General features: G+C 45.6%; 2 protein-coding genes across 5 annotated transcripts; one reads left to right on the top strand and one right to left on the bottom strand.

Moving 5' to 3' along the window:
• Positions 1-33,622: 33,622 nt before the first annotated feature.
• On the top strand, positions 33,623-38,502 carry FICD (FIC domain protein adenylyltransferase). 3 transcript variants are annotated; one of them, XM_045534636.1, is made up of 3 exons: positions 33,623-33,712; positions 35,277-35,625; positions 35,714-38,502. In XM_045534636.1, the coding sequence occupies exons 2-3, from the start codon at positions 35,331-35,333 to the stop codon at positions 36,787-36,789; spliced, it is 1,371 nt and encodes a 456-aa protein (XP_045390592.1). In that variant the 5' UTR covers positions 33,623-33,712; positions 35,277-35,330; the 3' UTR covers positions 36,790-38,502. The 3 variants fall into 3 exon arrangements, with proteins under 3 accessions (XP_045390592.1, XP_045390590.1, XP_045390589.1); XM_045534634.1 differs by having other exon boundaries at positions 33,641-34,031; XM_045534633.1 differs by having other exon boundaries at positions 33,642-33,712; positions 33,865-35,625.
• A 1,123-nt stretch (positions 38,503-39,625) lies between these two features.
• On the bottom strand, positions 39,626-70,788 carry SART3 (spliceosome associated factor 3, U4/U6 recycling protein). 2 transcript variants are annotated; one of them, XM_045534631.1, is made up of 19 exons: positions 70,226-70,788; positions 63,507-63,633; positions 62,194-62,298; positions 59,771-59,955; positions 58,532-58,637; positions 57,196-57,320; positions 53,255-53,410; positions 52,381-52,519; positions 51,794-51,901; positions 50,979-51,056; positions 50,794-50,852; positions 50,525-50,634; positions 47,483-47,595; positions 46,423-46,499; positions 45,691-45,859; positions 42,965-43,419; positions 42,309-42,461; positions 41,245-41,435; positions 39,626-40,672 (listed from the first exon to the last, which is right to left on the bottom strand). In XM_045534631.1, the coding sequence occupies exons 1-19, from the start codon at positions 70,541-70,543 to the stop codon at positions 40,501-40,503; spliced, it is 2,946 nt and encodes a 981-aa protein (XP_045390587.1). In that variant the 5' UTR covers positions 70,544-70,788; the 3' UTR covers positions 39,626-40,500. The 2 variants fall into 2 exon arrangements, with proteins under 2 accessions (XP_045390587.1, XP_045390588.1); XM_045534632.1 differs by having other exon boundaries at positions 58,532-58,583.
• Positions 70,789-71,513: the final 725 nt, after the last annotated feature.

The following is a 71,513-nucleotide window of genomic DNA, read 5'->3' as shown; positions in this document are numbered from 1 at the left end:
AGTATGAAATGTCTGATTTCCTTAAGTACTAAGTTTGACAGTTGATATCTCTGACATTTCACTTTGACACTTCTTGTTTTATTTTTATTGTGACGGTACATCCTGAGTCTTTCAAATGCCTGTTTTGGCTTGTGATTATCTTTTAATTTTTTTGGAGCAATTTTTGTGAAACCATGCATAAATCAAAAATTCATGTTATTTTTGAATATGAGTTCCATCATGGAACCAATGCAGCACAGACAGCTCAAAATATCAACAAAGTGTTTGGGAAGGATGTGGCTAATGAACACACAGTACGTTAATGGTTTGAGAAGTTCTGGTGATTTTAATCTTGAAAATGAGCCACGTGGGTGACCTGGGACCAAGGTGGATAATGGTGAGCTGAAAGCTGTCATAGAAGTGAATCCATCTCAACCTATGTGTGAATTACCAGCAAGGTTTGATATTATTTTCCAATACTGGACCATTTGAAACAAATCAGCAAGGTAAAGAATCTGGATAAATAGGTTCTGCATGAATTAAACGAGCATCAGAAGAGAAATCATCTCGAAGCTTGCCTTTCTTTGCTGTCATTGATATAACGGTGAACCATTTCTACACCATATTGTTACACGGGATGAAAAATGGATTATTTTTGACAATTGCAAGTGTTCAGCACAATGGTTGGATAAAGCTAATGGTGTCTGTTTGTTGGTCCAGCGCTGGGGTTATCCACTGCAGCTTCATGAAACCTGGTCAATCCATTACAGCGGATGTCTACTGCAACCAACTGGACAAAATGATGAGGATGGTTGCAATTAAGCGGCCAAGACTGGTCAATAGAGATAGGCCAATCCTCTTGCAAGACAATGCTTGACCACATGTCACACAAACAACGCTGCTGAAACTACAGAGGATGGACTTGGAAACTCTGTCATCCACCGTATTCACCAGACCTTGCACCGGCTGACTACCCCTTCTTCCAGGCTTTGGACCACTTCTTGCAAGAAAAAATATTCAATTCTCAACAAGCTGTGGAAAACGCCTTTCACACTGCTGGCATAAATGAGCTACTGCTAAGATGGCAAAACTGTGTTGATAGTTTAGGCGCATACCCTGATTAATTGTACTGCTTCTTGTTTGAGATATAATAAACTACACTTTCGATTCAAAATCGGACATTTCATATTTAATGACCTAATGTTTCCCTGGGAGTGGACAGATGTCTGGTTTTGTTGGGTTTTTGTTTGTTTGTTTTTTGTTTTTTTTTTTTTTTTTTTTGCAGAGAGCTATTATTTGTGTGGAAAGATGCGTCTTGCTTCTTAACACAAACAAAATAATTCCTTTTCCCAAGGGGACAGGAGAGTAATCTAGGAATATATAACCTTGCCTCGTCCCCATCAAAGGTATCAAATGCATAAAAATTTGGCACAGATCATTTGCAGCTATTTGAGGCTTTTGCATTTCAAAGTGATTTTACCCCAGTTGTGATATGTTATGCAGGATTTTGCCAGTGCCAGAAGCCCAACTCAAACTGACTTCAGTGCCTACAAGGGAATTTACTGGCTGGTATAACTTGAAAGTTCAGGTGTGGCTTGATCCAGGTGCTCAAAAGACAGAACGTCACCATTCAAAGATTTTTCTGTGATGGATAATGGAGTCAGAGCCTGTGCATCAAGATGAGTCCTGCCTCCCACTGTATCCCCAATATCCACACCCACCTGGTAGAGTCCCCTCTCACCTTGACCAGGCTGACCTGTGTAACCAATGCAATGGATATTGTGCAAGTGACAGTGACTTCTGAGGCTGGGTCATAAAAGATATTGCAGCTTCCATCTCACTCTCTCTCTGATCACTCATTCTGGGGGAGGTTGGCCTCCATGTTCTAAGGACACACTTGAGCAACCTCATGGAGCACTCCTCATGCCCAGGAACTGACTTCTGCCCCAACCAGCACAGACCTGTCGGGCGTGTGAGAAAGTCCCCCTGGAAAGGGATCCACCAGCCCCAGTCATGTCTGACCCCACATCTTGACTACAGCCTGGTAAGAGACCCCAAGCCAAAACCAACCAGCTTAGGACACTCCCTAATTCCTGGCTCTCAAAAGCTATGTGAGGCAGTGGACAAGCTTTGCTATTTTAAGCCGCTAGGTTTGGGGGTCATTTGTTCTCGGGCAGTAAGTTATTCCACAGGGTGAGCCCAGGGTCTACATATGTGCAAGCTCCCTGGGAAAGTTAGACACACACTGGAGTCTGAAAACCACTCCAGCCAAGGCTGTGCCTGCAGCTTCACTTTAGACAGTGACATTGATGCCCCCTAGGGGATTAGAGTTGCAAATTGTAGTCCACGCACAGGGTGGCCCACAATGCAGAGAGCAGACAGCTAGGAGCCGCCTTATCTTTTCCCAAAGACAGCCAAGCATTTCCTGACATATTGAATGAAATATTGGTTAGCAGATGCAATGCATAGTACAATCCTATTTTTGTTTTATATATAGCATTATTATATAATGTAATCTCCTATGCTCCAGGCCTTAGCCTAGGCTATGTGGGAATATATTCTTTACTCTTTTTTTTGAGACAGAGTCTCACTCTGTTGCCTGGGCTAGAGTGCTGTGGCATCAGCCTAGCTCACAGCAACCTCAAACTCCTGGGCTCAAGCAATCCTCCTGCCTCAGCCTCCCGAGTAGCTGGGACTACAGGCATGTGCCACCACGCCTGGCTAATTTTTTTTCTATATATTTTTAGCTGTCCAGATCATTTCTTTCTATGTTTTAGTAGAGATGGGGGGGGGGTCTCGCTCTTGCTCAGGGTGGTCTTGAACTCCTGACCTCAAGCGAGCCACCCGCCTCGGCCTCCCAGAGTGCTAGGATTACAGGCGTGAGCCACCGCGCCCGGCCTATTCTTTACTCTTTAAATAAGTTCTTTTTACTCCCAAACTGTTAAGGTACAATTGCTTGGAATTAGCCTCAGCTGCTTCTTAGGGTGCCCCAGGAATCCATCTACCTGAGCTCAGGAACGAGCCCACAGGCCCTTTTTGGCCACAGCACCTGCCATCCCATCACTGCAGTCTGCCACGATGGCTCCCAAACGCTGCCCAAATCCACCCCACACAGGGACACCGGCCCTTGCAAACAATGCCAGGGCCACCATGCCTATTGCATTCCTTGGATATAGCACCCCCTGGAGTTGTGCCTGTTTCTTTTTTCATCTGTAAAATGCGGGTTATAATCATAACTCACAGGGTGATTGTTAGGATTGAGCAAGCGAATTCAAGTACAGCCCTTCCACAGTGCCCGGCCCAGAATGAGGACTCAACAAATGTCACCTATTATTTTAATTACTATCATAATTCGTCCCATAAACTCCACACACATAATCCCACTCACGGCCTTCTTTAGAAGTGGGCACAATTACAGAGGTTTTCAGTGCATTTGCATACAGATAGAAACATGTTTTTGCACTGACTTTTTTTCTTGCATGAATAAGATCATTCTCTATGCATTGCTGCGTCAGAGAAGCTTCCACGTCAGTATGGATAGCTCTGCCTCACACTAGCACAGATGTGCCAAGGTTTCTCTAACAGTCCCCACTTGTTGGACACTTAGCTTATTTTCAGTTTTACACTGTTACAAACAATGCTGCAGAGGACATCGCTACATCCCTCTTTGTTCATCACACTGGTGTTTCTTTAGACGAAATACCTAGAAGTGGTATTTCTGAGCCTAAGGGTACTTGCATTTTTTTTTTTTTAATTTGGAAAGCAGAGCTTTGTTTCTCATAAAGGTTTGCAGCCTGTAGCTGGCTATTCTGACAAGCTGGGAAGCAGAGCCTCCAGCCAGAAGCTGAAAACACACACTTACTGCATTTGCATTTAAAATGTTGACAGGTGCTAAGCCCATGAGGTGCTACTACAGATAATGGGATAAGATGAGAGATATTTAATACCATGGAGATTAATGTATTAATAAAATAGTTGCTAAGACCCAACCTCCAAGCTCTTTACTCAGAACCTTCTGTCTAAGTACCCCTGTTATGACACTGTTTCCTGAGTAAAGACTCACCCTGCACTGAGGATGCTCTGGGGGGAGTCTCCACTCCTCCAAGACCCCCCCCCCCCCGTGGCCCCTCTGGACCAAGAGAGACAGGGAGTAAGACCTCCTGGAGAACCCTGGAAACACCCACCCTCCAGGGGACATCTCATCACCACCCACAACGAGCCCCGTGGCCCAAACAAGACCTTTCCGAGCTGGCCGATTGGGTCTAGCCCACAGGGAGGGAGGCAGTGCTGGAGACCAGGGTACTCCCTGCCGAACGTGCCACTCCTCCTCCAGCCTCAGGTCAAGGTCGAGCCTGCGTATCCCTCCTCCACCAGCTGGTCCTCAGTCCGCAACAGGTGAGCAAACGCGAGGATGAGAACACACACCCCATCTCCAAGAGCAAACAGGCACGGTTAGGCCTGTGGCAGCCTAACTGCAAGTCTGGAAACAGATTTTTCTCCAACCCTGCAGGGGCACGTTCTGCTAACACACACGGGTTTGCTTTAGGTTCTCTTGAAAATACTCAACAGCTCCATCTGTAGCTTCAGTATTTGAGCGTTCAGGGCCACCCCAAGAACCGTGGGGAGATACCCTGCTTATTTCCGGCTCGCCAAGTGCTCACACCCAGAGGCGAGGCATGGTCCTGCTCAAAGGGAAAGCCCTGTCTCCTGGAAAGCAGCAAACACATGTAATGTATTAAATGAGTTTTCCAAAGCTGTGGGGGAAAAAACTGGAAAGTGGACTCTACTCTAAGAATCCTATTAAATATGCATTTATATTTTTTCATTCATTGAGCAATATTTACTGAGCACCTGCTAGATGCCAGATATCCTAGGTGCGGAGGTCACAGGGGTGGAAGAGCAAGCCGGGATGCTACAGACGGTCCCGACTCATGATGGCTCGACTCACTATTGTTCGACTTCACAGTGGTGAGAAAGCCATAGGCATTCGCTATGCTCCTCGACATACGATGGGGTCACATCCAGATGGGCCCATCACCCTACAATACTTTCAACTTACAACGGATTTGTCGTGACCTTCTCGTAAATCAAGGAGCATCTGCATAGAGAGTACATTCTACAATGCATACGCTTAGAATAAAAGCCTAGAAAATATTTTTTAAAGTGATACTGGTTACCCCTGAGGATTGGGATAATAGAGACCTTTATTGTTTTTTATGTTTTGCGTTGTTTGAAATTTTTCCACTTGGAAAAAGATCATTGCATACATGAATCCTTACAGTTATGGGAGTACATTTACAATGTATTTGTACATGAAAAGAATGGGCTACAGAAGAATATGCAAAGTATACTATTTTTTGTAAGTATATATTTACACTGTGTGTGTGTTGCTAGCGGTAATTTTGACCAGAGGAGTGATAGCAGAATCTGTTATTCAATTTTCTTTGTGCCCTTCTGTGTTTTCCAAGTGTCAGCACATGCCGCTTTTATAAAAAGAGGAAAAAACTGTTTTAACAACAGGAACTGCTACTAGCTCTAAATTACTGCATCCTTTGGTCTATCGGAAGACCTGAAAATTCTCCATTAGAGTCACTCGTTTGGTTAAACGTTGCGTTCACAGAGGCTCCTGCTATAATATGGAAGAGGAATAACTCGCTGGTCTCTTGTCACCTGTGAAATAGAAATGCAAACAAGGGAGTCTGAAAATGAACTGTCACTGGGAGAGCGGGGAGTCTGCCTGGCTCAGCAAGACACAGACAAGGAAGAGGACTGGGGAAGTCGAGAGCAACGTGGAGTCCAGGGAGGACTCTCCGCTCTGCAAGTGGGAAGGAGGAATCGAGAGAGAGTCGGCAAGAGGAGGGAGGAGGGAAGACCCTATCCAGGCCTGCCCCCATGTACCCCCATCTTCCCAACACCCAGCACCCACTCTGGAGGTGAGGGCAGAGCTGCCGAAGACTAAGGAACAACCTGTTTACTAACAAGAGAGGGAAAGCTATGGCCAAGAGGTTTTATCGGTAGTGAACTGCTCTGCCCAAGTCCTCAGAAGCTCCATCAAGGGTGACATCACTCTCCCCTGTCACAGCCGTCAAGACAGAACATCATGGCAGCACCCAAAGGACTAGCACTCCAACCCCTCCCTCGTTGCTGCTGTGGAACTGTCGGCCAAGCGCACAGAGGACGGCCACATGAGGAAATGCGACAATCACTCATCTCCAAGCTGTCGGCGAGGACACGAGCCTCACCTAGACCGGCTGGGACAGGGGCCGAGTTTAGTGAGGGGCATGGCTGGATGGTGGGAGTGTTTTGTCTTCAATCCAGACCTCTGATGATGAGCTATTCATTAATGACCAGCTGCCTCAAGGCTCCTGCTTTATTAAGGTTTTACAAACCATCCAAGAAACGAGACATTGAGCTAAACATTTCACTCTTCCTCTTTTAATCGTTCATCCAACATTTTTAAAAATATTAACCAGGGGCCAGGGACTGGGGTTAGACACAAGATTCTTTTGGGCTTGAACATATCTGAGGCATTGGATTTTCTTAATTACCAGAGTAACACATGCATTATAATATGCCAAACAAAAAATTATAAAGAAAAAGTCAATAATCTCCCCACTCCATTCTTTAATTCCACCCCCCTGAATTTACTAGTGTTAGCAGATTATCGTAGAATTCCCTTCTCTATGTCTTTTTGTCCTTAAAAAGCCAGGGATGGGGGGATTGTCCTATACATATAATTCTACAGCTCATCTTTTTCACTCCATTATATATTAAGGATCTCTCATCAGGGTGACATGGAGATTGAGTTTGTTTTTCTTCGCAGCTGCACGATATCCCATGGTGTGGATGGGCTATAATTTAGCCAACAGGCCCCAGACTGATGGGCAGTTAGGATGTCTCCAAATGTAAGACAGACTCGTTAAACATCCTTGGACATAGTTGTACTTTCATGGATTATCTAAAGAAAAGATTCCCCAGGTGGGACCACTGGGTCCCAAGCTGTAGACATCTAACAGTGACAGAGGGTCCAAGCCCCCTGCCCTCTCTTCATGGAGACAGAGAGTTGCGGGGTGGTTGGGTGGTGGGTTATTCACAAACGACAGGTCAGCAGGTAAGTGCCCTCCGGGGCAGCTCTACTCAGAATGCACCTGCGTGTGTTCAGCCACGGCTCTGATTTGGTACCACGGGATGGAGGAGAAAGGATGCTGAAAACCACAATGAGGGAACCAAGGGGAGGGGAGGGGAGGGAAATGCCTCCAGAGAGGTGCACACTTCCTGATACAACCTGGCACGCGCAACCTCTGTTCCTACTTCCCACACTCTGAACGTTTATGATGCCTTAACTCCAGCAACACTCAGAGCCTCCCTCTGCCACGACGCTATGATCATGTACATTTCACAGTAAAGATGCTGGGGCCCGGGTGGGGGGATGTGACTTAGCTGACATCACCTAATAAGTGGGTAGCAGGGAAAGGGCCCAGGTCTCCGACATCGCTTCGTCGCGGTCAGGGAAGGCGTGAGTCTCCGTTGCAGTTCATTCCACCTGCCCTCCCAGGAACCTGAGGAACAATCACATTAATTATCACAGGAAGGTTAATATTAAAATAGACCTGGACCTAAATTGAGACAGACAAGTTCAAATCTGTCACCCTTACCCGAATCCAATCCAATCTGTCAGCTAGTCCTGTTGGCTCTTCCTGCAGGATACACCGGGAATCTGGCTCTCCTTGTCACGTTGGCCACCCCCCCTGCCAAGGTGCCAGGACTTGTGCAGCCACCTCCTCCCTGCTTTCCCAGCTCCTAACTCTGCTCCCCTCCACGGGCCTTTGCACGTAGCAGCTGGAGTCCTCTTCGTAAAATGTAAAATGCACCGTGTGTCTCGCCCCAGCGTAGACCCTGCAGCGAATGACTTTTGACCACACCTGACATAAAACCTCCCTTTCTTACCCTGTCCCTGTAAAACTTAAAACTCCCAGTCCCGCCTGCCTTCCTCCCTGCCCTGAGGCCTTCGCACTTGCTGTCCCCTCTCCCTGGAATTCTTAGCCTCCAGTCTCAACTCAGATGTCACCTTCTTGGAGGGGCCTTCCCTGAACTCAGCTAAAATACAACCCACCACACCCTGTCACTCCCATCTCATCAGCCTGCATTACTCTGAGAGAACTGAACATCATCGGAAATTACCTTGTTCACCTGTTTGTTGATTGACTGTCTTCCTAGACCGTGCCCCTAGAAGTAAACTTGACCTGAGCAAACGGCCCTTTAATTCACTGTTGCTCTCTAGCGAAGACTGGCTTCTCAGGGGTGCCATTGTTACTAGGGGTGAGAGGTAAGGGGACAGAGGACCAGTTAGTTTTGATGAGGAGGTAGGAACCATTGCTTAGCACTGCTGGAGAAGTCCCAGTCAGGCAATGAGAAGCCCCAGGCACTCTGGGATGAAAGTAAGGGATGAATCACTTCTCCACTTAAGGGCTCAGTTTCTTCCTGTGCAAAATTCACAGGTTATAGCGAGGGTCTAACACAGCTGCCTCAAATTTTAAAGTGTGGCAGCCCTGTGAGGTGCTGTCGTTATTATTTCCATCATCATTATTATGTGCCCTTCTCCCCCGTGAAAAGCCTTTATAGAACCTCCCCCATCACCCCCACACTTTCCCTTCCTGGAGCCTCATGCTACGTGGATGGATAAATCAAAACCCAATGCTCTCCAACTTCCAGAACCCTCCTGAAATCATTATTTGTTCTCCAAGAGGGTGGCTTTTAATTCTGCCGTAGATGAGAGCCTGGCCTTTATTCTCCCTCCGCTGTCATGGAAACCAGCGTGCTGGCAACCTGGCGTGGAAACAAGAACACGGTTTTCTTATTCCACCAAGCAGAGGAAAGGCTGGAAGAACTTCAGGGCAGGAGGAGGAGACTTCACAGTCTATTTGATCTCCCTTTGTGAAGGAGTAGCCAACCACCCGGAAGACGCCAGTAAGGAAACTTCTTGCAGAACCCTAGAACTGACTTCAGGACCATGGAAAGCTCCCTTAAAAGTTGAAGGTTGAGCCAAGAAGGGAAGGAAACATCAGTTAATGGCTACACCGTATCCTTGACATTTATAGAAGGCAGAATATAAAAAGTAGAGACTAGGCTGTGTTTAAGAATCCCAGCAGCAAAAAGTGGAAATTTTCATTGTCATTTAGTTTACAGTTCTTCAGAGTATGTTCCAAGGGCCAGCATTAGAATCACCCAGAGACCCATTCCTCCTGACATCTACCAAATCACTCCCTGCAAAGCAGAGAGTCCTGGGCTGTGCATTTTAACACATCCCCCCACATCGTTCTGATGCACGTTAAGGCTTGAGGCCAACTGATCTAGTGCCACACCCACATTTTTCAGGTGGGAAAAGAGGCTAATGGAAGGGAACTATATTCCCCAAGTTCAAACAACACCTCCCAGCTCCAAGATTTCTCTGGGTCCTACCTCAAAACCCTGTCCTGAGGACCCGTACTGGTGGCCATGGAGAGCCCATGAGATCATCTTTCTGAGAGTTGTTTTCTAAAAGCCAAATTCTCCAGGGAACGGAAAATTGTCTTACCACCTAATTCACACACAGTGAACACAAGTTCGCTGGAGAGTCAATCCATTTTGTTGTGTCTGTGAAACCTAAAACACACAAATACTCAATACACATTGGCTGAATTAACAAATCAATTCATGAGCAAATGAATGAATGAACCAGTGCTGCTCAACAACAGAGGTTGATTTCTCTTAATGGGGCCATTAATATAATAAAAACTTACATTCATTGAGCAAGTACCATATGCCTGATTACAGGGCTGAGAAATTGACATTCATTGGCTTATCGAGTTTGCACAACAACCCGAAGTGATACTAATAGAAACTATTATTATCTTCGATGCAAAGAAGAATGAATGCAGTACGGAGAGGTTTAGTAATTTACCTAAAGGGCACACAGCTAGTGTGGCACAGCTGAGATTCAAACTCAGGGGTACTGAATCCAAAACCTGAGTTCTAAGCCACATTCTCCAGACACACCCAGGAAAAGAAAGGCATGTGTCCAGGTGAACGGCCTCTGGGCATCAAGAAGAGAGTTAAGCAAAAGGGCACTCAGGCCCCTGTGAGAGCCCCAGAGCCTCTCCTTGGAGCTTACCGAAGAAAGGTTAAATTCGTTCATTCATTCATTCATTCACACATTCTACAAATTTTCGTTGGCCACCTAGTGTGTGCTTGGCCCTGTTCTAGATACTGGGTACAGTAGTGAACGAGACCGAGGTACTCGCTCTAGTTGAAGGAGGCAATCGATCAGTAAACAATAAACTAATAAAGACATATTATAATATTAGGTAGCAATGAATGCTTTGAAGAAGCTGGAGGCTGGAGGCTGTAATTGATGCTTCATTCCACGGCCCAGTCTGGGCCTTTCTCCTGGGAAGACAGTGCTTCTGCCAACAGAGAGGACAGACAGGAATCCCCCCCTCGGGTCCCAGGAATAAAAACAGAGGCCTGTCCTTGGACAGCTATGCAGCTTGGGACTCTCTGGATGCAGGTAACAGAAACCTTGCAAAATGAACATTAGAAATAAAAGCGGACTTTATTGTAAGGAAAGAGGTGTTTCCAGGAACCCAGGGTGGGCTTCACACCAAGGCTCGGGAGAGACCTGAACAAGCAGACAGAAGGCCCTCAGGACCCTGCTTCCTCTGTACGTCTGGCCCCTCAGCCTGTTTCTCTCTGCACATGGGCTGCCCAGGTGATGTGGCAGAGGATAACGTAACCACCCACGGCTCCTGAGTCTTCTATTTTTGTTTAAAAGCATCCCTCTGGCATTGGTCCTTCTTAGTCCCATTCCCAAATTCCTGGGGAAGAGGCTCGAATTGGGGAGGTGTTTCCTACTTAGCCAATTCGCTGTGGATGGGGAAAGTGGAACTTCACCGAACAAATGTGGCCAGTGGGTCCACACCCCAAGGACCCTGTGGATCAGAGGGCTGGGGGAGCTGTCTTCAGGAAACAGGGGATTGATGTGAGCTACGCAGAATCCCATAAACTTGCCATGACAATGATATAGACTGGGCCCCAAAGATAGAAAGAAAAAGTGCATACTCCAAGAGCTGAGAAATTTGGTCAGGGAAGGACTTGGGGTCCCTCCTCCATGGAAGCCAGTGATGGGAGTGGGAGAGTGAAGCCAAACCCATGAACTTTAAAAGGCGTCCGGTGCCACTCAGGAGTCACTGAAATGGCCTCCATAAAGCTCTGAGGCAAAATTATAGATCATCATTTTAATTGAGTGAAATTGGCTATACATTAATATTCATGATTATTAGAGCAGCTAATTTTCCTCCTTATAGAAAGCGAGTGGGGGATCGTTTCAGCTGCTACTTACTTGTCCTCCCATCAGTTTCTGCAGGGGAGGTGACACAGAATAAAAGACATGGCACTTGGAATCAGCAAGTTCTGAATGCTGGGTAATTATCAAGGATTTTTTAATTGCTTTGACCTCTTAGAGGGTTTGGGGAGAAGCATCCTATGAATGTTAAAAAATACATGCACCCACAAGCCTCTAGGACTGGCCCCTTTGGCGAGATAAGGGCAGGTGATCTAAATGAGAGAAGCCCCCCAACCCACTCCACTGGCCCACCCCCCACCAAGCATGATAATGACAACAACAATAACACAGTGGCCAGCAGAGCCCAGGCTGGAGGAGCAGGGCATTCACGTGAGGGTATAGCCAAGATGGGATTTGAGAGCACACGAGCAGGGTGGCCAGGGCGGGTTTGCAAGGCAGGGGTGGCAGCTGGAGCAGGAGAATTGTTACATTGACAAAACAATTAAATGTATTGAGTATAAATGGATTTCTCACCATCAGAGAAAGGAATCACAAGTACTGAAATGGAAAAACCAGAATGAACTCTACGGTGACAAACTGGAATCAGAGCTGTAAATGTGACTTCATAGTTTTCAATACAGATTAAAACTCTAGACATAAATATAGACATAAACATGTATATGAGTACACACACATACACACACACACACACACACACACACACACACACACCTTCCCTAGATGTGTCCCCGGAGGGAGCCTAAAAGCAGTAATATCCCAATAGCAATAAACATACCTAACACCAAGATCTTAGTTTCTAGATATTCTCCACTAAATTAAGTCAGGGCACTGTTGAGAAATGGTAGGTTCCAGGGCTGACATGGGTAAAGTACAAGATGAGCCTGGAATATCTTGTGCCAGAAAGCAAGGAAATGCTCAAAGTTAGGTTTATATCAAGGGGCACAGAAGCCAGCTTGAAGGGAATCTCACTGGCCAAAAATGAGGCAATTTGAGCATTCAAACAAATGACAATAGTAGTAGATTATTACCCACTCAATAAATAGCACAGCATAAATTCCTACTGATATAAATAAATGAATGAATAAAGTGAATGTTTGATGATGAATGGGATATTTTCATAGTTTCAAAGAAACTGCCCACAAAAATACTAACTACAAAGATGAAAAGAATAACTTCACAGTGGAGAGAAGCCCCCTCTGGGCAAGTTCCCCCCAAAATCAAGTGACCCAAGTGAGCATTTCCAGTAAGGGGACAAACCAAAATCACATGCCACCTGCCAGGATTCAACGAGAAGGACACAGCATCACTCGTGTGCTATTCCTGCCAAGGATACGTGACCCAAATCTAGCCACGGGGAGACATCAGACATATCCACACTGAGGGACATTCTACAAAATGATGGCCTGTCCGCTTCAAAAGTGTCCAGGTCATGAGAGTCAAAGAAAGACTGAGGAATATTCAGACTCAAGGAGATTCAAGAAACAGGACAAATGAACACAACAGTAGATCCTGAACTGAATCCTTTTACCACAAAGGACACTATTGGAACAAATGGTGAACCTTGAATGGGGCATGATGACTAGACTGGAGTGATGTTTCAGGGTTAATGTTCTGACCCCAGTAGTTTTATTGTGATTGCCAAGAGTATGTCCTTGTTTTAAAGAAATAGACTCTGCTCTACTCCGGGGTGAGGGGGCATCAGTTTGGCAACTTACTTTGAAAAAGCTCAGGAAAAAAGAAACCTGTGTTGAACTTGTAGCTCTTCAATAACAATGACAATAATAACAGCTGTCAATTTCAGTGTCTACTATGGGCTATGCACTTTCCCTAAATCCATTTCTACCTTACAATAACCTTACAAAATCTTCCCAGTTTATTCCCATTTTATAGATGAGAAAACCGAGGCTCCAAGAGGTTAAGCAGTGTGTACAAGGTCATTACTTCTTCTTTTATTCTGCAAGTATTTATTGCATGTCTGGGGACTGTGCCAGGCACTGGGTATATACATAGCAAGGAATAAGAAAAAAAGCATGCCCTTTCTTCATGAAGTTTATGGTCCAGGAGGGCCAATAGGCAAAAACCAGGAAAACAAATAAGGAAGTAGATTGTTCCAGGCAGTGGTGAGGGCCAGGAAGCTACAAACAAGAGGTTGTTCAGGAAGGTAATGAGGGTGAGCCAGGTCACGTGAACCCTTATAGGCCTTAGTAGAATTTGCATTTTATTCTAATTCAACAGGAAATCATGGGCATGATATATATGCAGGGGAGTGGCATGATCTCATTTATATTTTAAAGGAACTCCCTAACTGCAGACAGGGGTTAGAGGGGCAAGAAGAGAAAACATGGCATCCACCAAGCTAGTAAATGGCAGCATGAGTGTCCCCCACCCGTGGGTCAGTCTGGCCTCACTCTCTTGCCACTTGCAGCAGGTTCCCTGGGCGCCCTCCCCATACCCCCACACCTACCCCATCTGCTCGCCCAGGGCCGGTCAGCAGTGCCTGGAATCAATGCTGCCTATGCCACTGGGAGGGCATCCCTCAGTTCATGACTTGAAAGAGTTAGTGGATAAATAGCACAGCTTCTCATTCAAGAAATATTTAGCAAAACGAGCCCTTTCACAGTAGCCTCAGGGATTCCATGTTGCAGAGAGATTAAGGGAGGTGGGGGGTGGCTCTGAGATTTAGGTTCTAAGCTCAGTTCTGCTGCTTAGTAGAAGACAGAAGTGAGAAGTATATAGGCTCCTTTAAACTGGAGCCAATAGATTCCCCCACTTTTATCATTTGAATATCTTCTAAGTCACCCTAATAGTCTACACCAGCCTGTCTGACAGAACTCACTGTGCTGATGGAGGTATTCCATATCTGTGCTGTCCAATATGGTAGCCACTAGCCACATAGCGACATGGGGCTGTTGAGGACTTAAAATGTGGCTGGTGCAACTGAGAGTGCATGTTTCATTTAATTTTAATTTTTTTTTTTTTTTAAGAGACAGGGTCTCACTCTGTCGCCCAGGCTGGAGTGCAGTGGCATGATTATAGCTCACTACAGCCTCAAACTCATTGCTCAAGCAATCCTCCCACCTCAGCCTCCCAAAGTGCTGGGATTTCAGGCATGAGCCACAGTGAATGGCCTTAATTTTAGTTAATTTGAATGTGAATAGCTCCATGTAGCTAGTGGCTACCACACTGGACAGCGCCAGTCTACAAAATGGGAAGAAAATGCTAGAACACCAGAATGGACCCCTTCATCCAACTTCTGAGCTCTCCAGAGAAAGGCAGCGAGGAGAGCAGCAAACCACACACCCCAAGCTGACCCAACCTTTGCCATACAAGCTTTGCCATCCCGGTCCCCAGGATCATTCTCAGGGCTTATGTCCCCTTCGTCCTGTCTAAACAGTGCTGTTCCTTTGCAAAGAAGCCCGATCATGTTAATGAGAACACACACTGCTAAAGTACATTTCTCTCTTTCTTCCCTCCTGACACAATTCTCTCTCTCTCACTCCCAAGATTTTTCCCAGCTAACCCATTTTCTCAGCAGCTGTTCTAAAAAGCCATCTTCTGATGGAGCTGTGACTTACACAAGGCAGGTGAGAGAGCTCAAAGCACAATGCCAGAGGGATTTAGGTCCATTTTCTCACCACCATGGGGAGAGCCAGGTAATATAATCAAGCCAAAGCCTATTTCCCTAACGCCTGCTACGAGGCCGGCAGACCAGCATTTGCCGCCTTGGGTTATGACGGATGATGTTGCCAGTAGAAAGCGCCTTGGCAATGGCAGAGGCAGGCCTGGGCCCCTCACTTCTCTTGTAGGAACTTTCTTTTGCCTTTAAAGGTGAAAGCAGAAGCCCATTTCTTGAGCAAAGACCAGGGGAATTGATACTCTAATATCAGATTGTGCGAGAAACTTTCAGCCCACTTTGTGGTCTGAAAGTTCTTTAAGTGGCGAGTGACAGGCACGTTTAGCAGTGGTTTTTCTTACCCTTTCCCTGTGCCCATTACCAAGCCATGGCCTCTTAAGCCCCAAAATGTAACCGAATCCATTCCTTTCTTGCCACCCCCACCCCCACTACCCTGGCCCAAGCACCTGTCTCACCTGGAGTCACGCCATAGCCTTCTCAAGGTCTCCTGGCTCCCATTCCTGCCCCCAGCACCTCCCCTCACCCACCACCCGGAGGAAGGAACCGCATCAGGCCCCACAGGCCACGTTGCAGTAACAATCCCCAAAAGGTAGTGACTTGTGACAACCAGGCTTTATTTCTTGCTCGGGCTGCATTCAGCTGGGACATCTGCTCCAGGCCCTCACTTGCAGGATTCAGCCACCATCTCCACCACGGGCGGTTGCCGTGGCCCAGCGGCAGCAGGAAAGAGCTCTGGAGCATCCTGCATGGGCATCGCGACTCCAGCCCAGAAGTGCCGGCCGCCATTTCTACTCGCAGCTCATTGGACAGAACCGGTCACGTGACCCCACCCAACGCCAGGAAGGCCGGAAGTGAAACCCTCTCGGGTGCCCTGAATGCAGAGAGAATGTTGTCCTGGAGGGAATCTTAGACATAACCAAGTTCAACCTGCTTGTTCCATAAGCAGGGAAACTGAGGCCTAGAGAGGAGAGGTGATTTAACCGCAGTCACACAGCAGGTAAAGCAAACACAGAGCTTCTGCTCCAAACCCAGGGCTTCTTTCATCCATCCATCCGATATTTATAAAGAACCTACTATGTGCCGAGCATGGCTGAGAAAACAGAAATGAGCAAGGTCCACCTTGCCCCTGTCCCCCAAGCTCACAGCCTGGCCAGGGAGGCAGATAACTAAACAGGAGATTCCAGCGCCCTGTGATAAACTCCGGGAGTACATGGCGCCATGACACTGTGCAGAACCTTCTCTGAGTACTTCTCCAGTGAATTTGGTTTATAAGAATCATGTCATCATTTTTGTCAAGAAGGTGCCACATGACCAACTCATGGACATTCCCCAAAAGACACACAGCTCAAGGCAATGAGAGACTCCACAGTCCAAAAGGCTTATTTTGAGGACACTCGTGAGCTCTCTGGTCTCTTAATAACCTAGAGAAGGAGATGGCCCCTAGAAACACCTCACCAGCCAGGCATGGCAGGGCTGAGCCAGGTTTCCCTTGATTTATAAAAATGAAGAAATAAGATGTCTTGTGCACCCTAGTGTCATGGGGCAGATTCCAATTCGTTTCCCAGGTTTGGGTGAGTCCCTCTCTCTTCCGAGGCAGTGCTGGGATGGAGAGGCAGTCACAGTGCATCCATCAGCATCCTTTGGCTGCTGGAATGGATTGGCAGGGAACATAGTAGGTGCCCATTAAGTACTCGTTGAATGAATAAGAACAGAACTAAAGGAAAAGCTGAAACTCATCTTGCTCTGATGTGCCAGGACTCTAAGAATGAAAGTCATCAATACCCTTTGAGCTACTTTATAAGATCCCAGCCTGGCCCTGGAGGTAGACATCCTGTGCTTTCAGGTCAACCTCAAGGAAAGCAGAAATGAGAGACAAAGAGATTGAGTCACAATGCTATCTGATGGCCACCTGGGTTCAGCCATGCCTGAAGCCAGTGTCCTGGATTTTTCAGTCCCTTGAGCCAGAAAATTACCTTACTGCAGCCAGTTTGAACTGAATTTCAAGGATTTTCAATCAAAAGTATTGATTCACACATTCTGGACTGTATCCCCAAAATAATGATGGGAATTGGAGAAAAATCCCCTCTTGTTCTCACACAGATAGATAAGAACATCATTGGCTTCAATAAATTCTGGAATGTCAAAGCTGAAAGAGCCACCTCATTGTACAGAGAAAGAAACTGAGGCCAAGAGAGTAACTGTCCCATGACTACACAATACAGTGGCCAAACCAGGACTTATAACCCACGGCACAGATCCTTCCCTTACACGCAGGCAACGAAGACGTCCACGTGTGTAACCTCACTTGAGGAACATCCAGCCGCAGTCCCCAAACACATGCCAGACCAAAATGACCACACCACTCCCCATCACACTGCCTGGAATGCCACCATTAGAGACCCATTCCTTGCTGTCTTGATCTTGGACTTCCCAAACTCCAAAACTGTGAGAAATAACTTTCTGTTGTTTATAAGCCACCCAGTTTATGGTATTTTATTATAGCGGCCTGACTAAGACATGTGCCTGTGGGAAGAGGGAAGTGGGAAGAGGGAGGTGGGAAGAGCCCTGGGTCAAATGATGTTCACTTTGCTAATTTGCCTGAACTCCAGTAGGTCAGCTGGGAGCACAAAAACCACAAATCTGACCAGAACAAAGGGCTAGACCAAGCTCAGCTTCCTTTAAAAGTCAAATGCTGGGTGCAGTGGCTCATGCCTGTTATCTCAGCACTTTGGGAGGCCAAGGAGGGAGGATTGCTTGAGGCTAGGAGTTCAAGACCAGCCTGGGCAACAGAGTGAGACCTCATCTTTAAAAAAATGAAAAAAAAAATTTACCCAGATGTAGTGATCCAGGCCTGTAGTCCCAGGTACTCGGGAGGGTGAAGTAGGAGGATTGCTCAAGCCCAAGAGTTTGAAGCCTGCCGTGAGCTATGATCACACCACTGGACTCCAGCCTAAGCGACAGAGGGAGGCCCTGTCTGAAAGAAAGAAAGAGAAAAAAAAAAAGAAAGAAAAAAGAGTATAGAAAACCCAGAAAGCTCTGTCCACTCCTTCCCTGTGGTGAGCAGGGAAGACAACCTCATATTTTGCCCTTAAGATATGGGTGTTGACATCTCTTTACATTATTAAAGAAAATGCCCAGCCGAGAAATAAACCACCAGTTTTATTTACAGTGTATTTCCCAGAACTCAAGAAACATTGTGCTTTCTTGCGTAGGCCTGAGACCAAAGCGTAATTTACAACAATATATCAAACTTTACAGTACATAAAACTCTCTCTACCTTATAAAAACATACAAAGAATTGCTCACTCTTTACATAAATTACTTAAGAACATCCTGAGTTTACACATCATTTTGAAAGATTTCCATCGTTGGGAAGAGCTGTTTCTACCAGTGGCAATCTTTGCAGTGGCTTAGGGAACATTTAAAATGGCAAACAGGAAAACTGCAACCAAGCAGTCTGTAGGAAAGAAACCCAGCCCAGACCTGCCTGGAGCAGAGGGTGCTGTTCTAACCATGAACTTAGTTATGTCCTTATTGAACTTCGGTCTTTCAAGTTATGTGATGGAACTAAGAACAATATTGTGAACAGCCTAAGGGCAAGAATCATGTCTAGTCTCACTCGACATTGTATCCTTGGCAGATTGAATGTTTTGCAGGTATTCAGCAAATATGGGTTGAAGAGAGAGGGAGAAAGGGAGAAAGAGAGGGAGGAGGGGAGAGGGAGGGAGTCTGTACATAGTACAAATGTATCAGTTAGCTACAGCCATAATGATGCTGTGTAACAAACTGCCCCCAAACTCACCTCCCCCTACTCTTTTTATTACCACTCACAAGGCTGCAGGCTGCCTGGCATCCCTCCCGCCCCAGCTGAGCTCACTCCCACGTGTGGTGGCCACCTGGCTGAGGACTGTTGGCCCCCATTGGGTCATCTGGGCTCTCCCCAACCTACCTCTTTCACATGCATGTGTCTTTCCTACTGCCCCAGTAGGCTGGTCTGGATAGGTTTTCTGGCATGTTCTCATGCTGACTACAGAGATCCAAGAGAACAAGTGAAAATATACAAACACTTTCTCCAGCCTCTGCTTGTATTATGTTTGCTAAATGCCGCAAGTCACGTGGTCAAACCCAAAGCTACAATCGGAGGTGGGGAGGGAGTGGGGACTAAGTTATAGGATAAAGGGTACAGGGAGTAATTAACTGGGGCTATTTATGCAACGAGCCACCGTAATAATGCCCAAGTCCCACCAGCCCCGTCATCCCAAACCCCATTCCACATTCAATTATCTAAAGCCGGTGGAAAAAGACTAGAAAACAAGAGTCTGCTGACCCTGCTCTCCATTGGGGAAAAGTGAGAACCCAAAGTCAGACTCTTCAATTAGAGTCATGTTTATTTAAACTGGCAACTGCAAATCTTAATCCCTACAGGGGATAGGCAGGTAATATTAATAAAGTGCTGAATCAGAGCAGGTGTGGAATGAAGGGCACCGGGAAACACTCCCCCGTCACTCAGGGGCGGCAGCTGTGCAGCTCGGGGCACCAGGCGACTCCCAGGCATGCGGGCCCGGGGCTGCGGCTCATCTAATTATTTCCAGAGAAGCTGGAAATAGGCATTTTTAAGTGAAACCCTATTTGAAAGTTAGCCACTAATTATTAAAGAAAATAATAATTAAGCACAGTCCTGGTCTAAAAAACCACATCCACGAGGCCGACCCAGTTTTTTGGGCTGAGTATACCAGCTCTGATTTTACCCACTGCACTTGGGGATCTTGGGCCCTATCTTGAGTTTACTGATTTTGCTTCACTGTGGGCGAGACGAAATAAAGGCAGGAACTGTGAGTCTGTCTGGTCTACTACTCTGTCCCCACCCCAGAACAGTGCCTGGCATATAATATTGGCTGGAAGGAAAGAAAAGAAGAGAGGGAGGGAGGGGCAGGGAGAGAAACTAACATTTATGGAGCATTTATTTATGCATTGCACAAGCACTTTACATACATGTTCTGGACGAAGTTGTGTCCCCCACAAAATTTGTATGTTGAAGCCCTGACCCCCAATGTGACTGCATTTGGAGACGAGACTTTCAAAGAGGCAGTTAAGGTTAAATGAGGTCCTTAAAAGTGAAGCCCTAATCTGATAGGACCTCACAGAATCTCCACTTCTCCTACAACAAATTGATGTAAAAGCCCAGATCTTTTGCCTAAAGGCCAAGAAGGCCATGGTAAGGGTTGAATAAAATAATATCGAAAATAAATTCTAGTTGAAATGGAAAAAAAAAAAGTTAAGCCATAAATCATCCAGAAGAAAATTCCAAAAAAATATTTTTTTTAATCATGGGGTGAGAATTTTTAAGCATAACATGAAGTCCAGAATTACAAAGGAAAACGCTGACATATTTGCCCACATCAAAATTTAAACTTCTATTGACAAAAAATAAATAAATGAAACATGATGCAAAATTAAAAGCGGAGAAGAAAATGTGCAACATACATGACAGAGATTATTTTTTTTTTAAAGAACCCTTCTAATCCATAAGGACAATTGCAGAAACCTAACCGAAAAAAAAATTGAGGGAAAAACATAAACAGGCGACGTCAGAAGTACAAAAATGGCCTCTAATAATCAAAGATCTATAAATTAAAACTGTGAAGAGCTATTTTTCCCTCATTCACTTGTCAAAAAAATTTTTTAAAGGTTAATAACATTCAACATCAGGGAAGCCACGGAATGCAAATTCCTGCAGCTGCTTTGGAGCAGAATTTGGCAACAGCTATCAAACCAGTAAATGGGCAAACCCTTCCGTCCAGCGATGACACTTCAGGGAATTTATTCCCCAGAATTATTTGCACAACTTAGGTACAAAAATGCCCATTGCAGCACTGCTCATGACAGTGAAAATCAGTCCTTTTAATAGCTCAGCTGGTAGAGCAGAGAACTATAGCATAATAGAGAAAATTGGAAACTCTTTTACTGAAAACAGTGTCTTTCCTTGCCTGTGTGTCGTGGATTGAGGAACGTGGTCTCAGGGAGCAGGAATGAGGGAATGAAGGGAGAGGAAGGAAGAGTCAATATCCAGCTGGGTACTGTCACCTGTGACCCTGTGACGTACTGTTCAATCTACGGGATCGTTAAGGGAGCTTGTGAAATGCTTCCCAGAACCGTCCATCTGGAGGGAGAAGGGGAGATGTATGATGCCTCAGGTCCTGTCTCCCACTGGTCAAGACCACCCAAGAGGCATTGGCCGCCTCGAACTTCAAGGGTGCAAGTGCAGAGGTTTGGAGCAGGTTCCTAGTGGAGTCCCCCATTGCAGCATCAGTGACGACCCCCACGGGGGGCACCTGTGCAGGGTTGACTGAAGCCTGCTGAGAACTGATGGGCACCACCATGGCTAGAATAAGAATGATGACCCAGTCACAGGCCGGAGCGACCTGGCCTTCCACGCAGATTGACTCTGAGGCAGGGACTGGCTACGCAGTTCGTGGTTGGCCTTTCCTCTCTCTGATGGTTTGTCAGTGAAGAAGCCTCCCCCGAAGGGCAAGGCCACGGTCATGGAGGGCTTGGGTCATGCCCGCTGGTAGCTTCTCTCTGTAGAAGGGCAGGACCTCTCTCTCCTGTGCTGAGGTCCAGGATGCCCCACTGGCGTGAGTGACTCGGAGTACAGCTGTGCAGCTGTGTCACTCCTCCTTTTCCTCTCTCCTGAATGGGCTTCCTGAATACCGTCACCTCTTCCACCCAATTGTCTCTCATTTCCCTGGAGTACTGCAGAAGTTGTAGTCTGACGTTTTTCCCCTTCGGCTCCCCCTAAAACAAGCATGAAAGCCTCCGGAGCTCTCTTTAAGGCTTTTGTGCTTGTTAATGCCCCTGCAGGGTGGGGGGACTGCAGTGGACACTGTGGCCTTGGTCTTCCCAGTAGGCTCTTTCTTTGGGAACTACCCTCCTCTATTCTATGTGCTTCCAGTGGAGCTGTCAATCACAGCTTCCATAGCAACAGTCATGGTCTATTAGAAAACCCCGCCCCCAGGCCAGGCTGGTTTAGGGATAGTCATGTGACTCAAGCAGGACCAATCAGAATCCTTCCCTGGTAATCTTCTGCTGGAGCCATGGGGGGGGGGGACTGTATATTGACTCCAGGGCCACACTGCTGGAACTTGAGTCTGCCAGCCACATGTTTCTGCCACTCAAGAGAAACCTGGAAGAATAAAATCAACACATAAAGAGGAGAGCCAAGGAGTGGAGAAAGAGTCCCAAGTCATTGCTTGATCTGTGGCTTCGGTTGTACCTGTCGACGCCTTCATTCCAATCCTCAGACACACAGACCAGTGAAACACTTTGGGAGCTTTAGCTAGTCTGTCAAAAATCCGGAACCAAAAGAGTTAAACAGAAATAATAGATTGGGGGGTGTAGGCAATGGAAAGGAGGGAAACAAGATTTCAGAACCTCTTCAAAGACCCAGACAATAGCTTTCTCTGACCTTCACGGACACACACATGCAGCTGGGTATGAAATCCTGCCTCCTTCAGCTCAGCCCTTGGATTCAGTCTTGAGGAGAAGCCCCCTTTGTGAAAATGAAATTTATGGTCTCACTTTTTGGACTCCCTTATAAGAGGAAGAAACAAATATGAATAAAATATCACAGTGGATTGCCTAAGTATGCAAGTGAAATGACTGACATCTCGGATGAAACTCCTTTTCTTCTGGCTTCATACTCTAATGCCATCTTAGGGGTTTCCCTGGCAGTGTATCTGCTGATGTTATGAGTATCATACTAGCTTGATGGCTTTGATCAGATTTCAACAAAAATGGTAATTATGATAGCAGCTAATATTTACTGAGTGTTTACTATGTATCAAGAACTATGCTCAGCATCATGATATTTGTCACAGCCACATTTGTGGCAAGTACCATTATTATCCCAGCCGTGGCATTCTATGGGATTGTCTGCCCAGTGCCCGCTTCTTCTAGGAATTACCCCTCCCCCCGATCCCTGTGTCTACAACAGGAGCAGACATGTTGCAGTGTGATCCTGCCCCTTGGCCACAGCTGATTGGTTCAGGGATGATCACCTGATCCCAAATAGGCCAATGATACCCTTTCCTGAGAATTTTGAATGTGGCACCAAGTCAAACCAGGCTCTCTCTGGATGGCTGATGGTACTTTTATATAAAAACCTAAAGCCACAACAGCTGTGTTTTCTATCCTGTGCACTGGAGAGCAGAGGAAGCTTAGACTGCAGAGAAAAGGAAGCATGAAATCAATGTCCAGAAGGAAGCAGTGGTGAGCAGCGAAGAGACGTTCTACAGGGCTCCTGTCTAGTCTCTGGTTCGTGGGATTTGGCTGTGTTCCTGCCCTTCCCCTAGCTTGACTTTTCAATTCTTCTTTGGAGTCATGAGCTGTCTAATAAATTACCTCTGGTGATGTTGTTGTTTATTCTCAGAAACTTGAGTTTCTGTCATTTAGGATAAAAAGAAAAAAAAAGTCCTAACAAATACAATTCCATTTTCCAAAAGAAGAAACTGAAGCTCACAGAAATTGTATAAATTTCCCAAGGCTACACAGCCGGAATTGGATTTAAATCTGGATTTGTTTGACTCTGGGGCACCCACCCGTCACAATTTACTATTAGGAAAGTGGAGAAGTGACTTGAATTACATGTGTTCATTCAGAATCGATGCTGTGAATCCCAGAATCTGCTCTGAGCATTTATAAACTTAAGAATTCTTCATCCTGAAGAGCTGATCATGACCCTAGAGGATGTTGAGAGTGGGAACCATGTCAACAAGGATTTAGCCTCTACGGTGAGGCACTCATCAAAGAAGAGGCTCTGAGGCCCTTAAGTGTTTCACTGGATGAGTTATGGAGCAGGACAGCTTCTGAGAGAACCCTGGTGGGCGGACCCTCAAGCCCTACATGTTGATTTCACCTGAAAACCATCCCGTCTAACACTTGCTCAAGGCAAAAACACTCCAGAATCACCTTTTATGCCTCCCTCTCCTTTACCTCCACTCCCAAGCCCTGTTGGTTCTAGCTCCAAAGTGGACCTCACTCTCTCAACATTTCTCCATCTTTATCGCTGTGACTCGGGCCACCGTCATCTCTCACCCAGATTCTTCCAGAAGCTTTCACGGGCCCCTGTGCTGGCCATTTGCTTGTTGGTACTCAGATCCGCCTCCTACCCATCCCAGTCTTGCTCCACATCACAGATGACTGCGTTTCCCAGGCTCCTTTGCCCTCTGTCTTCTGAATAAATTCAACCAGTGGGAGGCGCCAGTGGGAGGCTAGAGGGAGAGATGAAAGGAGAAACCAGGGTATTTCTGACCTGCTTCAGGTGGAATCCCTGGGCAGCATCCACGCCTCCCTGATGGTTCCACCTCCATGATCCCAGCTCCAGCAGGGCAGCCCCGACCATGGTTCTCCCTCCTGCCAGAAGGCTGTAGCTCCTGGGTTCCAATAATACCCCCTCCTCCCTTTGTCCATCTGGCCATAAGTAAAATGAAGTCTCTTGTTAATAATCATTTCTGGGTCACCTCATTGTCCCCTGTCTCAGCAGTCCCCAACCTTTTTGCTAAACATTGTACAATCCCTTGCCCGGTCCCCCATACAATAAAAAATTTGTCCCACCTCAAATGGCAAAAGCGCCTCCATAGATGAACACGTATCTGCTTCCTTTGTTTGACAGATGAGGAAATTGAAGCCCAGAGAGGGAAAGTGATTTGCCTGAGGCAACACAGCAGGAAACAAAGCTGGGGCTGGAAGCTGGTCTTTTCATAGCAGCTCTTGAGTCTTAATTCCTCTTGAAAGCTAAAAGAGAGAATCCTAAGCCCCAACGGCAAAGTCCCTTCTGGAATTCTAGAGGTGGGAGCCAATCCCCTTCTCTTTCCTGGGTGAAGCAGGGAGAAATCAAACTTTGAAACATTAGCGGCTTGTGCCAAAAGCAGATGTGCAAACAAAGATAAGGGAGACAGAGTTTTCACCAGACAAATTCGCGCCCTGCTCAGTTTAGACATTAAAATGAACTAACTTAATTTCGTGCCATATGCAAATCCTTACCAGCTGTCGGCTCTGTAATCACAGGAGACTTAATGTAATAACTAAACAAGAACGAAAACGCAGCCAGTACGGGCTCTGGGCAAGTCCGTTGACGGCGGGTTTTATGTTCCTGGGAGCTCAGCGAGTGCACGGTGTTTATGGCGGACATCTGGAAGAAGCTATGTGCCCAAACGCCTGCCATCTCCTTCGCAGAAATGCCTGCAGTGACAATAAATAATGGCTAAGGACTGATCCGGCCGTTGCGTGCCCTGATCTTTCACGTACCGTGAACATCTCCCTCTAGGCCCTGTGGCTTTTCTCCGGTTGTCGGGAGTCAGCCCCGTCCAGCCATCTGGATTGGGAGCTCAGAAGTGGCCAAAAGATGTCTCGGGTTCTCAGGGTTCAGGTCCCCCTACCTGGCACCAAAGGGCTGGGAGATGGCCGCTGCCTGGGCGGTTGGGGGCTTCTTCCCTCCAGAAGACCCCACATTCCTCTGATCACCCGAGCTAATAATTATAATAGCAAACATTTATCAAATGCTTACCATGGGCCAGAAGCCAAGCGCACCGCTTTCTGTATGTTATGTCAATGTTTCCCAAATTAAGGTCCTTCGTTCATTCATTCCTCTAACAAGCATTTATTAATCACCTAGGATGTGCCAGGTACTGTTCTGGGCGCACAGCAGCAAACAAAAATCTGTGGCCTCACAAAGCTTCATCTCCAGTGGGACAAAAGATTTTTATGGATGTTAGGTTAAAAAAAAAAAAAAAAAAAAACGCTTTGCACCTAGGTTGTCACAAATATTAGCGCCTTAGGATAATGTTTAAAAGTTGAGTTAAAGAAAAATGTGAAGTAAATGATAACACAGGTGATTCACAGGTGGGCTACAAGGATGATGGGGTTTCTTCTCCCACACAACCCTGATATAGGTATATTGTCAGTCCCATTTTACAGCTAGGGAAACTGAGGCTCAGAGAGGTGAAGTCAGTTTCCCAAAGTCACACGGTTTGGACATGTAGAGTGCAGATCTGAGCCCAGATCAGTCTTCAGAGCCAGTGTTTAACCGTTAGGCTAAGCCTGACAACACATCGGGTGGCCCATTGCACCCTAACACTGGACTCCCTGTCACCAGCTACCCAAAATCACTTTGCATGTGGCATGCCAGGAATGGCCTTAGGGTCACAGAGCCCCTGGATCGTGGCGAGCCCAAGTGATCACCAGGCCAAGGTCACAGTGAGGCTTATATCATCTCTACAGAAATCGCGCCAAGAGGTTATGCAGTTTCCCCTCGCTCGTGTTTCAGGGTTGAGGAGGATTTAGGGCAGCCTATTTTACATCCTCCCTTAAGTTTGGGGGCCAAGACCCGCCACCCAGGGGACCCACTGGCACAACTGACGCGGGGGCCTGTGCAAATGACCAAGTTCCCGCTGCAGGAAACACTCCACGATAAAGCTCCTGCTACTCCTCCAGCCCGAGCATGGCCCATCTCCAGTGCGACGTCTGTGACCAGCATGCCAGGACCCCGCCACGAGTGCGAGTCAGAACGTTTTCATTCCCAACCCCAGGCCCACCAGCTGCCTGGAACGGCAGTGACGTCTCCCGTGGACTGCATCCACGTGGTAACCACCACGATCGTTCCCACAGCTGTGGAAACTGAGGCAAGGAGCGCTAAGTAACTTGCCAAAGGTCACACAGCCGCTCAGCGGCAGAGCTGGGATTCCAATCCCAGGTAATCTGGCTCCAGAGCCCAAGCTCTAAAGCAGGGGTTGGCAAATTTGCTCTGTAGATGGCCTGATAATAAATATTTTATGCTTTGCACAATCACTCAATTCTGCCATTACAAGCAAAAGCAGCTATAGAAAATACATAAACAAATGAGCATGGCTGGGTGCCAATAAAACTTTATTTATTAAAAAAAAAAAACAGGTGGTGGGCTGGGTTTGGCTGGTTATACCAACTCCTTCTTTAAACCTTCTAATTTCAAAAGCACATGCCTTCTACAGCCTTCCTGAGTCACACCTGGGGTTTGCACCCTAGTGAAAAAAAATGAACAATGAATATTAATACATTAGACTTGAGGTGAGGAGGCAAAGCTTGTGGAACGCTAAAGAGATCAGGAGACTTTTCATTCTCAGTTTCCCCTGCTGTAAAATGGGAGCAATACCTGCATGGTTCTCACAGACAGGAAATACAGTGTGTGCCCACGGACCGTGCAGGGTTATTATGCGAATCTAGTGACAGAATGCAAGCAAAAGGGATTTACAAAATAATCCCTGTGCAAATGCAGTTATTGCTATTATTACTGTGATTGGGGCTTCCAGCCACTCCTCCAGGAGCCACGTAAAACGCTAGGTATCACTGTTAAGAGGCTCTCTCTGCAATTTCTGAGGCTGCCTCTGTTCCCTTCGCATTGCACGTGCAAACTGCCATGTACCCTCCTCCCTCCAGGTTCCAACTGAGCCTCTTAGCTCCCTTCCCGGTGAAAGTCACAAGGGCCAACACTCAAGACTTAACACTCTCTTGCCTGCGTAACCAAATCCTGCCACATAAAGGGAAATTCTGAGCAACAAACTTTTCTGCAGTACCTTGAGGTGCAACAGGAGCAAAGACGTGATTCCATGGGTAGGAAACATCCTGAATAGAGAAATCTGTACATACAGAAAGTCAATTGCCAGGGACTGAGAGAGGGTGGTTGAGGAGAAGCAGGAAATGACCACTGAAGGGTTTTGGGTTCTAAAATTGTGGTGATGGTTACAAAACCCTGTGAACATACTTAAAACCCCTGAATTGTATGCTTTAAGTGGGTGAATTGTATGGCATCTGAATTATATCTTAATAAAGCTGTCATTTAAAAATAAAAGTTGCTTTAGTTCTAAACATATTTTTCCAGTTCCTCTAAGAATTCCAAAGCGCCACCATCTCTCTGATTAGGGATGCTCTCATTTCGCAATCATTTTTAAAAGAGCATTTTCTCAACACCTGAAATAGACCCTTTGATGTCTGTCCAAAGCCCTCCTAGGAATTCTTATCTATTTAAAAGAGGAAATGAGCATTAAAAGCTTGGCTTTCTTGGCATGCGAAGCACCCACATGTTAATTTCCACATCTCCACGTTACTATGGCAACAGAGAGCTTCCACCAAGAGCTTTTGGGGGTGCATGAAAATGGACTGCAATCTGGACCCCAGGAGGTCCACAGCTCCTCTCCGCCCAGCAGCCCCCGGGGCCCAGCTGCCTCGAGTCTAGTGAAGCAGAGAAATCCGAGAAGGGGGAAGATGTGGGATCCTCTGGGTCCCCACCCCATCCTGGCCCAGTGGGCAACCCCAGTCGCTGTCCTCATGCAGGAGGAGGAGAGGGTTAGTCACATCTTTCAGAAGCTGTGATCTAAAACAGGGTATTCGGCACCTGAATCGGTCTCCATGTCAACAGGACCATATTTTTAGGCACGAGTGGGCGGCTTCCCGGGTTTATTAGAGTAGCAGGGCTAGAAAGCAGTCAGCAAACAGCTGGGGGAAAGGCCAGCGGCAACTGGGAGTCCATCGTCCCCACAGATGAGTCTCACACCTGCAGAAGCTCCTTGCCTGGAGGACCCCGAAGAGTCAAGCACCGGGGACCCAGGAGGCCCGAGGTCCACGCTGCCGAGCTGTCAGGTGGAATTCTTGGGACTGAGGAGGGAATGGGCAGTGGGTGTGGGACAGGCAGCCTCTAAGGTGGTCGTCGATGATCCTCATCTCCTGGTGAGCCTTATGTAGCCCTCCGCACACTGTACCGAGGTCGATCTGTGGCGTGGCCAATAGAATACAGCAAAGGTGGTGACAGTGTGCCTTGTGAAGCTAGATTGTAAAAGACATCACACTCTTGGATCATTCACACTGGGAGAAGCCAGCTGCCACGTGGCAAGGACAGTCAAGCAGCCCTGTGGAGCGACCCACACGGAGAGGAACTGAAGCCCCCAGCCATCAGCCATGGGAACGTGCCACCTCAAAAACGCATCCTTCGGCCCCAGTCGAGCCTTCAGGTGAATGCAGCCCTACACAACACCTTCACTCTCGACTGCAATCTCAAGAGAGACCACCAGCTAGAACCATCCAGATAAGCTGCTCCCAGATTCCTGACCCACGCAAAATATGTAAAGTAAAAAATGTTTATTACTGTTTGAAGCCGCTGAGCGTTGGGCTCATTTGTTACACGGCAACAGATAGCAGACACAGGGTACATATACATGTTCCTGGAACACCCAAAAATTGAGAAGAAAAGATGACTTTATTAAGATTTTCTCTCCTTGCTCCTTCCCTTTCCCGCAAAGAATTTTTACATAAAAAGGGATGTGTTAGACTTAGATTTGTATCCTGGCTTTTCCTTACCTTCTATCAATCCTAGTTTCCCCTCCTCTAAAATTGAGGAGTTAAAATGCAACCTGCTGAAATCCTAGGGTCTCATAGAGGTTAAAACCCTAAGTTTTGAGTCAGGGGGCTAGTTGTGAACCCTAGCTCTGCCACTTGCTTGCTGTGTGACCTCAAGCTAATTACCTAATTTCTCTGAACCTCAGTTTCACCTTCCATAAAGTGGGTTTAATCATATCTACTTCACATTGTTACAAAAATGCACTAAAATAATACCTATAAATCATGGAGCACACAGTAAGTGCTCAATAAATGCTAGTTAACACTACCAATAATGAGATAGCATGGTGGGTATGATTATTTTAACTTATGACTAAGATACAGACAGATCAGAAAGGTTGGAGGACTTCATTGGTCTGGAGCAAGGTCCAGGTACAGGGGCATTTTTTAAAAGCTCCCCAAGCGACTCTAAAAGAAACTCTGTTCTAGAGAAACTTCCCCACATGTGCCCAAAAGTCATACAAGAATTTCGAAGCCGTGCTGTTTGTAATGGGGAAAGACTGGAAATAATCCAAATGCCCATCAACAGGTGAGAGATAAACTGTAAATGGAATACTACACAGCAATGTAAAATTAATGAACCAGAACTATGGCTACCAACATGAACATAAATCTCTAAAATCTAATTCTGAACCAGAAAAAATGCAGAAGGATACACAGAGTATATATATGTGTAAAAACACGCAGAACATCATTCTATGTTATATAGGGATATATCCATATGGATAAAAGCAAAAAACATGCATGGGGACCAGAGCATCAAATTCAAGATGGTGGTGACCTCTAGGGAGGGAAGGACATGTGACGGGGAAGTGGTCCGTGGGCATCATTCAGTGCTTTGGTAGTATGGTATTTCTTAAAGTGGGTGGCAGGCACACAGGTGCCCATTGTATTAATATTATCTATGCTTTTTGGATGTCTGCAATATTGCATCATTTGAAAATAAATGTGTATAGAAAAATATGTAGTAGAATTGTGGATGGGTATTTTTTCTTCTTTATGTGTGTGTGTGCATCTTCTATTATATGTGTAATGACCTAATCTTGCTTTTAAAAAATAAAGTAGTTGGTTATTTAACAAGAAAAAGGCAGTTATACTTAATATCTTAAAAGTAAGAAGTATCACTTCCTCAAATGATTTGCTCTGAAAACAACACTTATTTGCATGTCTGAGTTCTCAAATATATGTGAAAATCAATTTGACGCCCTATCACATAAGAAATATCCTGAGGCCAGAGCACGAGCCTTCAGCCCAGGGACACTCACACGGGGTCCCCAAAACCCTGTTTCTTTAGGCTGCCTTGGAAACTGGGCCTGCCCCTACTGGGGCAGATTAATCCTTTAATAAGCAGGATTAATCAGTAGTCAGGGAGGTAGGATGCTCAAGTTAGAAGGAGAAAAAAAAAAATCCAGGCAGGTGGGTGATGGGGGAGGGGCGCGAAAGGAAGCTGGGAGTGAGGGAAGCAAGAACGGGTATGGTGTATTTTCTTTATAATGAAGTCAAGTCATTCTGGAGACAACCCCATGCAACATAGCCTCAAGTTGGGGAGTTTTGTTTTTCCCAAGCAATGGAATCCGACTCTGCCAGCAAGAAGCGCTTGACTGCTGTTCCTTAAAGATGCAAAAGGTTTGTTTTGTTTTGTTTTGTTTTGTTTTGCATAATGGACACATTTCCCATGCAACCACTTTCCAAGTTCTTTGTCATGTGTCAAGGTAAGCTTTTAGAAAACTCCTCCATGGGCCACGGGGAGGCAATTTCCACCTAATACAGAATGCTTACGATGGAGAAAGCCAGCTTTTCAATATCGCTTCAGGGACCATATTTTGTGCATTCAACACAGCTGAATGCAGACAAAGTCAAGGAAGAAAATTGAGTGTAATCTCCTGACAAGGAGAGCGAATGGGGGAAGCGATGCCAGGTGAGTTACTGCCCCCTGGTGGCCACAAGCAGTGGTGGGCGCATTTGCTGAGATAGTCATTTGCATTGTTTCTTCCTGTGTTCCTTGTCACCTTTCCCTGCCCATCTAAAAAGCCTAAAACGGGGATTACAATCTGGCAGCCCTCTATAGCCAGCAGGCAGTCATGCCAACTGTTTAAAAATCTGGAGATACTGTTTAAAAATCTAGGCCTCACATTTCTTTTGAAAAATTGGAAAATCTGTCAATTTCGGGACTGCATCTCAGTATAATAAATGTGGATTACAGCTGAGAAGCTGCTACCCACTTTGGACAAGGCATGTGCTTTCAAATTCGCCACACTCCTCACCACTCCCGATTGTTTCATGCCTAGGCAGTTTTACTCATTAAGGATTCCTGCTTCTGGATTTGCTACCCATGGCCTAAGCTCATTAAAAAAATTATGCTGTGTCCCAAAAAGAAGTGGAGCGAGGAAGGTGCCTTTAAAAGCAGGTGATTACGTCACTTTATGCTTGGGTGTGGACAGAGGTCCATAAGCCCCATGGCATCCAGCTCAGTGGGAATAATTGACCTGCTCAAGGTCGCTCAGCTAGTAAGTGGGGGCCTTTGTATTTCAATGCACATCTGTTAGACCCCAAAGCCTTACTGTTTCCTACCACACCAGCTGTCTCCCATAAGCATCCTCTCCTCTGGAGGAGGTTATTATAATAACATTACTACTTGGAACATCAGAAGCGCAATGCAGAGGACTCCAAAAGAACAATATTCAAGACCTTTGTTTAAAAGATTAAAAACAAGAAGCCACCAAAAGAACCACCATACTCCCAAAGTGCTGGGATGACTTGCGTGAGCCACCACACCCAACCCAACAAAATTTCTTGAGCATTTATTCAGTGCCACACTCCATGCTGAGTGCTGGGAGCTGTACATGGGGGGCCACTAACAAGATATAAACAGGGAGCCCAGCAGACAAAGGGCAAAGCTGCTTGGTCCCCCACCTTGCAATGTCCCCCATGGGGTCCTTCATGACAGCATGCCTCTGGTCATCAGTCCCAACTCTGGCCCGGGCCTGGACAATTCATTTTGTGCAATAGGTCAGATGCTTCCCTAAATTGCAATCAAAATAAGACCTATACAAGGTGCAATGGGATTTCTCCCCAGTGGTTGGAAAAACCTGCAGCTCTGACACTTTCTTGTATGGATAACAAATAAAGCAGCAATGACTTGGTGTCTTCTAGAAATAATTGCAACAGCTGATATTTACCAAGCATTTGCTCTGTGCCAGACACGAAGGATCTCACCTCACCCTCATACAAAACCCTAGGAAGAGGCACCATCATCACATTATCCCCAGTTTACAGAAAAGCAAATAGGGGATCAGTGACATCAGCTCATTTGCTGAATGTAATTCAGTTTGCAAGCGGCAGAGCTGGGATTTGAACCCAGGGCTGCGTGGCACTGCCTGGCACTGCCTCTGAGGGGAGTAGGTGTCACGGAGAAGGTCAGATCTTGAAGCATGAAGCCTTCTGAAAATCCCCGACTTGAGGGCAAAAGTAAGGTGGGCTGTTTGTCCCCATTTCACAGGTGGGGAAACTGAGGCTCAGAGGAACTTGCCCAACGTCACCCAGAGAGTAAATGGCAAAGCCTGGCTTGGAGCCTGGGGTCTCTCGGAGTCCAGAATCTGAGCTAACACCCTCATGCTTAGCCTTTCTGGGGCACGTGCCTAAATGTTTGATTTCAGTATTTGTGGATTAAGATGGAGGTTTCGGAGCCCTGCTTCAAGGAAAACAACTGTATCTCTCTGGGAGGCCAAAGGAGCCAGCCAGGCCCGGCTCTGGAGGATGCAATTTAGCAAGTCGGGGAGGAAGGGAGGCAGAGAGGGAGAGCAAGCTCCACGCACGGGGCGGAGGCTAAGACGGGGCAGTGAAGACGAGGAGACCGGCAGGGTGGAAGCCATCAACATCCCCATTTCACACCGGAGGAAACTGAGGCAGACGAGAGCAGCCCCGAGATGAGGGCACCAGGGGAAAGACAGCGCTCCCCAGCGGGCGGAACCGCGAGCTTCCGGGCCGGCGCCCAGCGCGCCCCAAGTCCGCACCCGCTCCTCCCGCCGGCGGCCCAGGCCCCGCCCCTCTCGTTGCTCATTGGTTGCTGCTGGCGAAACCAACACAAGAGACGACCAATGGGAGTGGCCCACGGCGCGTCTTTCCCGGGGAAGCAGACGCAGACGCGGGAACCCGGAAATGCGAGAGGCGGACAGGTGACGAAAGCCAATCCGCCGCGACGAGGGAGGCGGGACGTCCAATAGCGAGTCGCCGGGGGCGGGGCCAGAAGGCCGCGGTGGTGGAGGTCCCGGGAGCCGGCGGCCTTGGAGTCCTGAGAGCGCGGGGAAGGCGGCGGGAGGGCCCGGCGGCCTCGCGCGGTGAGGAGGGCGCAAGCCGGAGGGGCCCGGAAGGAGCGAGCCGGGAAGGGTGCTGCGAGGCCGCGATCCGGCCGCGATCCCTGGGCGGGGCTCGGAGGGGGGCGGCTCCGCGGAGTGACCTGAGACCGGTCCCCTCGCCTCTCGGGCCTCAGTTTCCCCCTTTAGAGAACCGAGAGGTGAGAGATTTGAGCCTCCCGGAACGCACTCCTTCCCCGCACACACCCCTGGCACCGAGGAACTCCTTACCGTAACAGCCCTATCGAGGAGCCGGTCCCCCGGGAAGCCCGCCCGGAACACCTGGACCCGCACAGCACGCCAGGTGCACCCCCCTTCGGGCGCACGCCGAGCCGTTCGGATGTGCTGCGGCCACGAGCCGGGCTCCCCCATAAGACTCTGAACCCTGTGATCTGTCGGTCGCTTCTGGGTCAGGAGCAGCCAGAGCAGGTGCACAGGCCCTGCTCAGTAAGAAGGCAGCGGTTAAGACCTGGGGACGCCAGGCTCAAATGCACTGGGGTTTCATTCCTAATGGCCTCTGTTTAGCCTCCTGTGGGCCTTCTTCGCCTCGGTTTCCCCTCTATAAAACGGAGCGAGGGGTAGCTCTTCCTTCATAGGGTGGCATGAGGGTTAAATGAGATAATGTGTGGCTGGCGCTCAGCTCAGCTACCAGCACACCATAGTTGCCCAATAAATGCTTATTGTCAGCATAATGGTGCTTGCATACCTGGTCCCTCCACTCCCACCGCCACCCCCCAAGCACATGCCTGTTGTCACTAAGGCTGAGTGGTCACCACCAGTCTGGCCCACAGCCTGAGTTCCTTTCAGGATGCTTGGACTGTCCAACCTCTTGGGGTCCCTTCTGGACATGCCAGGAAAGGAAGGCCAGAGAGGGTAATAGCATCATAGGCGTGTGGCTGAGTGTCAGGGGGAGGGTAAGAAGTGGCCACCCACGTGCCAATAAGGCCACCCAACAGATGTGCGTATCCAAAAATGGGCATCAGAACTGGCTGATCTGAGTGTGTGTCTGTTAGTCATTTGTGCACCCAAACACCCAGTGTTTGGGGTCAGAGGCCACAGAGATGCGTGGGGAAGGGGGGACACTCTAGAGCTGTGGGGTTCCTGAGTTCAAGTCCTAAGGCCGTCACTTGCTCACTGGGTTACTTTGGGCAAAGGACTTCACCTTTCCGAGCCTCAGTTTCCTCACCTGGAGAGTGAGGTGATGATAATCAGCTCAAGTTGCTGTTGGAGACGGCAGGGGGTAATACGTGTGAGGTGCTTAGTGCTTCGCACAGGACCTGGCACGTAGTAAGTGCTCAATAAATGTTAGGCAGCGGTTGCGTGACTTTTCACAGTCACACTGCCCTGTAGGTGGCACCAGTCTTCAGGCTGGCCCCACCTCCAGTTAGATCCACTTCTTGCCTTGCCCCCACCTCATGCTACTCCCACCCCAGTCTCTCCAGTGAATTAAAGGTGTGGCTCACTAGCCCCACCTCCCCTGCTGAAGTCACACTGTGTCCTGAACGTGTTCATTTCGCTGCCTCATCTCTGTGCACTTGGTTCCTCGCAGATCCTGCTCTCAGCACACTGGGGACACGTGTAAGGGGCTCACCCCTGAGTCCAGATGACACTCATGCCGATGGCTTCAGTGATGGCAGTGACCGAACCGAAATGGGTCTCGGTGGGGGGCCGCTTCCTGTGGGTGATGCTGCTGAGCATGGTGCTGGGGTCCCTGCTGGCCCTGCTGCTGCCTCTGGGCGCCGTGGAGGAGCAGTGTTTGGCTGTGCTCAAGGGCTTCTACCTGCTCCGGAGCAAACTGGACAGGGCACAGCACGCCAAGTGCACCAGCCCGTCCACGGAGGTCAGTGTCACCTCCAGGGATGCTGCGCTGCTGCTGGTCAAGACCAGGGCCTCTCCAGGTGAGACACGCTCTCTCCTCAACACTCATTTGACAGGTATTTATAGAGTGTCTGCCTCCCTGACAGTGCCTCTCTGGCTCTCCTCCAGCAGGTAAGTTGGAAGCCAGAGCAGCTCTGAACCAAGCCCTGGAGATGAAGCGCCAGGGCAAGCGGGGGAAAGCCCAGAAGCTCTTCCTGCACGCCCTCAAGATGGACCCGGACTTCGTCGACGCGCTCAACGAGTTCGGCATCTTCTCGGAAGAGGACAAGGACATCATCCAGGCGGATTACTTGTACACCAGAGCGCTGACCATCTCGCCCTACCACGAGAAAGCGCTGGTCAACCGGGATCGGACGCTGCCGCTCGTGGAGGAGATCGACCAGAGGTATTTCAGCATCATCGACAGCAAAGTGAAGAAGGTCATGTCCATCCCCAAGGGGAACTCGGCGCTGCGCAGGGTCATGGAGGAGACCTACTACCATCACATCTACCACACGGTCGCCATCGAGGGCAACACCCTCACCCTGTCGGAAATCAGGCACATCCTGGAGACCCGCTACGCCGTGCCCGGGAAGAGCCTGGAGGAGCAGAACGAGGTCATCGGCATGCACGCGGCGATGAAGTACATCAACACCACGCTGGTGTCCCGCATCGGGTCCGTCACCATCAGCGACGTGCTGGAGATCCACAGGCGGGTGCTGGGCTACGTGGACCCGGTGGAAGCCGGCAGGTTCCGGACGACCCAGGTCCTGGTCGGGCACCACATCCCTCCCCACCCTCAGGATGTGGAAAAGCAGATGCAGGAGTTCGTGCAGTGGCTCAACTCCGAGGACGCCATGAACCTGCACCCGGTGGAGTTTGCAGCCTTAGCCCATTACAAACTCGTCTACATCCACCCTTTCATCGACGGCAATGGGAGGACGTCCCGCCTGCTCATGAACCTGATCTTGATGCAGGCTGGCTACCCGCCCATCACCATCCGCAAGGAGCAGAGATCCGAGTACTACCATGTGCTGGAAGTTGCCAACGAAGGCGATGTGAGGCCTTTCATTCGCTTCATTGCCAAGTGTACTGAGACCACCCTGGACACCCTGCTTTTTGCCACGACCGAGTACTCGGTAGCGCTGCCAGAAGCCAAACCCAACCATTCTGGGTTCAAGGAGACGCTTCCTGTGAAGCCCTGACCCTGTAAATGCTCCCTTGGTGACAAGGGCTGTCCTGGGGGGTGGGGCAGGGGACAGTCAAAGAAACTTAGCATTTCTAGAAACCTTTCCCAAAGCAAAAGGAAACCTTAAACATTCTTTACCTCCCAATTATTTTTTGTTGTATTTAAAAGAGAAAAAAACTAAATTATTAAGCCTTATCTCTAAGATAATTTATAACTCAGCCAAGTTATTTATTTTCTTATTTTGGGCAGGCTAGGAAATGTCGTGCGGCATTCGCCGGTGGCCACTGTTCAGGTGGTAGTCCCGTGTGACTAGGACACAGGCTTTGGAGCAGAATTTGCACAAAGGTGGGGCAGAGAGGCCAGGCGCTGTGGGACAGGGCCCAGGGCCATAGGCGCGACTCTGCCAAGTCTTTCTCTGAGTGGTTCTGTCACTTTAACTGGGAAGTCAGCACTCCTGCTGAGAACCCCATCCCAGCCTTGAGAAATGATGGAAAGCTTGCGTTTGTTTGCGTTCTCAGGTTTTTGCTCCGGTACAAGATTAGTGTGGTGACTGACTTATACGGAGAGAGCAAACTTTTGAGATGATGTAAGTGAATGTTGACGTTTCTAGTTGGATACCTTGCTTACTTCCAGAAGACTCTTTGCGCCATAGTTTGCAAACTGTAGTGCCAGGGGCTATTTTTCTAATTAACAGTAGGGGTGACCAGCTTGGTTTTCTTTGTGTATTCACGTGTCTCTTGCACTTTATTTGCAGCAACTCAGACATGTTTCAGTCTAAAAGTCCTCTGGGCTTGTCACCCAGCAACTGCACTGTGCTGCAGGTGGGGTATCATGCAGGTGGGCAAGCCTGCCCGCACCCCCACCGTGTTTTCTGTAGGTAAATGTTAACAGAACACATCTGGGAAAACATGCCACGTCAACACCAAATAAACATTTTTGATGATGAATTAGAGCACCAGCTTCTACTGAACGAAGTAAAAACATCTGACCCCAACCAGGATGTGTCCCTTTTGTCGTGCAGTCTCCTCCACTTACTGCCCGGACCCCCACCTCCCACAGCCATCGTACTGTCCAGCGTCCCCTCGGGGAGGCAGGTTGCCTTAGAGTGGCCTTACTTTTCTAGCAACTTGGAAAATGATACATTGTATGTAATATGGCCAAGCTGTCATCTTAACCAAAGTAGAAAGAATCTTCCCTTTCAATCATAAATGGCACGTGTGCCAATACGACCGCTGCTATTTAGTCAGAACGGCCCATGGTCACTGGGTCCCCTACCCAGTGACAGAGCCCGTGATGTCTAACACTGTACTGCACTTCGTCACCGTTTGAATGATGGTGACTACACACAGTGTTGTCGCTGAGGATTCAGTTCCTGAGTCACAAGGTCACTACTCTGATGTAGTTAAGTGTTTATACAGTTATTCAGGTGTGTAAATAGCACAGAGTGTTTTCTGAAAGGTTAAGAAAAATAAGTGAAACGATGTATGAAATGGCTCCGGGTGTAATTCAAACCTTTGTAAAAAAAAAAAAGTTTTCATACTTTCATGCTGCCAGAAGGTATTCCTTCCACCTTAACTCCTCTCTCATCTTGGTTTTATAAGCACACCCAGGAAGTCTGACAGAAGTACTTGCTTTGTACTTATAGAGCGAGAGAATTTGCACTTTAGCTATATGTGAAGGGTATTATTTTAACAGATTAATGATTCTAATAAAGTATTTTATTACAGAAGCATCTGAGATGTTGCTGTCTTATTTGAAAGATGTTCCTGTTTGTCACAGGATGACGGGAGATTCTGAACTCATGTTCCTGAAAATCCATTTCTAGAACAGTCAACACCAGGAAGCTAAATTGGTTCAGACTGCTCAGGTCTGAAAAGGTCCCCCCTGTGACAAGCCTGTGCTGACATCTGAGATAGGAAGTCGGGTCGGAGTGTTGGCCAAAGGCAAGAGAACCAGCAGCAGAAACTGAAGCCACATTCGCCTGAAGCGAGGAAACCGTGGCTCTTCAAGTGTCGGGTCCCCGACCATCAGGGCTCCCTGTGACCTCCCCAAACCTTCTCACCAACCGAACAGGCATCAGGGCGGCATCACAGAGAACACCGCAGGGGGGACTCAAGTGTCATAGCTAAGGTTCTTCCTGCTGCTGATGGCCGCTGCTTGAATTTAATGCAGAAGTAATGCCTACTAAAAAAGTTGGGATTTTTGTGTGGAAAAAAAAAAAGATGGAGGAAAAGCTACATTTTAAAAGACTTAAGAGCCTTACCAGCCAATGATAATTTATAGGGAGGAAAAGTGACATTTATTGAACAACAGGAAACTGGAAATTTGGATGGTTATTGCCAATGTTTCTAGGGATGATGAGCAAACTATGGCCTTTAAGTCCTTTTCGAGACAGATGCCACATTCCCGGATGAGTGCGATGCTGTCTGGGAAATGCCTGTGTCACAGAAGAGGGAGGAAGAGACAGAAGAGGAAGGGCTGTGGGTTGAGGAATGCTGACTGCTCAGTGGTAGGCACACAGGAGTTTATTTTACTCTTTTCTACCCTACTGTTTTATCGGTTTAAAATTTACCGTTAAAAAATGTTAAGTTTAAAAAATGCAGAAAAGCCTGATACACAAAAACTCAAACTTACAAAACAGATAATTGAGGAGCTGATCCTCGTGACATATAAAAGGATTCCCTTATGTCTTTCTCCAGTGTTTTTATAAAGTAAGCTTCCCCTACCGAACTGGCAACACTGTGTTCAAACCAATAAATATTTGATGAAAGAAGAGAGGTAAAAAAGCTTAAAAGCTAGTGTCGAACTGCTGTAAACTGAAGTTTAAAACTGAATACACATCACAGCTGAAATAATTTAAATCAAATGACAATGGAATTTGACTTACAAAAGTTCTATTTACACAGCTATTAGGTAAAGCAAGATACACCCATGTGTGAATGCACATCTGAGTACCATTTGTCAAGAAGTTTCTAAGAGAACTTCAGTTTAACAAACAAAGCTAACTGCGGAGAACTGCAGTTTGCACTTGATGTGGTATTGAAACAAAACCAAAAGGCTGGAACTCAATGTTTAGACAAAGAACACAGTTCACTAGTCACTAGGCAAAGAAAATGGTCCACAGCGGGGGGCACACAGAATTCCTGTATAAAACAAATGTCACAAACATTTTGCTTTTAGGAAACAAAACAACAGTCTGACGTGTCATTTACAAATACGTAATATAAAAAATGCACAGCCCCTCTGAACAAAAACCCATCAAATGTTTTTTTAGGAGATTTCCCTCCCTCACCCCCTCCCCCATAGGCCATTCTGGTGAGTTACTGGCATCTGCCTTTCATCTTTTAAAATTAAAAGAGTGACAGGCACCTGTGCTGTGCGGGGTGTGAGAGAAGTGTCTTAGAAAAAGGGGCCAGAGCTGGCAAAAACATTAGGATGAGTGGGTCTCAAACGCTGCATGTTCCGGTTTCACTTCTGCTCCTCCTTTAAGACACAAAAGTAGCTTCGGAGACTACGCCCTGGGCCCAACCTGTAGTGATCGTGTCCCCCTATCGCCCTCAATATGAGGGAGCACCGACAGCCTCTTCACTGGGAACACCCAGAGGGAAGGCGGTGGTAGCCAGTGGGCGCCGCACCGGGCCGTCTGTCCCCAGTGCTTCGCTGTGTGGCGGGTGGTCTGCCGGGCCAGCATGAAGTAAGGCATTTCCTGTCTCTCCCAGAGTCCTGTTCACTTTCTCAGAAGCAGCTTGGCAAAATCAGCATTGGACATCTTGGGCGCCTCGGTGGCCGCTGCGGTGGGGACTGCTGGACTTGGGGCAGGGCCGTTCTCGGCCTGAGCGGCACTCGGGCGCTGCAGGGCGCGAGGCAGCAGAGCCAGCTGGGTCCTCCCCTTCCCCCGCCTGGAAGACAAACACTGAGTGTACCCTTCGAGGCAACGACTCACGGCCCCTGACTTACGTGTGAAAATTAGCCAGGAGAGTTTCAAATTACCCAAAGTTAAAAGATGAAAAATAAAAAGAAGGATGAGACAAGCCCTGTCCCCCTCATCCTGGCTATTAAGTAAAAACCACTTCAACAAACTGCCTCGTTTAGGATTTTGGCAAGGACCAACCCTGTGCGACAGTCACACTCAGGGTGGACAAAAGCACTGTCATCTCTCAGACCTCACCTAATGACCGTGCGACTTTGCGCTGTCACCCCTGCCAAGCGAAAAGCACAGCTTGTACGTGCATCACAGCTGAGGCTGGAAATCCCCAAGCATATGGTCACCAGGTTTTGTTTTAAACACACAGATTCAACCGGCAAGGGGAACTTTCAAATAATCACTGCCTTGAAAGAGTTTTGCCTTCAATAAACGACAAGTGTAAACTGGCAAACACCAGGCAGGGCCTCACCTCCCGGGCTTGTCCCCTCCGAGCAGCAGGCCCTGGCTTTTCTGACCTAACTCACTGTCCTAACATGCAACACTTACGCTCCATAGATCTGCCGCGGCACCATGGGGCCGCCTGGTGCTTTCCTCGCCTCTGGCTTCTCTGGAACTTTCCTCTGAGGGGGATTGCTGATGGCCACTTTGATGACATTCTCTCTGATAGTCATGCCGTCCATCTTCATCACAGCCTGCGACGCCTGGGATTCGTTCTCGTACTCCACGTAGGCCAGGCCCTGAAAGCACGAGACCCAGAGCTGGGTCAGACGCCGCAGCCCCAGGACGCAGCTTCCGCGCGGCGACCGCAGCCCAGCCCAGGCAGGCAGCCTGCTGCAGGTCCCCTGCCCCACCACGGCCATCTGTCTGCCGGTTGCCTCCCCACCCCAGCCTCCTTCCCTCCTGCTGGTACTGATTTAACTGCAGATACCCTTTCCAGACTCAGCACACCCTGTGCTTGCTCCAGAACAAAAAAACAAAGAAACAGACCAGTATAAATGCAGCAAACGATGGACTGGCCAAGGGCAAGCAGCCCAGGTGGTCCTGCTGCCCCTGTGCCTTCGGCCCCACCCTCATTTCACACTCTTCAGCTCCCCAGCAACTTAGCTAAGGGGAGGGAGAGTGGGCAGAGTGACCCAAATGTCACACCTGAACAGCACTACTTCAAATGTGGTGCCAAAGGACTCAACAGGGAGACTGAGGAGAGAGGCAAGGAGAAGACGTGAAAAGAGGGAGGCTGGAGGCCCCAGGGAAGGAGGGGTCTGGGACAGAGGTAGGCAGCTGCGGGAGGGCACCCAGCCACGGCCCACGTGCAGCTGGCCACGAGGCTGCCCCCAGGCCCCACAGCCCAGGGCCATATCTTGGCTCCTATGAATTTATTTGTATTTATTCGTTTTCCAAACACCTTATTCTTTTTAGTACAATCAGCTGCAAACAGTTACTATGGCTCCAAATATGAGTACAGCCAAGTATGCTCCTCTTTCCGTTGATTTATCATGTGCTTCCGAGCGGTTGAACGAGGAACCCGCTCCAGAGCCAAATGATCTCTGAACAGATGGAGAAACTATTTGCTGGAGCCTCGAAGACCAGCCACACTCTGCTCCCACACTGACCTTGGGTTTGCCGGCCCGGTTGGTGACCAGCCTGAGGTCCTTCACGGTGCCATGAGCCTTGCAGATGTCCTCTAGTTCCTCTTTCGTGCAGGAGAAAGGCAGGCCCGAGACGAACAGCTTGTGCTTCTCCAGGGCGGTGCTGTATCTGAACACCTACAGGACGCAGGGAGGGGGAGCAAACCCGAGATTCAAGGCACCACCAGTGCCCAGCCTCATCCACAGCACGCCAGGTCTGACACCTATTAACGGGGACACTTGGGGCAAGTCGCTTGGCCTCTCTAGGCCTGCACCTCCCCCTGTACGACATGGCAAGCGTCAGAGCAGCCCCCTGCAGACTGTGGTGAGCATTCAGTGATACAATACGTAAAATGTTCAGCACAGCGCCTGCTCAATACTAAGCATTCAACTGGAAACAGCCATTAGTACAATTCCTGGTTTTATGGTCGTTACTAAGTCCTCTAACTGACCTCACAGCGACCAAGCCATGAGTCAGACGTCAGTCAACCAGCACAGCACAGACCTTGACTCAAGTAGTTTAGTTCCTAACAGAGTATAAAAATTTGGCGGATACTGTAAATATTAGTGCTGTAGGAATGGAGTGTTTAGTCTGTCTAAATCAACGCTTTGAAAGGCATTCTTTTTTCCCATAAACATACCTTGAAATCAGGGTTTTTGCTCTTATCCACACAGGGGGACACAAACATTGGCCTCCCTTCTACAGTCTTCCGGTCCAACTCCAGGGCCTGCAGGGCCGATTTCTCATCTTTAAACTCCACGTAGCAGTAGCCCCGGAAGTCCCCGCGGTTGCTGAAGATGGGGCGGATCTCAGCCACCTCCCCGCAGGCCTCAAAGAGCGGCCGGAGCTTGGCGTCGGGCTCTGCCATGCTGTAGGGCAGGTTGCTGACAAAGACGGTGATGCTGTCCTTGCTGCTGTCGTGGGGCACCTTGGGCACGTCCCTCTTGAGGGAGGCCGCCTTCTCCTTCTGCTTCGAAGGAGGGTCGACATCTACGGATGCGTGTCGCTCAGCAGGCCCTATCTCCACTTCTGCGTCTCGTGTTTCTCCAGAGGGAGGGACGCTGTTCTCAACCCTTCTGCGTTTGGAAGACGGCTCTACGGGTTTTCCAAAGAAAAGCAGCAACGGTTAACTGTTTCTTCTCTTCCGTGAGCTTTAATCGGAGAGGCCTGAAGGGAAAGAGCTCTTCCCACACAACGGCTCATCCGCACCGGCTGCATGCGACACACACTCACTCCTCTCGCCTGAAACTGAGGGGCGGGCGCCACAACCCCGGGAAGTCTTGATGACCCTCCTGACCTGTCCCACGACTTCCTGGGCCCCAACTACATTCAAGTAAGTGGGCTCGACCAAGTGGAAGTAACAACATGAATCCCCATTGTCCACCCTTACTTAAGACAAGAGGTCAGGGGGTCTCAAAGGTCAGAAGGCACATTCCAGGGCCCCCTCCTACAAAGCCCAGGTCGGCATGGGTGGGATGGGACCTGGGAGTCTGCGCTGAAACCACCACCCCTAAGTGACTGATGTACGCGCGCCATGGGCCACACTTTGGAGAGCCCTGCAAGCAGTCTGTTTTCTAAAGCACTGTCAATATTGTCTGTGTCCTTCAAGAGAGAGTAGCAACACTCTGCTCCAGCCCATTCACACCGCTGCCCCCAGGGGGCCAGTACTGCAGCTCAGCTGACGTCAGTCTCCTGCGCACACTCGCTCCGCCGACTGCCCACTGCCTTCCCAAGGAGTCCAGGCCTACAAGCTGCTCCACTGCGTTCAAGAGCATCCCTGGGCTGGGCCTAGCCGGCCCACCTGCCCCTCCAGCCTCCTTGACCCTCTGCTGTGCATCTGAGCTCAAACTCAACGATCTGCTGCTCACAGAAACGCCAGGCCACCTGTGCCTCATGCTTTGCCAACAGTGGCGCTCCGTCCAGCTTGCCCTCCCCTGGATGTCGCTTCACTTCCCCCACCAAGTCCTTCTGGCAGGGAGCTGAGCCACTAGTGCCCCTTCTTTGGCTTCCACCACAACTCACAGCTCCGTCTCCCACGGTCCGGACTGATTACACGCCACTGCGGTCGCACACCTGCCTTATCCTGCTAAACTGGGAGCTCTGAGGGGCAGTGAGCCATCCTCAATCATTCGGCAAGGCCCAAATAAGCTGGGCAAGGAAGGCCAACTGAATGACAACTCCATCACTAGTTCCTGTGGCTCACACATCTGTACTTGGTAAATGTAGTGTCCTTTTATGTCTACAGACAATTCTCTTTTTTTTTTTAAGGCTGGTTAAGTGAAACGGTGGGAGTAGAGAAGGAACAAAGAAATCTGTAACTGGTTGTGATCATAGAGACAATTCTTTACCTTGACAGACTTTGCTGAGATAAATCTGACCAATTCCTGCCTGTCCCTGAAACTACACAGGCAACGGAAACACTGGCTGGAAAATTCTGCCAAGTGAAAACCATTAGGCAGGGCCAAGCTAGGCAGGTCCGCACAAGGTGTACCAGAAAGTAAGGAAATGATCAGAGGACTGGGGACAGGTCAAAGGGACACAAAAGCCTGTCTGGCAGAACTCTTGCTAGCCAAACCTGGAAAGCAGAGCATCAACTTCATCACAGTAACAGACTGTGACTGTGGAAGAAAATGGGAAACTATGAATCCACGTGACATAAATAAAAACACAAACAATTTGGAAGTTTGTTGAATAGGATATTTATCTAGTCTCAAAGTACTAGATAAATACCCATCAAAATACTTTGTAATTTCAAAGGGGAAGAGAGTAAGTTCACAGTAAAGAAGGCAGACAGGCACCACACCTTAGTCATGTGACCAAAGTGACCATCACCAGGCAAAGAACAGCGCCGCCTGATGGGACTCAATGAGAAGGACACGGCATCACTTGTGTGCCGTTCCTGCAAAGACGACTGCCCTGAATCCAATCACAAGGGAGCATCAGACACACCCACGCTGAGGGACACTCTACAAAGTAACTGGCCTGTCCTCTTCAAAAGTGTCCAGGGTCATCAGAGTCAAAAAAGAAAAAAGAAAAAAAAAGGACTCAGGAATGTTCTAGACTGAAGGAGATTCGAGAGACAGGACAACTAAACACAACCCTGGAAGCTGAACTGGATCCTTCCACCATGAAGGACGGCACTGGGACAGATGGCCGACCACGACTGGGGTCTGCGGGTCGGATGGGAGTGGTGGGCCATGGCGACTCGGACTGTGACGGGTGGCCTGTAGTCGCAGATAAGACACACGCCTTGTGGTAATCCCAGGGTGACGGCAACTCACTCTCAGGTAGTTCGGGGACAAAGGTTGGGCAACTCCTCTGAAAGTCTGAGACGTTTCAAACTACCATTTCTAAACGGCCCTTTACCTTCCTCATCGTCGCCCCACTCCTTCTCCTCGTCCTCATCCACTCTGTGCTTATCCGTGCCTCTGGTCTTTCTCCTCTTCTTCAGCGCCTTCTTCTCGGCCCGGCTCCGCTTGCGCTGCTCAGCCTTTTCTTCTTCTTGCTGCACAAGGGCAGCTTCCTTCTCTGCAGCCTACGCAAAGCAGGAACATGAGGCATCATTACACTCCCCGGGCTGACTTGTGCGGAGAGGGGAGGGAGTGGAAGGCCGCTGCCCAGAGGAAAGGAAGGGACCAGGGGGACGGGGAGGACAGGCTCCCAGCTTTCCACCACCGGGCTCAGGCCAGCGCCTCAGGATCCTGGATCTCAAGTCTACGGTATGTTAGCAATATCCCCACCTCAATCACTGATTGCCAAAAAAAATCTATAACACTGGGGCCCTAAGTTGGGGGTGTCCACGTTCCACTCACTAGGCTAAGTGAGGCTCCTTTTCATTCTTTTCCATCTATTCCAATAAATTTTAGAGCCAAAATTCCCTCACTATGTTAAAAAAGTATATTGGGGCTAAAGTTTTAGACCGGTCTTTTTAGATGATACAAGACAGGTTTAAATACTGAATCCAATATTTTACAATTAATATTCTGAGTAAAAGATGCTTCTTAGGAAAACCTAGAAGTTACTGACAAGTATCCATATCCAACAGAGCCAAGACAGGTACCAGAAGTTTCAAAGACTTCAAGTAAGTGTCATCATTACCTTCATTCTCTGCTCATTGACACGGGCTAATCGAGTTTCAGTTTTCTGAACAGCTATATCCCAATCTTCTAAAGTACCTTTATAAAAAGAGAAGCAAACCTTTCATTCTTTAGGTTTTTGAAAGATGGAACATAAGACTTCCTTAATTGCTGTGCACCTCCCGAAGAGAGCCCTCCCACCAGACAAGAACTGGAGAGTCGGCTCTTCATCTTCAGAAAATTTAATTGGTGGTAGGCTTTAAAGTTTAGAATTCAAATAGTCCTTCAAAGTGTGTTTAAAATGTCCCTTCTCTTTCAGAAAAGACACTTGAAAACCAATGAGATCTATTAAGGGCTCTCAATGGCAAAGATTATGAAAACATTGTACTACAAAGGTATGAGACATTTCTATTAAGACTGAAGAACTTTAAGAGCTACTCAAATGTTGAGATCAGTTTTTTTTTTCTGTTTTTCTTTTTTGTTGTTGTTTGAGTCTTTGATTCCCAGTTCTGTGGGGTTCAAAGCCAAAATCCAGACCCATGCCCATGAATAAACTCACACTATTTTCCTATTGGTTCCAGTTCTACAACTTAACACTGAAGGCTCTGAAATGTGACAAGGGATGCATGTGTGACCAAAGAACACGCTGAGCCATGTGCCTCTCTGAGCTCTTTGCTGAGCAGACACTGCACTAGAGCAGTTGCTCTCAACTAGGGGAATCTTGCCCACCAAGGGATATTTGGTAATGTCTGCAGACATTTTTGGTTGTCACGTTTAGCTGGGACAGGGAGGGCTGCTACTGGCATTTAGTGGGTAGAGGTCAGGGATGCCATTCTACAGAGCACAGCCCTCACCACAAAGAATTATGAGCACCCCTATGCTAGAGCGACATCAGAGTCCTCCCTAGTGGCTGGAAACTTTGACAAGAGCTGTGGCTGTGTGTTGTGATTACACAGAGCACCGCTTGAGGGGAGGTAGCCGTAAACGCAGCCTGTCCTCACAGACTATAACCAGAAGCTGCTACTTCAGACCAAACAGCAAATGGGTCAGACTCCAAGGCAGGAGAGAGCTGGGGGTCCCACCTTCTGTCCTCTCCATGGTAAGCAACACTTCGCAGACGTGCTCCGGGTAGTCACTGGTGCACTGGACGGCCCGGTGCAGCGCCTTCCGGCAGTGCTGGGTATCGCCGTGTGCCCTAAGCAGAAAACAAACAGTTGCGGCACGAGGACACGAAGCGGAAAGCGTGCGAAGGGAGAGGCTGTCTTCCCACAGGCAGAAGCTCACTCTCTGATGACTCCAGCTTCTGAGGAGACCCAAGCTTTCAGAGCCATCCACAATGTTTTCTCCTTCTTCCACTAGAGTCCCTACAGTCACACACGAAGGCTTTCCCTTTCCCCCAGCCAGGTAGGTGCTTCTGGAAAATGCACCTAGGACCATGGTATGCAGGTTTTTTGCCTTTACAGCATTCACATGTGCAACAGTGGCAGGGGGGTGTCCAACAACTCTGTGTAACTTGATAAAGTCCCTAGAGAAATTCTACTACGCAGTCCTACCCGAGGGGAGAATCACTAATCCAAGGGACTGCCCCATTTCATGCCTACCGTCAGATCTTTACGTACCCACATGGAGAGATACACTGCTAACTACAACAGGTATAAACAACTCTATTAGCTGTTAACAGCTATGAAACAGTATATCCTCATTTCTATTTTTACAACATTATAAATACACATAAATATTGTAAATATGTATTAGGATACTCAGAAAAAATTCAGAGCAGCATATCCCTGAGGGTCTCCAAGACCCTATCCAGGGGTCTTACAGAGTTAAAAGTCCTTTTATAATAATACCAAGATATTATTATGTTCACTATGTTGACATTTGCACAATGGTGCAAAAGCAATGCTGGCCGTTAGCACAAATGAAGGCAGTACACATCTTTTTAATATTCTGTGTGACAAAACAGGAAGTACACATAGAGCACTTCTGCGCAATGAAGTACAATGGTTACTGCAAAGAAAAGCATATATTATTTTTTGAGTTGCAAGCTGACCTAGTCACTTTTCTTGTAGACACCATTTTACTTAAAAGAACAGCTGAGTGACAAACTATGGTTACTCAGACCTGAGTATTTGGCAGACATTTTCAAAAATTAAAGGAGTCTGTCACTTCAAGGAAAACCACCGACATTATTTGTTGCAAGTGACAAAATTCAAGCTTTCAAGTGAAAATTAGAATTTTGCAAAACTGGAATTTGCCACTGTGAGTTTGACAGCTTCCTATTTAAAAGACTTTTCTAGAAAGATAAGCGTGGATGTGAACAAATACAATATTTTTATACTGTAGAATAAACTACGTCAACATTTGGAAGAGCTACATGATTTAGTGAATCAGGATTTTCTACATGAATAACTCACGATGCCGCAGAATTATGGCATCACGTAAAAGATAAAAGGTCCATTCAAAGTGCAAAACAGACAAATGGATATTACTGTAACAGAATTGGAGAAATTCATTAATATGGTTTCAGATTCCACATTGCAACTAACCTTTAAGAAACTAGCATTTGTTGAGTTTTGCTCAAGTGTGAAAGAATATCCACAATCCATTGAAAAGGCTACTAAAATAACCCCTTTCTCCTCTACCCTGTGTAAAACCAAATTATCTTTATACCCTTCAATAAAAAAAAGACATCACAATGGGCTGAATGCAGAAACAGACATGAGAATTCAGCTGTCTTCTAAGCCAGACTAAAGATATTTCCAGAAGTATAAAACCATGCCATTTTTCTAAATTATTTTGAGGTTTGGAAAAATAGTCATTTTTCAAAAAAATATGTTAAATGTAACAGATTTATCATTTTTAAGTGAATTAAAAAACACTTTTAAAATTCCTCAGTTGTATTTTCTAATATGGTAAATATCAACAGATATAACTCACATAAACAAAAGCTCTTGGGGGTCCTCAAATTTTAAGACTGCAAAGGGGTCCTGAGACCAAAAAATTTGAGAACTTCTTTTTTTTTTTTTTTTTTTTTTTTTTTTGAGACAGAGTCTCACTTTGTTGCCCGGGCTAGAGTGAGTGCCGTGGCGTCAGCCTAGCTCACAGCAACCTCAAACTCCTGGGCTTAAGCGATCCTACTGCCTCAGCCTCCCGAGTAGCTGGGACTACAGGCATGAGCCACCATGCCCGGCTAATTTTTTTGTATATATATTTTTAGTTGGCCAGATAATTTCTTTCTATTTTTAGTAGAGACGGGGTCTCACTCTTGCTCAGGCTGGTCTCGAACTCCTGACCTCGAGCGATCCACCCGCCTCGGCCTCCCAGAGCTAGGATTACAGGCGTGAGCCACCGCGCCCGGCCAAGAGAACTTCTGATCTAGCCTGCATAGTGGTCATCTCTGGAGGTGGGACTAAAAGAAAATGTCTATCACATATTTTTGTAAAAATTGTGACTTTAATTTGAACACACATTTAATAGGGGAAAAACAAAATATTCAAAAAAGAAAAAAAGGTCATGTAGAAATATATTATTCAATTTATAATGTTCAAGATATGTTGAATAGAAAAGCTGGTCGGTCATATGCTTTATATTTTCCCCATGTTAAAAATATTACTTGGGAATATCTTATTTTAATTCAAATAGTTTCGAAAGTTTATAACATATATGTTATACTTGCATTTTTATTTAAAAAAGCTTTAAGCACAGAAGAATCTTGAAGAATATGCCCCAAACTATAAACTAACAGTGGTTATGTCTGGGTCAGTGATTGCAAATAATATGAGGTTTTTTCTTTGCTTTTTAATATTTTCTATTTCTCTGTTAATAGAAAAGCAAATGTAACGAAAAATAAATAACTCCCCCAAAAATCAAACAAATATTCATGTCCAAAAATCAAAACAAACAAAAAGAAATACATGACCATAAGAGCCCCAGGCACCAAATAGAACGTCTGGTCCTCTAGCCCTGCTCAATAAAAATGCACCCATGAACGAAAGAGCCAGGATGAAGGAAGACAGCCTCGTTCTAAGGAGCAAGCCCAAGCTGACAGGAGACAGCTAGAACTGCAGACCAGTGCACATCTGATAAACAGCACCTCTCTCTCCTACCCCCAAGTAAGTTACCTTTCCAGGTTGTAATACTCAAGCCACATGTTGGCGTACTTGGCATTGCCTTTGGTCATGATGCTGTCCCAGAGTTCCCGAGCTTTCTGCATGTTATTGCACAGTCGAGCCTAAAATGCATTGGCAGACTCAGTTAGGAAAAGACCCAAACCACATGACATCGACACCTGTCTCAAAATATACTCCGAACAGCATAACTAGCAGTGTCACATAAATCCCCAGGCCTCCCTCCAGTGGATGAAACTGACAGATTTGTCCAAAACATTTACCTCAATCCTAGCCCAGTTCTGCATGATCATGCAGCTTGGATCGCCACTCTCATTGAAACCTGCAAGAATGGAATTAGTCAAAATTAGAAAGCAATTGAGAGACAAATAGCCTTTGACTAAAAAGGTACATCAACCAAGAACAAGAACTACAACTGGGCAAAACAGCAGGTTAGAGCCATACTTACGCTCTTCCACCTCCTGTTTCAGATACTCCAAAGCACGAGTGAACATGGCCCTCAACTCTTCCAGCTCTTTACTGGAGTCTGTTGGAAATTGCAAAAGAAAAAAACCTTTATGAAACCATGTAGAATGCCTTTATTTTTAATCCTACACTGAAACTGCTGGGAGACCCTTTATGTACCTGCCATCACACAGGGGACACAGAAATAGTACTGCCAGTTCCTGCCCTAATCACGTAGTTGGGGGGGAAAGAAACTGGAACAGAGTACAGTACAGCACAATGAGAAAGGTGAACACGGGGTGCTGTGGGTGGGATCACAGCAGACGGGGGTCTCCCCAGCCTGGGTGACACAGGCAGCCAGGAAGGAGAACTAAGGAGAATGGCTGAAGGCTAGCTGCATGAGCTAACAGCTGGCGTGAGCGTGCAGGCACAAGTGAGGAGTGTTCTGGGTGCTTTGTGAGGAGGCGGGCAGAGGATCCTGCAGAGTTCAAAGATTTAAAATAACACAGATGTCTTATTTCAAGAACAATTTTGGATACATAAAAAGGCCAGAAGGGAGAAATGAGAAATAAAGTAAAGATGCTGGCAGGAGCCAGTATAAAAAAAAAAAAAACCATAGGACCATTCTTCTCTTCCTTTACAATCCACAGCAGGAACTGTGAAAGATGTAAACTGCTAAAATTTCTGGGGGGAAATGTCACCAATGGCTGGTCTACAACATTTGCCCAATCACAATGTATTTGAGAAACTGGGACATCTCACTAAAGGATGTGTTAAGAAAAAGTTCAGTTCTGAGGTGAAACGCACGCACTTAAATACCTTGTTTGAAATCCACTCTTCTCCTCAGGTAATCAAGGTACGCCTGCCAAATCTCCACGTAGTCAGTGGCCTGGATGAAGCCGGCATTCAAAGCTTTCTCAAACGTTACTGGAGTTGGGAGAAAAAGTCAGCATCTGTTGCCAATTCAAAAATTAGCTAAGAAAGAGTTATCAAACTCTACTGGCTATAAAACATTACATGACTTTTGAAAATAATAATAGGATGCAACAAAGTGAAATAAGCTAGAGAGGAATGTTTGAAAGAGAAGCTACTACAGCACTGCAAAGACTGTGTTCTAGAAAGGACTCGTTCCACAAGACACCCTGCAACAAGAGTTCCCAGTCAAGTAAGTTCATAGAAAAGACCACTGTTTCTTAGAAAATCACAATGAATATTAGCATGTTAAAGAGCTCTAAGAAGCCAAAAACATAACCAGATTTTCTCCCATTTAGAGCCCTTTTTGTCACTAATACCCAATATCCCAAAGAAAACCCTGGGGAATGCTGATTTAATGACTTCACCATACTCTTTGTTCCTCCCCTGGGACAAAAAGCTTAGAAGTAGTCTTTCCACAGAAACACCCGCACCAGAAATCGCTTGATGATCAACTCCGTGTCTCTCCATGGCCAAGAGGTACCGACTCCACAGGGCGACTGTCCAGGGGCAGTTTCTAACGGCGCGGTTATGAACAGATAAAACCAAATCCTTTACTTTCAACTGCCGATCCTGTGGTAAAGAGTGCCAGAGTTAGGAGACGAAATTTTATTGTTAAGACTTTATCATCAACAAGCTAGCACAACCAACACAGGGAAATTTCCTTAAAAATGTCTCTTGTGACATGGTTTCTTCAACAAAGCAATCGCCAGGGGTAGGGAAGGGGGGGGGGAGCAGGAACTTACAGATTAGAACAGCCTTAAGAGACATCAGCCAGTCCTAATGGATGGACCTCATTTCGATCCTTTTATACATAAATAACGAAATATTTTATACATACACACTGAAATATTTACCAATGAAATATGATTTCTGGATTTGCTTCAAAATAACACAGAAGGGGGAAGTAGGTAAAAATAAAGATAAAAGCAGACTAGAGCCATAATTGTTAATTGTTGAAGCTGGGTGATGGGTATGTGAGGTTTCATTTTACTATCATAATCTGTCTTTTACATGTTCATATTTTTCCACAATAAAAATTAAAAGAAAAAAATCAATCTAGTATGAAGTCCACAATATAGTTAAGACAATAAAGCAGTGTTTTCCAGTCAGTAACCATTTTAAAATAACTTCAGACACTAAGAAACTTCCTAAACAAGTTGGCAAAGAAGAAAAAAGGAAGAGGGAGGAAAAGCGAGAAAAAGCAGAGTGGGGCAGCATGCAGCCAACTCCTGGCACTCTCACTGATTTCCTTCCAATAGATTATACGCTGGTAAAAATAAAATAAAATCAGAACAGTTATCTTACTAGGTACTGACTGTAACGGATCCACAAGTCTGGGACCAGGCAGTTCTCGACCAGCGCACGCTCAAAGATCAGCTGAACGCGAGCGGGATCACCCATTTTCATCTCAAAATCAATATACGCTTGGTATTCCGCCAGCCTCGGCGCCTCTGCTTGCAGCTGGAGCACAGGAAAAGCGCATTGAATTTAGTTACTTTATACCATGTCAGGAAGCACAACACATCTTCAAATAAAACAAGTTTTGGCAAGACTGGCTACAGCAAAGTAAGAATCACCAAATCCTCACTCTCACAGCTACTCCACCACAGAATCTATAATTTCTACAATGAGATCTGTAATTTGAGGAAAAAATGAGAGTCTTTCCCATCTGGCCCAAAGTGCCGCTTCGTGGCAATAGTTACAAAGGTGCCATAAACCCTTTTCTAAATCCTTTCCCAGACCACAGGGAATTTAAATTGCCCCTCCATCAGGAACTGAATAAAAACGCAACACCTCTGCCAATGACCACTGCCAACCATCCTTCCAAAACAGAAGCCACCTGGAGTGAATGCAACCAAACTGGAAAAATTTGCAGGTTTCTCATTCCAAACAGCGGTTCCTGTAAGAATATAGGTACATGCAGAAGATGGAGGAGGCTGTGCTGAATGTTTACTGATCCAAAGACACACTAATACCTTTTAGGCAAAAACCTCTTATTCAACTTCTTTTCTCTTTAGCCATGCTCTGCTTGAGATAACCATGACCAAAGTGAGCTGGGTGAGGCTTTGTGAAACACAAGTACACAGCACAAAACATTTACATGAGAAAAAGAAAGGGAGAGGAAGTGTGTACAGGTGAGCAAGAGATCACACACGCTCAGCATGTAGAAAGACAATGTTTTAGAGCCTCAGTCTCTAGTAACAATGGTGAATTAGGTACCCAGACACACTGTGACATCGAAAACAACTAAAATGGCTAGATTAAATATAAAAAGCAACTTCTTAAAAATCATCCACTCCAGCCTGAGCAAGAGCGAGACTCCATCTCCACAAAAACCAGAAAAATTAGCCAGGCATGGTGACGTGCACCTATACTTCCCGCTACTCAGGAGGCTAAGGCAGGAGGATCACTTGAGCCCAGGAGTTTGAGGTTACAATGAGCTATGATGATGCCACTGCACTCCAGCCTGGGTAACAGAGTGAGACCTTGTCTCAAAAAAAAAAAGAAAGTAAAAAGGAAAAAAAAAATCAACAAACTGGCGAAAAACCCCACACACAATACTAAGTACTAAGCAAAAAATCTAAGCGAAGGTGGGAAGCTGAGTAAAGGTTAAGCTTTTGCTGGCTTCACATATAGTAAGAATCTGATCTTCACAACATTCTAGGAGGCAGGTCTCAGCACTATCCCCGCCTTACATTTAAGGAAACTGAGGCACAGGGAGGTGAAGTAGTGGCCCACAGTCAGAAAGCTGGCAAGGGACAGAGCTGGAATGCAAACTTGAAGCAGCCTGACTCTTACTATGCCAAGAAAGATTCCAGAATCAGAGTCAAGAAGCCCGAAAAAACCTCAAGCAGATTAACATCCGGACCTACTATAATGAAGTTGCAGGATATCAAACCAAACCAACGAGATTTTAAAAGCAGAGACAAAAAAATCACTTTGAAGGTCATTACCTTCAAAGAACCAAGACTTAAACAGCTGACTTCTCAACAGCAACAAGAGAAGCCAGAAGACAGAAATATTCAATTGCTGAAATAACATAAATGTTAGTCTAGAATTCTAGAGCCTAAGAAAATAACTTTCAAGAAGGAGAGCAAAGACCTTTTCAGACTGAAAAAATCTGTTACCAGCAAATCTCCTATGCAGGAGATTCTAAAGGGTGTACTTCAAGCAAAAGAAAAGTGATTCCAGATGAAAGATCTAGGACACAAGAAGGAATGAAGAACAAAGAAAGCAGGAAATGCACGTAGCAAATTTAAACAAACTGTGACTGTTTAATGCTCTGTTAAAAATGATGCCCGGTGGCTCAAACAAAAATACAAGATAAATAACAAGAAAACAAAAGCAGCCGGGCATGGTAGTATGCACCTGTAGTCCCAGCTACTCGGGAGGCTGAGGCAGGAGGATCACTTGAGCCCAGGAGTTCAAGGTTGCAGTGAGCTATAAGGAGGCCACTGCACTCCAGCCTTGACTACAGAGTGAGACCCTGTCTCCAAAAAAAAAAAAAACCACTTAGAATTTCATCTAAAAAATGTGTTGAAGACACTGGATAAATTTATAAAATTATTATAAAGCTTTACAGAAGAACAAGATCTAAACAGCAGATACTGATACTATAATATGTTCACAGACTGGAAAACAGAAGATGTAAATTCTTCCCCAAATTGGTCTACAGATTCAATGTAATCCCAATAAAAAAACTCAACAGTTTAATAAAATAGAACTGAAAAGCTGATTTTAAATCTGATGGAAGCATTAAGGGCTAACAAAAGCCAAGGCTCTCCCTGAAGAGGAACAAGGCGGATGGGATTCATTCTATCCAAAATTAAAACACCTCGTCATTATGGCAGTGTAACATAAGCCAGTGGGACAGAAGAGAGACCCCAAGAAGGAAGACCCACACGTAAATGGACACCTGATCTATGACAGACGCGGCACTGCACAGATGTGGCACTGCACATCAGTGAGGGGAGGATGGAACTATCAAACTCAGTGCTAGGACAACTGGTTCTCCATACAGAAAAATGAAGCTGGACCCAGCTTCATACCATACACAATCAATTCTAGGTGGGTGAAAATCTAAACATGAAATTAAAAAACTATACAACTTTTAGAAAATAGAGCTAAACATAATAAAGACCTCAGAGTAGGGGAGATTCTTAAATAAGCACAACAAAAGCACAAATAATAAGTAAAAAATTTCAGACTTACTGGATTTATCATTAAGAAGTGTTCACAACATTTAAAAAAGCAAAAAGACAAGCAACAAACTGGGGGTGAAATCTACCATACATATGACCAAAAATAAGGATTAAGGGCAAGGACTCCCATAAATCAATTAGAAAAAAGACAAATCAAAAGAAAAATGGGTCAAAGACTTTAACAGCCATTTCACAAAAAGAAAATCCTAACGGCCAACACACATGAAAAGAAGCTCAACTCCATTAGCAATCAGGGAAATACAAACTAAAACTACAATTTCAAACTCATCAGATTGGCTAAAGTATGTCAATAGCCAAGAGTGGCGTGAGCAATGAGAACGCTCAGATACTGCTGGCACCAGGAAAACACCGGAGCATTACCCTATGCTCCAGCTCTTTCATCCCTAATACATATTCTAGATAAACTCTTCTCCATGTGTACCAGGAGATATTTACAAAAATGTTCAGGGCAACACTGTTGCTCCTAGCAGAAAAGGGAAGTGACCCAACCATCCATGTAACTATTTCCATGAATAAATAAATACATTATGAAATTCACAGACAACTTTACAGCAGTGAAAACAAACACACTGTAACTATACTTAGCAACATGAGGAAAACCCAAAAACATGTTGAATGAAAAGAAAACATACAGCATGATTCCATTATAGAAGAGGTCGAAAACAAGCAAAATTAAACAATTAATTAAGGATATGTTCATAGGTTGTAAAACTATAAAGAAAAGCAAGGGAATGATTATCACAAAAGTCAGGAAAGTGATTACCTCTCGGGAGAGGGAGGAGGAGGCAATCGGAGAGGGGCACATAGGAGACTTCTAAGGTACTGGCAAGGTTCTATTTCTTAACCTGGGTGGTGGGTACATGGATGTTCACTTTATTATTAGTATGTAAACTGTATGTATACATTCATACACTCTATATATTTCACAATAAAACAAATTTTAAAGATACTGTTTAATTTGCAACTATCAATCAGGGAAATGTTTGTAGGGAGACGTTGAGGATAAAAGAAGCCAACACTCACCAGCGCTTCTTCATAGGGTTTGTATTTCTCCAACTGCTGCAGTGCTTTGTTGTAATTCTGAATTACAGACTCTGGTATTGGGTCTTCTGACCATTCTTCATACTCTGCAAACGTGGCCTCCATATCTATTGAAAGATGGATTCAGCCCCGTGGGTCTTACCAACCCAAACATACACTGAACTGTGCAACTCAGGTTCCACGAGCCCCTCCCACCTCTGTGCCATGGCAGCCCTCAGTGATCATATTCTGCATTCTTCTGAGCCCAGACTTGGCCTTAGAATCTCGCAAAACAATGTCCCGGGCAAACCTACCAGCTAATTAATCAGAGTCAACGACACCACTAGCAACACTTACCTACGGCTTCCTATGTTCTAAAACTTCACATCCACTAACTCATCCGATCCTCGCCACTCAGCAAGGGAGGCTCTGCTGGGATCCTCATATTACAGTTGAGGAAACTGAAGCAGAGGGTTAAGTCACTTGTCTACAGTTAACAGCAGAGCAAGGCTTTGAACCCAGGCAATCCAGTTCAAGTTCATACTCTAATCACTAGACTAAGCTGTCTCACGTTGGTATGCGAGAGGAAATCTACAACCAGCTCAGTTCTAGCCTTTTCTGCATGTCACCCAAGGATTCAGTTGGACAGCCACTTTATAATTTGATGAATCCAAATAAACCATGAAAAGAACATGTAAGGTTGCCCAGAGGATCTGAGTATGTACAATGCACGACCGTGCTGCAGGAACGAGCAAGACAGCAGTGCAGACCTCCTCCCCTACTCAGAAAAATCTCCCCAGTGCTGCACAGGCACACAGCTCCAGAGCCTGAAAGGCTTGGCCTGCCAAAATAAATACACAAAAAAGGAGACCTACCAAACTCTAAGAAATTCCAACAGGGATACTTACAATCAACTGTACTTCTGTACCAGACCACCCCCACAGCCCATGTAAAATTCCCCCTCTGTTATGGAAAAGGTTATTCCTGAAGAAAAACTCTTACTCAATAAAGTTTCCCCAGAAAATACAGGGAGTCAGCTTTCCTAGTCCTTTCACAGACCCTGATCTCGCCTTTCCAACAATGTCTGATGGTTCGAAAGAGATTTCAACTGGGAGGCGCGGAGTCTGGCTTCTAGCCCTGCCTCTGAATTGTAGAGCAACAACAATCCAAGATCTATTTTCATCAAAGACGTCATCCAGAGGGACAGTGCCCAATGACAATGAGAATACCAGCCCTACCTGCCACACGCAAGGCTGGGAAAGATCTAACCACACAACATACCCTAAAGCATTTTAAAAACCCACAAAGGGCAGGCTGCCGACATGACAGTTACTCTTACCATAAAGTGGGATCGCCAACTGTCGCCGGAAGAGACTGTGGACTTTCTCAAGCTGTGAATCAAAGGTTTGTTCCCGGTCAAAAGGGGAAAGGAAGCCAGCTATGGGCTAAAGAAGCAAATCAGTAGTAAATGACAAACTTTGGTTCTTTCTACTTCAAAAAAATATCTCAACAAATTTTCAGTTGAAACTAAAAAAACTTCTATGACCTCATGTAGGAGGTATCATGCCAAATGCTGAAAGGGGTACAAAAATAAATGGTATCTCTGCCTCTAAATGTTTATGACAGGGAGAGAAAAACAATATTCTTATTCTTAAATTCTTATATAAGAAATGTATCCAAATTACTATAATGAGGCAGAATGTAAATATCATAAAAATAAAATCTCATAAGGATCAAAGTATTGCATGGCTTATTTTACGCTGGTTTCTAGGGGTGAACTATTATTATGGAAGGAGGAAATCAGGAAACACTCTTGGAGGAGCTGGCATCTGGGCTGCATCTGCAGGGTCCCAGAGGTAGTGAGAGAAGGAAACTGACTCCTAATTGAAGGAATATGACCAGAAAAAGTACAGTGGCAAGAAAGTGCAAGAGTGTTCAGGGACAGTGGGAGCTGAGTCCATGCAGAGATCATGCCTTATACTAGAAAGAGCCACCAATGTCAGGCACCCTGTTGCCTTATTCAGGGTAAGTTGAAGGCACCACTGCAGATTTTTGAACAGGGAGGTAACCATAATGACTGGGCCACTTTATTAACAATGATCTACCTATTAAAGGGCTCTCCTATGTATCAGTAGTAACTATGCACACGTACGCAAACATAATGAAGAGGGAGCACAGCTGTAAAATTCTATAAACCATAGTCTAAAAAATGCAGTTATGATGGGGTCAAATCTCCCCTCATAGTTACAATTAGACATGTGTTTTTTTGAGTGACATGGTTATTCAGGTACATTTACCTGGAACCACGTAACTAAAACAGTAGTGTTTTTAAGTATCAGAGAAAGTCATAGAGTCATCTGTGTTTAATTAAAAGAAATCATTCTTGCTATTTTCCACAAAGACTACTAATTTTATTCATTTTATTCACCATCCACTAGGGGATTGGCAAAGACCATTTTCATTTTGTTAACCATGTTAACTGTAAGTCTTCGCTTAGACATTTGTTTCAATATAATACTTCCAAGGCAACTTATAATGACAGACCCCACCCACTCAGAGGCAAGCAGGGGTCACTCACCCGAGTAGCTTCCACAATCGCACTTTCAAACTCTCGGTAAGCCTCCCAGATGGCGAGCCCTTTGGTCATATGCAGACCGACGGATGAGAGGGCCCTTTCAAACACAGAGCGAACTTTCTCGAGGCCACCTTTCTGACCAATCCCACCAACTGAGTACTGGCCATACTCTAGCCAAATGTTAGGACCTACAAATGAGAAACGTTCAATTAGTTTGGGATATAAAATACCCAAATATGAAAATGGATGCATAACAAAAGAAATGCGCCCACCAAAAAAGTATTCATTCATGTAAAAAGGTTAAAGCATTGACAAGCATCCCAACTTAGGTATACATTATACCGCAGCCTGAAAAGAAACTGTATATTAAACAATATTCCTACGAAGTATAATCAATGAGATTCTGCCGCATAAACAGTATACACCACAGGGTAATATGTAATAAGATCATGATTATAAAGTTTACTAAAACTGAAGGACCCAGTAATGGATTTCAATGAAAATAGTTAAGAATCTCAGTCAACCTTCAGAAAGAGTTCAAAGTCCAGAATTTTTTAACTTTTGGATCTTGATTCATTTTTAAGCCTTCCAGCCAAAGTGAAAGAATAAAATTAAGAGCACCAATCCTAGAAATCTGTATTGTAAATCTCTGTTTTTAATGATATTTAAACAAAAAAGACCTGGTTATTTACTTCACTATCTTTTTAACCTTTTTTATATACTCCCATGTAAGACCAGATTAATGAATTAAACTCTTTATGACGGCATCGATTCTTACTGTACACACTTTGCCTATGAAGTCACTTTTCAGGGATCTGGAAATAATATCAGAGGCCTATACACTAACCTTTTAGTACAAAAATACTAAAAAAAAAAAAAAAAAGCAGCAGCCAATTTGAGAATTACTATTTATGTTTCCCTGAGGCTTTGCCTTTTCACTGGGAAAGCTATTTCAAAGAACTCAGGCAAAGTTTGTTAGCTACTCTGTGTTCACTTACCAACGCAGAGCTGCCATATGGGCAGTGAAATAAAAATGGAAATGAGCTAACTGCTGGATCTGAGGCCCTTGCTGAGGGTAAGGGCAACTTTACAGATGGTCGATGACACAGCTCCTCCTCTAGAGAGAAGGTAATTTTCCAATAGATTGTATCATGTCTCCTCCCAAATACTTAAATAATCTACAGGGGAACAAATATCATGAATGGTATTTTTTTTTATAAATAGACTTTATTTCTTAGAGCCATTTTAGGTTCACAGCAAAACTGAGCAGAAGGTTTTGGTACAGAGCTGTCCCATATACCCTCAGCCGCCACACACACAGGCACAGCCTCCCCATCGTCAACATCCCCCACCAGAGCAGGACGTTTGTTACAACTGATGGACCTACACTGACACACCATCATCACCCAGAGTCCACAGTGTACATCAGTGCTATAGTGTCCATAGCACCGTCTGTGGTGATCCTCAATACACATAGAAAAAATATTCAGAACAATTATTCTGTAAGCATGGGAGAGTAAAGTGTCTTAAAATGCCAATACCAGCAGGTGAGGGAAACCTCAGTGAAGACAGAGCAGTTCTGGATCTGGACTGCAGCAGTGGTTACGCAAATCTAGACGTGGGATAAACTGTCACAGAACCATACATGCACATTTTACCAAAGCTGACTTTCTGGTTTTGATTTTGTACTACAGTTATGAGACACTGGAGGAAACTGGAGGAAGTGAGTACACAGGACTGCTCTGTACTATTTCTGCAACTTCCTGCAAATCTATAATTATTTCAAAATAACAAGTCTTTCTTTTAATGTTTTAAATTTTTTAAAAAAAGCATTCTGTCTCACATCTGTAATCCTAGCACTTTGGGAGGCCGAGGCAGGAGGATCACTTGAGCTCAGGAGTTTGAGACCAGCCTGAGCAAGAGCAAGACCCCGTCTCTACTAAAAATAGAAAAATTAGCCAGGTGTGGTGGTAAGCGTCTATAGTCCCAGCTACTCGGGAAGCTGAGGCAGGAGGATTGCTTGAGCCCAGGAGTTTGAGGTTGCAGTGAGCTACAATGATACCACTGCACTCTACCCAGGACAACAAAGCAAGACTGTCTCAGAAAAAAATTAAAAGTATGTTGTCCAAAACCTCTAAAAATCTATTCAATGTGTAAAAGGTAACCTTTAATTGCCTGGAAATACCAAGTAAGTTCTCCCTGCCAGATAAATGCTGGGTGTGATCATTCCCTTCCTGTAAGTATTTCTCCCACTTTTACTTTAAAACCAAGTATCTTCAATTAAAGACCAAAGACAAGGATAAAGATGACTAAACTTAAATCTTTCCCACTGCAAGACTAACAGTGTCTTTTCTGGGCAGCAACATCTCACAATACCATCCACAACAGCAGAGACAGATCCGGACGACACTGCCAGAGGAACTTACAAATGTAATCCTTCACAGCTTTCTCAAAGAGGTCATACACGCGCTCCCGGTCTAGGCCGTCCTGGGCCATGCTGATCTCATCGTGCAGCCACTCCAGCCAGAGCTCTGCAAGACAACAGCACTTCCCCATCAACACCTCCCTCACACCAAAGGGCAGGCTGAAAGCAGGGACTTTACTGAGAGACACCAACATGCAAACATTTTATCCACCTTATACGACCTGGCACAGTTCCCAGAAATTCAATTCTTAATACTGGAACCAGGCACACAGGTGGTTTTATGCTTCCAAATAAGATCAAGTCACTGAAATTATAATATCCTACACCTGTTGGGCATTTTACATTTTTGCAAAGTACTTAAATGTGTATTTTCTTATTCAGTCTTTATCACAGCCTTTAAGGTAGGTGATAGTATCATTAACAATAATGACATCTATCTAAGGATTTACAACATGCCACACATGTGTTCAATGTTGTAAGCAGAATAGCTCATCCTCTTTTGCCATGCACTGCAAGACAGAAACTACTGTTATCTTCATTTTATCGCTAGGAAAACTGAGTCTTAGAATGTTTACTTAATTTGCTTAGGATCACACAGCTTAGTAAGAGGTCCAGCCAGGAATGAAACTGGGCAATCCGATTTTAGCACCTACAACCAGCAGTTATGCTCTGCAGGAGGGAGAAGATGGCAGAGCTTGATCTAGGGCAAGATCTCCTATGAATGTTCATGAAGATATAATTAGAAAGTTGCTCAGTGCAATTATGTTTCTAATAAGCAAATAAGTAGAAACAACCTAAATGCAATAAACAATAGTCTCCACTAAACAATAGTTTTGTCGAATAATTAACATGAAACATTTACATATATAAAAGTTTAATTATATATTTACTACTTTCTGGTTATGAGAGAATGGGTTAAAGGTATAAATACTGAAATGGGAAATAGAGAATGGGAGTAAAGTTAAATTACACAGAAAATTTTTGTCATAATCTTAGGATAAAGAAATCAGGATTCAAAATGTCAATCAGTGTTGTATAACCACAACTACATTTTGCAAAAAACTACAAAATAGTAAACTGAAAATAGCTGACTTTGAATGATGGGCTTTGTTTTTTCCACTATGTTATATACTCCAAATTTTCTATAGGGAGCACATCCCACTTTCAGCATTAAAAAAAAAATGTACATACACTTAGTGGCTAAGAATAAAATTTTAAAAATTAATTAATTTTAAAAATTTTTTAAAAATGAAAAAATATACACTCCTCAATTTTGTGTTTCGAAAAGCAGCCTGACTGCTGAACCTTACTTACCTTCAGTCAAGGGAAAGATCTCGCTCATCTTCTGGCGGGCCATCCTCACCTTGGTGAGCTCCCCTTCCAGTCGCAGCAGCCGGATCAGGTCCACGTGGCAGTTGTAGTCATAGACATTGATAGACAGCTAAAAGGAAAAGAGAAACACGTTGAAATGTAAAATGCCATCATCTAATAACTTCGTTTGTCACTACTGGTGACAGCACACATATCAGCCACAAAGAAAATAGATGTGCTATCTGGGAGAACCACTGAAATGCCAAATGTTAACATTTAGCCTCAAGAAGAGGAACACAAAACAATGAAAGAGGCTTTTATAATACACATAAAGCTATCTCAAATCTGTTACAATTCCTCTCAGAAGACACTATTTCTTGCTGAAATAAAGGAGACATTCTAGTGAAACAAACAAAAAAAATGTGTGACTACACCAAGTTATTAACTTTCCTACGCTTCCATTTCCTCCTCTGTAAAAGGGGGATACTACTAGTTTCTAGCTCACAAATAGTGAGGACTTAAAAAGGTAATTTTAAAATATTCTTTAACATGTGAGGTGCATTGTAAAAGGTCTTTTATTTTACTAAAAAGGAAATGAAAATCCTTACTGGAGAAACAGGAATGGTATCTGTTGTACCTAAGTGACAGGTACGTAAAGATTTATTTTTACATTTGAAGGCTTTCAAACTAAAAGTTAAAACAAATTAAAATATTTTTTTTAAAAAGCTATCATACATCTGAAACAAAGGAAAACTAAACAGAATGTCATTAGCAGACCTACCCTTGACGAATAGCTAAAGGAAGTTCTTCAAACAGAAAGGAAAAGATAAAGAAGGAAGCTGGAGCATCAGAAAGCAAGAGGAGGAGGAGCAGAAACACAGGTTAAGTACAGCAGACAACCCTTCTCTCCCCATGAGTTTTCTAAATCACATGAGATGATGAAACAAACATTTTAAGAACACCTGATACCCAAGACAGTGATATTTGAAAGTGGGGATGGAAGTGGGACTGAAATGGAAGTAAGATTTCACACTCCACTCAAATGGTAAAATACTGATACCGCTTCAATATACTGCTTCAAATCTGTATATTTTAATACCCAAAGCAAGCACTAAAAATCACTATAAATAAAATCAAGATGGAATTCTAAAAAAATGTTCAAATAACACACAGGAGGGCAAGAAAGGAGAAACAGAGGAAACAAACAGCAAATAATAAAATAGCAGGTTTTAGAGCTAACATATCAGTAATTACCTTAAATATAAATGGTCTATAAACACTAATTAAAAGGCAGAAAACAGTATAGAGTGGATAAAAACACAACCCAACTATATGCTGATTATAAGAACCTCGCTTCAAATTCGAAGACATAAGTAGGTTGGCTGAAAGTAAAAGGACAGAAAAAGATATACCATGCAAACATTAATTTAAAAGAAGACAAAGTAGATATACCAGTATCATGTAAAGTAGACTTCAGAGCAGAGAAAATTGCCAGAGGCGAAAAGGATTATATTATATAATGACACATAATGATAAAAGGATCCACCTAACTAGAAGACATAACAATCCTAAATGTGTATGAACCAAACAGCACCTCAGATACATGCAGCAAAAACTAATAGAGATGAAAGAAGAAAGAGACACCTCCACCTCCACGATTATAAATGGAGACTTTAACACCCTCCTTTTCAGTAACTGATAGAACTACTAGACAGAATGCCATCAAGCAACACAACCTGATTTATATACATAGAACACCCCACCCCATCCAACAATACAGAATACATATTTTTCTCAGGTGCCCATGAAACATTCATTGAAACCATACCCTGGGCCGTACAACAAACCTCAACAAATTTAAAAGAAATGAAATTATACAAAGCATGTTTTCTAACCCTTCAACAGCAGGAAAATCTCTAAACACTTGGAGATTAGGCAATACACTTCAAAATAATCTAGGGTCAAAGAAGACTCAAAGAAAAATTTTTCAAAACATAAAACTGAATGAAAATGAAAATACAGTAAATTAAAATAAGTAGGATGCAGCTAAAACAGTGCAGAGGGAAACTTAAAGAACCAAATCCAATGCATAGAAATAATTATGCACCATAACCAAGTGGGATTTATTCCAGCCATGCAAGGTTAATTCAATATCTGAAAATTAGTAACTGTAATCTACTGTAACAAAAGGATGAAGAAGAAAAATCATGGTATCAATGCAGAAAATGCATTTGACAAAACTCAACAACCATTCACGGTAAAAACGCTCAGCAAGTTAGGAACAGAAGGGAAATACCTGAACCCGATGAAGAGCATCCATAAACAACCTACAGCTAACATCATTCTTAATGGTAAAAGATTAAATGTTTTTCTCCTAAAATCAGGAGCAAAGCAAGGAGGCCCATTCTCACCACTCTTCTCAACAAAGTCCTAAAAGTTCTAGCCTGTTCAGCAAAACAAGCAAAGGAAATAAAAGGTACACAGATTGAAAAGTAAGAGAGAAAACTGGCCTGATTTGTAGGTGACATGACTGTCAAAGTAGAAAATCCCAAGAAATCAATTAAAAAAAAAAATCCAAGAATAGGTTATATTCTTTGAGCAAGGTCAAAGAATATAACCTATAAAAAAACAATGAACACGTGGAAAACAAATTTAAAAATGTAATACCCTTACAAATCACTCCAAAAAAATGAAATACTTAGGTATAAACTTAAAACATGTAGAGAATCTGTATGCTGCAAATTACTGAGAATAGAAATCAAAGGCCTAAAAAAATGGAGAGACATTCTGTGTTCATGGACTTAAAGACTCAACATAGTAAAGAGTAAATTCTCCCCAAGTTGACTTATAGGTTTAATGAAACTCCTATCAAAATCCCAACAGGCTTTTTGTCGACATAGACAAGCTTACTCTAAACGATACATGGGATGGCATAGGCCCTAGAATAGCTAAAAATTATCTCGAAAAAGAATAAGATGCTAAGACCTACTATGTAGCTACAGTGATCAAGACAGTGTGAATTTGGCAGAAAGACACATATATCAAGGAAAGAGACTAGAACCCAGTAACAGACCCACACAGATATGCCCAAATAATTTTTGACAAAGATGCAAAAACAGCTGTGCGTCGTGGCTCACACCTGTAATCCTAGCACTCTGGGAGGCCAAGGTGGGATGACTGCTTGAGCTCAGGAGTTCAAGACCTGCCTGTGCAAGAGTGAGACCCCTATCTCTACTAAAAATAGAAAAATTAGCCGAGCATTGTGGCGTATGCCTGTAGTCCCAGCTACTCAGGAGGCTGAGGGAAGGAGTATGAAAAATAGTGACTTAGAGGAACTCTTGTACATAATGTGAACTGCTTTATATTTATCAAGTCACATGCAAAAATATAATAATCAATTACAGAGAGGAACATGACCTATAATTTTTTTTTTTTTTAAATCTTAAGACTCTTAGCAATGTTCTTCTGTTGATGATTTATAAAAGTTGACAAGTTGAACCCATCCTATGATCACATGATAGGTTGAAAAAGCACCAGACCAGGTCAGGAAACAAGTGTTTCCCCATTTGTACCATGAAAGAGTTGGGGTAAAGCTCTGGTTCTTAAATTGGCTATCATGATACACTGATGTTTCCAAATCAACGGTCAAGCGTATCACACAAAGTAGCAGCAGCTGAAGAAGTTTGAGAAAAATGTACTTTCTTCATTAAGGAATATTCTACACACAAAGTAGCAGCAGCTGAAGAAGTTTGAGAAAAAATGTACTTTCTTCATTAAAGAATATTCTAGATTCTCTCCCAGGAGTGGGAGAGCCCTTGCTAGTTAGTGTCAGGAATGTCCATGCAAGTGCCCCTCACATGAATACCACGTGCAGGTCAGCAAAAGAAAAAGGTTTAAAAGTTAATAAAGCAGAAAAACTGACTCTAAGGTAGCCTTTGATCTAACCTTCTGATTTTTAGGCCAAAATAATGAAGATATTATATATGTAGAAGTGCTCTGAAAGTATGTATATTAAGTGCATACTGAAATGCATTCAAGAGACATATTTCCACACAATTCAATCAATATTGACATGAGTACATATGCTGGTCTATTCTGGTCTCAGAACGTCATTAATGACATAAGATGCTTTACAGTAACAGGTTTATTTAGCCAATTACAAAATGATCTGTTAACTGATTTCCTAACTCTCCAGCAGTAAAAAGGCGCCACACCCACCTGTACTTAGAATAGGAGTGAGAAATAACAGAGGCTGGTATGGAAAGGAAACAGCTGGTGCAATCAGGTGAGAAAGCAGGGAAAGGAGAAGAGAGCAGGCCTTTACATAGCACCTACTGTTTGCCAAACTGTGCTAGGAACTTTATGCACAATGCATCACTTAAGTCTCCCAAGAGCCCTGAGAAGCAGGCACTATCACAGTTTTCATATTACCAATGGGACACTCTAGGCTCCGAGAGCTGAAATATCCTGTACAAGGTCGTTCCGTTACTGAGCCGAAGGCTTCGATTCTCACATGGTTACAAAGCCATAGCCTTTGTACTGCACCACGCTGCACTGACAAACGTGCCTAGAGCACCGTGAGGTGCCACTTTCAGCACACAAATTATGGAAAATCTTTGCTTTTCTTATATAGACAGACACCACAGCGAATTGTCAGCTTTCACAAAACACACAGGACAGGACTCACAAATATGACAAGGGCCAGTTTCTCACAGGCCTGTTTGGAAGTTACTCATCGGTATGCTCCACCATAAGAGGAAGTTATAGCAAGAACAAGAGGCTGTGGGATTAAGATGAGGCGGGAGGAAGCTTTGGAAAAATTGGAAAAGGCCATTTCTAGATCCCAGGACAAAGAGAATAAGACTAAAGGCTCTTCACTTCACCATCACATGCCAGTTCCATCCAGTGTGGTCACTTTCTGATCTCCATCCTGCTCTCCCTAACCTGTGATGGGACAGGAAACTGCAGAGCACTAGGAGCCAGGAGGCCGCTGCTCTGACCCATCCTCCTCCCTAGTAAGTATACCCTCATCAAGACTTAACCTCTCTGGTCCCAAGCCTTCCCTTCCCCCACCTCACAGAACAATAAGCTTGTCAAAAGGCCAAGGCCTAGCAGTCTGAAGAAATGATATCAACAAGGGCAGGGACACAGCCTAGTACCCCATGTCACACTGTATTTGCTGAATTAGCTTCAGCACACTTATTTATAAAAAGTAGAAATGGTAACCACTTGCCTCTCCCAACTGGTTCCTTTGACAATCAGATGTTATGACAAGTGGAACACACTATTACCAATGGATGATATCACGATTATGCAACTTAACAAAAACATCACGGCCAGAGGGAGCACTATGAGGAAACTGACATCCAGCAAGGTTAAGTGAGTAACCCAGGTTAGCAATTTCACATCACTGAGTGATTTTATATCCAGTGTGACATCTGGTCCACAGACAACATCTAAGAGTTCAGATCCCACCGAGAATGACTTTAAGTAAATCGTTTCATCATTTGTTCTGAGTCCCTGTTTCTTCATCTGTAAAGTGAGACTGCTTAATCTCTTCTGTGTGCTCCTCGAAATCCACTCCACTCCCTCTGCCCTGTCCTGTGTCCCCCAGTGTACATCACATTTATGAGTTTCCTGGCTCTTGGGCTACCAGGTGGGTTTACCCAGCAGGAGGCACCAGCAGAAGTTGGGAGGAAGCTTTGAAGAGAGGGAGGTCAGGGTATTTCTTCCCCTCCCCCGACCCCTGACCAGGACACTGGGGCTGGAAGCCCTTGAACACACTTCTACAGCTCTCAGGTGCCCTCTCCACACAACTACTCAGGTAACCGGTCACTCCCTTCACCCCTGCAGGCCTAAAGATGGACACAAGGTTCTGCTGTTACTAACTGTAGGATACTAAACCTTCACTCCTGATTTCCCTGCCCACACCTTAATGAACACGGTTGTCCTTTCGTTGACCTTTTCTCAAAGTGTCCTCATTTGAATGGGCCACCTATTTCCTGCTGGGACTCTGGATTAAACGGGACATACCACCACCTCATAAAGTTACAGATTACAGCTCACGTTACCTCTCGGTGCCAGGCACTAGGTATAATTACCGTTACGACAATTGCATGATGCAGAAATTGTTGTTCCCACTCTACAGATGAGGCAGCTGAGACTCCGAGAAGTAAAGAAATTCGCCCAAGCACACACAGGGGTGGAACAGCTAGAACTGGGGCTTTAATGTCCGGATGCGGAAACCTCTACCTTTCCATTTCTATTATCACCGTCACGGTAAATACTTTTCCTACCACACCAAATTTCATCACTGTCGTCACTCCTACAAGAAAGTAACACTCTGTTACCAATAAGACTGTATTTCTACTGTCGGACATAGTTTGCGTGGTTAAGAGTGGGATTCTGGAGTCGGTTCAAAGTACTAGGCCTGACTCGCCACTTGCAGAACTGTTATCTTGAACAAGAGACTTTCCTCCACGAGCCTCAGTTTCCTCCCGTAAAACAAGGGTAACACCGCCTCCTTCACAGGGTCGTGGCAAGGACTCAGGATAACGTTTGCAAAGCACCGCGCGAGCTGAAAGCGCTCAAACGAAAGGAGCTACGGCGATTAACAGCGGGTTTGCGGCCTTGGCGGCTTTATTGCCGCTGAGGACCAGGGAGGCGGGCCGGGACCTGGGGACCCGAGGGAAGGAGCCCGCTGCCCCCCGCCCCTGGCCCACCTGCTCCTCCAGCCTCTCGATCTCTAGCTGGTTCTTCTCCTCCTCTTCGTCGTACTCCCACTCGTACTCCCCGGGGGAGCTCTCCGCCGAGGAAGCCATGGCGAACTCCTCATCATCCCCATCGCTCTCGCTCACGCCTTCCTCCTGCGGATCCCACTGTGGCCCTATGGTCTTGTACGTCGCCGCGGTCACAGGCCGCGATAGCACCTTCCTCCTCGTCCTAGCCGCCTTAACCTCTTCCTCCTCTCCTTCAGCCTTGGGCCCAGCCTTGGACTCAGCCTCGGGTTCTGCAGCCGAGGTTGCGGCCGCCGTCGCCATCTTGCGCTTCCAGGGACTCTCGGGTCTTCCCGCGGCCGCCGAAGACCCGGCTGAAGTCGAAGCTGCCCGCGGCGCGCGCCTGATCAAAACCCTGCTTTCTCGCCACGAAAAGGGAAACTGGAAGCCTCGGATGACGGGAAAATCGGGAAATACACACAATTCTTATTACTTTTATATCCTTGTAGAAGCTCCCGTCAGAGAAAAACCTAATTTACATGGCATGTGTACCGCCACAACTTCGGACAGATGTTGGGTCTTTGGACAGGAAACGGAGGCCATAGAGGAAGTCGTGGAGTGAGCGTGATGTCTGTGGGCCAGGGTTTGGCGCCATCTTGAGAAGGTAAAGTGAGTTAGAACAAATGTCTTATTTAACGCCCAGTGTCACCTGGCGCGTGGTTCAGTCTCCCCAGCAACAGCGCCCCAAACGCAGAGAGAAACTCCACGTCCTCGGGGAAGGATATACCGCACCATTCATGTGAAAAATCCATTTCCCTGAGAGATTTCTCCCCTTTATGTAACGCCTGGTACCTAGTAAGCCTTAAATACACGTGTGAATTTTCTGGTTTTATAAGCTGTCTTGCAAACCAATAGTAAAAAATTACATTAATAAGCATTTCTTTGGAAACTCTTAATTGCAAGGCATTGTAACATAAATTTAGAGTTTGCTGCTTTATAGAGAAATAGATATGTATATTATTTTTAAATCAAGGCATGGTGTTTCCTTCTTAAGCTTCCCATTTCCTACCTCAAAGTAGGAAAGTCTTGGTGTGTTTCTCTTACTGCCTTTCTCCCTCATTAGCAAGCTTAGTGGGGCAGGAATTATGTGTGTTTTGCTGTCCGTTGGATCCCCAGAGTCTAGTACAGCACCTTGACACACAGTAGGTACTCAGCACATACTTGCTCCATGGATGAAAGAATAGTCCTTGAATTAGTACAAAAGGGGAGATCCAGGCTTGGCGTGCCCATTTCA

Source organism: Lemur catta, chromosome 21 (genome assembly GCF_020740605.2).
Source record: "Lemur catta isolate mLemCat1 chromosome 21, mLemCat1.pri, whole genome shotgun sequence".
NCBI lineage: Eukaryota > Metazoa > Chordata > Mammalia > Primates > Lemuridae > Lemur > Lemur catta.
The sequence above is the reverse complement of the archived record's forward strand: the minus strand, read 5'-3'. Positions and strand labels throughout refer to the sequence as shown.

What these genes read in the sequence shown, in the direction of transcription:
- FICD (XM_045534636.1), top strand. Translation starts at nt 35,331, where the DNA reads ATGACACTCATGCCGATGGCTTCAGTGATGGCAGTGACCGAACCGAAA. An exon ending in CAAGACCAGGGCCTCTCCAG is followed by an intron (nt 35,626 to 35,713) that starts GTGAGACACGCT and finishes GCTCTCCTCCAG; the next exon opens with CAGGTAAGTTGGAAGCCAGA.
- SART3 (XM_045534631.1), bottom strand. Translation starts at nt 70,543, where the DNA reads ATGGCGACGGCGGCCGCAACCTCGGCTGCAGAACCCGAGGCTGAGTCC. An exon ending in AGCTGTGAAGGATTACATTT is followed by an intron (nt 59,956 to 62,193) that starts GTAAGTTCCTCT and finishes TCTCATTTGTAG; the next exon opens with GTCCTAACATTTGGCTAGAG. An exon ending in CCGCGGCAGATCTATGGAGC is followed by an intron (nt 40,673 to 41,244) that starts GTAAGTGTTGCA and finishes TTTGTCTTCCAG; the next exon opens with GCGGGGGAAGGGGAGGACCC.